This window comes from Rhamphochromis longiceps, linkage group LG22, assembly GCF_057381845.1.
Source record: "Rhamphochromis longiceps isolate RC_006_pf linkage group LG22, R_longiceps_female_GT1.1, whole genome shotgun sequence".
Taxonomy (NCBI): Eukaryota; Metazoa; Chordata; class Actinopteri; order Cichliformes; family Cichlidae; genus Rhamphochromis; species Rhamphochromis longiceps.
In genome coordinates this window covers 37,239,994-37,312,082 of record NC_140577.1, presented here as the reverse complement: position 1 = coordinate 37,312,082, position 72,089 = coordinate 37,239,994, and the positions used below count along the sequence as shown (strand labels likewise).

The following is a 72,089-nucleotide window of genomic DNA, read 5'->3' as shown; positions in this document are numbered from 1 at the left end:
CTATGATGAAATGTATACAGGAGTAATTGCTTATATGCTTAAACTTAATTGATTAAAGTGGTTGTTTTCTTTTGGATCTTTTAGTAGAATAGGCGCTTACGATGATTTTCTTGTTAAAAAGGTGACTTAAGATTAGAGTAGAGGCACTTGCAGCAGCGACAATTCGTGTACAGGATGTTGATGATCAGATAAGGGAAAGCAGCGCTTAAAGAGTTTCAAAGTGATGAGTAACGTTGAAGAAGATATATAAATACAAGTCTATAAGTTAAGAACATAATTAGGATCAGGCCTTTGATTAAAGAGTCCCAAATAGGATAAGTTAGGGAGGTGCAGGAAAAGGTGTTTTGTTTCCTTTGCAGAAGATCTCGACGACCACAGGGAGGCCCGAGGCCTGATGGACCACAAGAGAGGGACCGAGAAAACCTAAGCTTACACATGGAGTGTTCTCGAATGGGAGCTGGTGTTTATTACTGGACCAATTAGATGACATGAGGTTGTCTGATTTGCTGAGCCAGGACACAATGTATTGTGACCTCTGGTGTTCCAGAGGTCGAGAGAGGGAGTGTGGAGCAGGGAAATGATTCTACTGCTATTGTTAAATAATCATCATCATTACCATTGCATTAATAATATAATCTGCAGCATTGATATTGCATTCAGAGGTTTAACAGTGTGTGAAAGATTAAAGTCACAGGCTGACAGGAAACTGCAGGCTTGCAGAGAGTTTGCAGAAGTGAAAGCAGAGTCTTAAGTTATTCTGAGGAGCAGGTTAGACGAGGCGATTTGAATTACTAGGTTATTCAAATTGATCATTGCTTTAACAATGTAACAGATGGCTTTAAGAAGGCCTTAAGATGTTTATGCATACAGTTATTATATTAACCTTGTATTCCAGATGCAGTTATAACTATTTTATACATATTGCATATCTGTGCTTATTTTGAGTTGATGTTCAGGTTCATTAAGGGTCTTAAGCTTCACTGGTGAGAGTGTCCAGATGATACATGCTGAGGGAAAACTAGAACATAGAAGGATAACTGCAATGCATGCTTACAAAACACTTATATCAGGTTATTTTTAATATCTTTTATATGTCCATATTCTTGTATTAAGCTTTTAGTAGAGGTTCTTGATTAAAACATTTATTTAATAGATGACATATCCATAGTTTCAGTTCGGTTATTACATATACGAGAGTGGCTTCTGTCTCTCTGTCTGGTTAGAGGTCAGGAGCTAGTCGGCGAGGTGAAATAGGGTGCAATTGTGGTTAGCACACAGACACACACAGTTAGAGAGAATCATTTATAGGTGAAAGTTTAATCATGTTTTGCTGGGGTTGCAAAAAGAGAGCAGTTTGTCGCAGAACTGCTGCTGAGGTGTCAAGATGACAAGCGAGCATCCGGCAGTGACAGGATGTACCTGTTATGAAGATAGAAGACGATGTTCTTTTGAACTGTGTTAAAAGTCATTGTGGTTTTGATTTGACGTATGTATATATTCTGTCTGTGACGTATGAAGGGGCGTCATTAATTCAAACCCTGATGCTATAAAAATCTGTGTATGCTTTGAGTAAGTCGAAGATCAGTTCCTGTCTGCGAACGGAGCTTGACTTCCCACGCGTGTATTCATTAAAATCATTGTTTGACCAAGAGCTTCTGGACCATGGTTGTTTGTACTCTCCTTCCTCAATTTTTGAACCTTAACAACTCCAACAGATCCACGCCCGGTGCTGCCAGAGAACAGAGTGTTGCCACATTCAGAAGGCTCAAGTTTGGCTGGCAATGGGATTTGGCAGCGTCCGCTAACAAGATGCAGACTGTTCAGAAAAGAGAAAAATATGAATTAATATTCTTATTCAAACAGGATCCATACTCCTCCTAATGAGGCAGGTGGATCAGTTTGTTTAGAGAAAGAAACATATAGCTGTGAGGCGATGTGCAGGCAGCTTCTCAGTTACAGTAAAAAACGTTTCAAAGACAAACATGTAACTTCCTATAAATGACTCTAATTTCAAGTGCTGATGTGTTAAGTGTTTGTCTCCGTTGCAGCTTTCTTTGCACAAACACAAGTGTTATGCTGCTGAGCTCGATTCTACTGGGTTTGATGTGAATGTATCTTACTTTTTATTCAGCAGCACTCACCTGCATGAAAGGTCAGTATGTATGAGTTTGTAAAAGAAAGTGAAAAAAATAGATTTAAATTGCTTGCAGTTAAGATATTTAACATGTAGAAATTTGCTTTACAGTAACAGAAAGATGCTGCGCACTTTAGAAATCATGACTGTAACACTAAAGAACAAATGTGCATTCACCTGGGCTCACAAAGGGTGTACCGGTCGCTCTTGTTTGTGATATAAATGGTGGACTGATGAGCACCCATGATGTCTGCAAACTGGAGAACAAAAAGAGAGAGCACAACATATTTCTGTCTGTGGAAGCATCTATACATCAGTGAGAACATGGCTAACGACAATGCACATAATACAAATGCAATCATAGTGTCTCAACAAAATCCAAGGTGTTCTGGATGTGGTGTTCAGAGCTGCCTTCCAACAGGCTGAGAATCGAAGCCAGAAACTAGGAGATGCTATAGGTGACTGAGTGGATCATACAGACGGTCCTAAAGGGGGACAAAAACAGCTGCAGAGTGCAGGGTCTGTGACATGATCGTGTCATTACCATGGTCTCGTACGATGTTACATCTCTCTTCACTTGCATCCCAGTCACGGAAGCGTTGGAGGTAGTTCCTAAGAGTTTACAGGATGACCCCAACCTCAGCAACAGGACCGCTCTCAGCATCGACCACGTGTGTTTGCTTTGGAACTGTCATCTTACATAAAAAGGTCAGTTCTACATCCATCATTGTCATCCACACCTTAGAGGTGTCTTAGAGCAGCGGGCCCCAACCCCCGGGCCTCGGACCGATACTAGTCTGTGAGTCGTTTGGTACCGGGCCGCGAGAGACTCGGGTGTGAAATCTATGGTTTTCAGGGTTTTTATCGGTTTTCAGCGTTATTTTGTTATCATTTTTTTTCGTTAACTCGGTTTTCCTGGGTCTTTTCAAGTGTGTCATGAACAGTGTTGGTCAAGTTACTTGAAAAAAGTAATCAGTAACTAATTACTGATTACTTCCCCAAAAAAGTAATCCCGTTACTTTACTGATTACTTATTTTCAAAAGTAATTAATTACTTAGTTACTTAGTTACTCTTCAAAAACACGATTTACAACCTGAAGAGGTGATAAAGCGATAGATCTTTCAGCCCAATTCTACTTTTTCTGCATAATCCATCATACAAAATGTAATCAAATGGAAAAGTCTCTTTTTTTAAACTTGTTTTATTAGTTTTAATCTTTTAACTTTATGCATCAAGCAAAGATTACATTATATGCAACATTCTCTGACTTGAATAAATTAGTTTAACATTTAAACCTATTTTCTGCACATTCCAGCACATAAAATAAAATATTTTTTGTGTTTACACTCAGTCTTTCAAATAGATGCAAGTAAAACACAGCAGAAAATAAATAAAGTCAAAGACTCAGCGGTCCTGTTGCTCTATTTTCACCTGTAAAGCAGGAGTGGGGCAGGCGGAGGTTTACCCTGGTGCAGGTGTGCCGCGGTCAGTGGAAGAATCCGCGAGTTTCTCTGTGAGTTTCCCATTACGTCGTAGCTACTCGGTGCTTGCTTGGAAGTTTAGGGGTTTTTTTCACTGTAAAAAGAAGTTTTCTTCCCACGCACGATGGACACTAATGTTTTTGTCACTTTTTATGGAATCAAACTCAAAGTAAGGTCAGTACTTCCACACTTTAAACGCTGCATGTTCATACTCTCTCCCACAATTGATATGTGATCCATTGTTGATCTGCACACAGCTTTTGTCACAAACGGCGCACTCGCTTACGTCACTGTCGTGAGACATTCTCGCAAAAAAAATCACGGTTTTAGTAACGCAGTAACGCAGCGTTCCTACAGGAAAGTAACGGTAATCTAATTACCGTTTTTGCAATAGTAATCCCTTACTTTACTCGTTACTTGAAAAAAGTAATCGGATTACAGTAACATGTTACAAGTAACGCGTTACTGCCCAACTCTGGTTATGAATAAATCTTCTTTTCTTCGGTATTCATTCACTCTCACATCCACACACTGGTGGAGGCAGCTACAGTTGTAGCCACAGCTGCCCTGGAAGCCAGGCTGCCATATCGCGCCATCGGCCCCTCTGGCCATCACCAGTAGGCGGTAGGTGAAGTGTCTCGCCCAAGGACACAACGACCAAGCCGGGGCTCAAACCAGCAACCTTCCAATTACAAGGCAAACTGCCAACTCTTGAGCTACAATCGCCCATGGTAGACCTAAATTGTGTTGTTGTGTTTGTGTGCATTTGTGTGAATTAGTGCGGAGCAGGCGTGGTCTGTGGCACCGGTTGTGTTGTTATCATGGATTCCCGAGTAAGCAAGACTGCCTCACAGGGAGACGGCACATTCATTAAAAAAATAATAATAATCGCTCCCGGCAGCGCAAATCTTTTTGGATATTGCCATAAACAAATGTTAGACGTTTTCTGAAAACACAGCGGCCTTGATGAGCATGCAGAGATGCCCACACCAGCAGCAGTTAAGATATGCCCTGATCAACGGCAGCCTGTGCTCCAGACCATAGATTTAATTGAGGTGGTTAAATTCTAAAAGTAGTCTGCATCAAGCTTAGGGTTGCTCAAATTCAGTACAATGACATGTGAGATGAAGGAAAATAGGAAAATACCTAAACTAATGAAGTGCATAGAGGCACTTGACCGGTTTGAAAACCTGTCATCCTATTACGAGCCATTGTTGAGATGTAGAGCACAACTATAAAAACAAGCAATATGCTGAACCCTGTATACAAAAGCTAAAACTACAAGATGGAGAAGATGAATTAAATATTAAAATCTTTATCACTGTGCAAGTATTTGCGTCTTTTGTGCGGCAAACCAACCAACACTGTGTGAGGTTGCGTTGCGGTTGTAACCCATATCAACTACTCCCTGTCACATGACCCATGTCAGCTGATTTGAGGTCCCTCTTCTGATTGGCTCCTCCCACGTCGCGGCAACTCTGAAAACCGGCTGTGGAGGGATACTTCCGGGTTCGACTCCTGCTGTGGCTGTGAGCTTATGGCATTTAGAGCGGTATTGGAAAACAAAGCGTTTTCTCCCCTCAATTCATCTTTAAACTTTAAACTCAGCGGTAAGTGTCCTTAATATCTTTCAACCTTTGGTTGTCAGTAACCAGCCGATCGTTTTCGCGATTAAAAAATGACTTTGTGCGGCAGCGCTCCCACCGCAAGCAGAACTCCGGTTCAAAAACCGCTGTTTTTGAACACTTTTATTTACTTAAGCATGTTAATGGGCTTACTTTGAAACAAAGTGCGATTGAAAGATTATTGTTATGTGTTGCCTTGAATTCGGCTATGCTGTCTGTTAGACAGTTGTTTTTCTTTATTGTTGTTTTTGTATTGTTTGTAGCGAACGCTACTGGAATGTATAGATTAAGCTACGTAGCCAAGATGATTAATGATTTAACTGTTTTACATTGATGATGATTTATGATTTGCATTGTTACCTAGACTTGCAGAAGAGCATATTTTTTTACCGGTAAACTGAATTGAACTTGATGTGCTAATGGACATTTTTCTGACCTACAGGTCAGGTTTTTTTTCCCTCTTTGAATTGATCTTCTTCATATTGAAGTGGCGAGCCGGTAGGACCATTCTTTCTTTTCCCCCACTTAGCCGTCTTTGGATTACGGACATATTTCCCCCTTGTATGAAGCTGGACCCTAAGGAGGAATACCTTAAAAGTGAACTTTAAAAAGAAAAGGACCAAAAAAAGGACTCTTAGCAAAAGGACTCTTGCACAGAAAAATCACAGCACTGATTTATTATTTAATTGTGGACATTTACGTTGTGTGTTGTGTTAATTATTTTGTTCCATTTCCCCTTTCCCCTATTTATTCAATATATTTTTGGTACAAGACATTGCAGTTTTTGGTCTCATCATTCACACCATCTGGGCTCCATAAAGAACTATTTCTTCTGCGCGTCAGTCAGTAAATTCATCCATTGACATAAACTAGTACTTAAATAACTTAGCGTTACACGTGGCGAGCCAGCCAGGAGCCTGATGGGTGAATGAGTGGGTTTTTTTTGTGTTATTTGATGTAATTTGATATTCAGTATTTTCTGTGGTTTTGATAAGGTCCGCGACAAGAAAAAATGAAGTTTATTCAGGAAAGTGGGGTCAATGTTCCACATTCTGTCATTGTTTCTGGTGCCACGAACACTGAGAAAGATGAGGAAATTCTTGATTATTTGACACAATACGGTCGTATAAAAACTATTATATTCGTGGATGACGCAAATAGTGTTTTTTACAAAAACCTGATCGTTGAATATTGTGATAGTTCTGCGTTAACTGCTCTTAATACGGTTTTCCCATATACTCATCAGTCAAAGAATCACTCGGCTTTGACTTTTTGTGTAAGATCGCTTGCCGCAGAATGCACAGCCACAGGAGGAGTCAGGACCCCTGCAGATTACCTCGGCGAGCTCAAGCAACTTGCACGCCGCAGCGGCAGGGATTTTCCAGATATTCTGCGGGAAATGATGGGACAAATTAGTGAGCATCTGGAAGGAATCGAACAAGACAGTGACTTAGAGGGAGCCTCAGTCCAAATTGTGGAGCCTGCATCATCTCTGCCTGGCCAGCAGGGGTCGTTGTCTGGACACTCCGCAATCCCTGAGACAGCTACCAGCAATCCCTCACCTGACCAACAGGGGTCACTGCCACATCCACAAAGATTTTCACTGTCACAGACTGAAATGAACCCCCCAGAAATACAAAAAGTAGTGGTGGAGCATGTTGTAAAAACAGACACCGTACCTGCATTCAGACTTCGTCCTTTCTCTGGGAAGATCCCCAAACCAGCCAACGAAACAGATTATGAGACCTGGAGATCTCACATTGAACTGCTGTTAGCAGATCCAAATTTGGCACCTCTACAGATCACTCGTCGCATCCTTGAAAGTTTGCTACCTCCAGCAGCAGATGTTGTGAAAGGGCTGGGCTCAAACACAATTCCATCCATCTATTTAAAAGTGTTGGATTCTGCTTTTGCTTTAGTACAAGATGGTGAAGAGTTGTTTGCTCAATTCCTGAATACGTTACAGGACCCGGGTGAGAAACCCTCTGCTTTTTTGCAACGTTTACAACTCACATTGAACACTGTGATAAAAAGAGGTGGTATCTTGTCTTCAGACTTCAACAAACATTTACTCAAGCAGTTTTGTCGAGGATGCTGGGATAGCGATATCCTAAACAAACTACAGTTGGAGAACTTGAGGAGCGATCCCCCATATTTTGCAGAGCTCCTCCTACTGCTTCGAACTGAGGAGGGTAGACAGCTGGCCAAGGAGAATCTCATGAAGAAGCACCTAACTGCATCCAAGCCTCGTGCCGCTGTTCATTCACAGAGCACATGTGCTTGTAGCCATTCAGACACCAAGGCTATTAATGAGCTGAAGCAACAGATGCAGAAACTGCAGAGTCAAATGGCTGCTCTTCTCTCACAGAAATCTCAATTCTCCAAGCCAGCACCACCTCAACTCAGATCAGCACAACCAAGACCCTGCAGCAGTGCAACCAGTTCCCGGCCTAGAGCAGGCTACTGCTTTAAATGTGGAGAGGATGGGCACATGTCAGCAGGATGCGCCAACCCTCCGAACCCGACACTGGTTCTGAAAAAGAAGAAACAACTTGAAAAAAGACAGCAGGCTTGGGACAGCAATCACAAATCGTCAAACTAGAGGCAGTCTCTGTGGAGGGACAGACGGAGGCTGCAGTCGACCCATGTCCCAGTTACAAGCAGGATGGACATTCCATCACATTGCCTAAAGGACTCATTGGAACCAGAAGCACAGCACAGGTCACGATTGGAGGAACTGTATTCAACTGCCTGTTAGACACTGGGTCTCAGGTAACCACCATCTCTCACTCCTTCCACCATGATTATCTTTCTGACCATGAAATACAACCTCTGAAAAATCTCCTGGAGATAGAAGGAGCAAATGGCCAAGCTGTTCCATACCTTGGTTATGTGGAGCTGAACGTCACTTTCCCTCCCGACTTCTTGGGTTCCACCACAGCTGTTGACACACTTGCCCTGGTAGTTCCTGATGTCCAATCAGCTCAACAGCCGTCAATACTGATTGGTACGAACACTCTGGACTTGGCATATGAGAAAGCATTCTCAGACCAACAACCCTCCATTCCAGCGCCACATGGATACAGAGCGGTGCTGAAAATCCTTGAGCAACGATACAGACTGGCCAACAGTAACCATCACGGAATCATCAAGCTGCACACTGACGGACCACAGACCATCCCAGCTGGAAAAACTGTTGCCTTGGAGGGGTTAATTTGCGGACACTGCCTCCAGGCCGAGAAGGCTGTGTTGGTGGAACATCCGACTTCGTCACCTCTGCCAGGTGGCTTAATGGTCCCGTCTTGTGTCATGGATTTCCCTTCTCACCAGCCATACCACTTACCTGTGGTAATCTGCAACCAGTCTGATCATGATGTAACCCTCCCAGCCAAAGCCATCATTGCGGAGATCAGTGCCATTCAGTCTATTCAGTGTCAGGAAAGGAGTCATGACAGTATGCCTCCTAACCCTGTGACCTCTGGGTTCAACTTCAACTTTGGTAACTCCCCCTTAACACCGGAATGGAAGAGTCGTATTACTGAGAAGTTAAACGCCCTCCATGATGTCTTTGCAAAACACGACCTTGACTTTGGGAAAACCAACAAAGTGAAACATCAGATCAAGCTCTCTGACCCTACTCCCTTCAAACAGCGCCCAAGACCAATCCATCCTCAAGATCTGGATGCGGTGCGCCAACACCTGAAGGAGCTGGTTGACTCTGGGGTCATCAGAGAGTCAGAGTCACCTTTTGCATCACCCATTGTCGTGGTGCGAAAGAAGAATGGGAGTGTGCGGCTCTGCATTGATTACCGGAAACTAAATCTGCAGACCATCAAAGATGCATATGCATTGCCAAAGTTGGAGGATACTTTTACAGCTCTCTCTGGATCAGAATGGTTTTCAGTCCTTGACCTTAAATCTGGTTATTATCAGATTGAAATGGAGGAGGAAGACAAGAGCAAAACAGCATTTGTATGTCCACTTGGATTCTATGAGTTCAACAGAATGCCCCAGGGAGTCACAAACGCACCCAGTACCTTCCAACGACTAATGGAAAAGTGCATGGGAGAAATGAACTTGAAAGAAGTCTTGGTCTTCATTGACGACTTGATTATTTTTGCACCAACGCTTGAAGAGCATGAGAGGAGACTACTGAAAGTCCTTCACCGTCTGAAGGAATTTGGACTCAAGCTCTCAGTTGAAAAGTGCATGTTTTTCCAGAAATCCGTTAAATACCTGGGGCATGTTGTGTCAAAGGATGGTGTGCAGACAGATCCAGATAAAATCGAGACACTTAAGTCCTGGCCGATTCCAAAGAATCTTAAAGAACTTCGCTCTTTCCTGGGTTTCGCAGGATATTACCGTAGGTTCATCCAAGGCTACTCTAACATCGTTAAACCTTTGCATGACCTTACTGCTGGATATCCTCCATCACAGCGGAAACTCAGAGCCACCTTCAAGCGAGAGCAATATTTGGATCCTAAGGAACCACTTGCCAGTCGCTGGACTCCTGCATGTCAACAAGCCTTTGACACAATTATCAAAAAACTCACGACAGCACCAGTACTTGCTTTCGCCGATCCCCAGAAGCCTTACCTTCTCCATACAGATGCTAGTTCTACTGGGCTAGGAGCTATTCTGTACCAGGAGCAACAAGGACAAAACCAGGTGATTGCTTATGCGAGTCGGGGTCTGTCGAGGTGTGAGTCCAAATATCCAGCTCACAAACTGGAATTTCTGGCTCTCAAGTGGGCTGTTACGGAGAAGTTTCATGACTATCTCTACGGCACCAACTTCACTGTCATTACTGACAGCAACCCACTCACCTATCTACTTACCTCTGCTAAATTAGATGCCACCAGTTACCGTTGGCTCTCTGCTCTTTCTACATTTTCATTCAAAATCATGTACAGATCTGGTAGGCAAAATCCAGATGCTGATGCTCTCTCTCGCAGGCCACATGGAGAACTCTCCAATGACCAGATGTCCCAAAAGGAGAGGGAGAGAATTCTCCGATTTGCCCAACATCATCTGGATCAGTCTTCCTCAATTTCCATCGATCAACACACAGTCAAGGCCCTTTGTGACCGGCAGCTCGTTTATAGTATGGCTGAAAAGATGTCCACCACCGCACTCATCCAGTCACTAACTGCCCATGCCGACAGTTTGCCTGACAGCTTCGTCAACGACACTCAGTTTGCACCTCCTGTTGTTCCTCAGCTGACGAATGCTGAAATCGCTGAGAGACAGAGGGAAGACCAGACCCTGAGGCATGTCATATTGCTGCTAGAGACTGGGGAAAGCCCACCTCCCGTCTTGCGGGATGAACTCCCAGAACTGCCCCTTCTACTCCGAGACCAACATCGCCTGGAGCTCCAAAACGCCATTCTCGTGAGGAGGAGGCAAGTTGGGGACCAGCTCTATCACCAGTTAGTGTTACCTCAGAAATTTCGGGCTGAAGTACTGTCAGAACTGCATGACCAGATGGGTCATTTGGGCATCGAACGTACTCTTGACCTCGTACGTCGAAGATTCTACTGGCCAAAAATGGCCAATGATGTGTGGAATAAAGTGAAGACATGTGAGAGATGCACCAAACGAAAAGCCTTACCTGAAAGAGCGGCACCCCTGGTGAACATTCGAAGTTATCGACCTCTGGAACTGGTTTGCATGGACTTTTTATCACTGGAACCCGACAGGAGCAGAACCAAAGACATCCTGGTAATAACAGATCACTTTACCAAGTACGCTGTCGCTGTCCCCACTCCAAACCAAAAAGCAAAGACTGTCGCCAAATGTCTCTGGGACAGTTTTCTGGTTCATTATGGTATCCCAGAAAAGCTCCATAGTGATCAAGGACCAGACTTTGAGTCACGCACAATAAAAGAACTCTGCAAAATGGCTGGAATTCACAAAATAAGAACTACACCATACCATCCACGAGGAAATCCAGTTGAGCGCTTTAACAGAACACTCCTGAATATGCTCGGAACACTCACCACAGAAAAGAAAACTCACTGGAAAGATTTTGTTAAGCCCTTGGTCCACGCATACAACTGCACCCGGAGTGATGTTACTGGCTACTCACCCTATGAGCTCATGTTTGGTCGACAACCTCGCCTCCCGATTGACCTGGTCTTTGGACTGCCTGTGGACGGCAATCAACTGACTCATTCGCAATATGTCCAGAACCTGAAGTCAAATCTAGAAAAGAGCTACAAAATTGCCATTGGCAATGCGGAGAAGCTCATGGAAAGAAACAAGAGCCGTTTCGACCAACATATCACCCCCTCTGAACTGGACGTTGGTGACAGGGTGCTGGTACGTAATGTGAAACTCCGAGGCAAACACAAAATCGCAGACAAATGGGAACCAGACATCTATGTGGTGGTAAAAAGAGCAGAAAATCTTCCAGTGTACACTGTCCGACCGGAGAACAAATCCAAACCGATTCGTACTCTACACAGAGATCTCCTATTACCATGTGGATTTTTGCCGCATTCCACTCGAACCAACCGAACAACTGTAAAACCAACCAGGAAGCAGTCATTCAACCCTTCTGATGAGGACTGTGCACAACCTCAGTCAGACGATGAGGATGAAATGATACCGCATCAATGGTATGATCCTGTATCAGAGCCTCTGCAATTCACCACTGTCCACAATCTGCCAGAACCGTCATCCGCCGTTCCAGCCACTGAACCTTTACCATCTGATACACCAGTCTGTGAACCTGCTACGCTCCCTTTGCCTCCTCTTGAGCCAGCAGAGAGCGAAACCCCTGACTCAAAAACCCCCGTCAAGGAGGAAGCTCCTGATACTGTGGAATCAGAGGACAGTCTGTCCTCTGCTGCTGATCTACCATCTAACTCTGACACCTCCAGCTCTGAACTAGAACCTCTGAGAACATCAACTCGGACCAGGAAACCTCCGGACCGGTTACAATACTCTACGCTTGGTCAGCCCATCTTGAAGAGTATTCAGGCACTAGTCCATGGCTTAACCACTGCCTTTACTCATGCACTGGAGGATGAAGAGGACCATCTGCTTACTGCCACTGAACAACCTGTCATCCGGACCCAACCACCATGTACAGGGACGTACATGAGATTGAGGGGGGAACCTGTAACCCATATCAACTACTCCCTGTCACATGACCCACGTCAGCTGATTTGAGGTCCCTCTTCTGATTGGCTCCTCCCACGTCGCGGCAACTCTGAAAACCGGCTGTGGAGGGATACTTCCGGGTTCGACTCCTGCTGTGGCTGTGAGCTTATGGCATTTAGAGCGGTATTGGAAAACAAAGCGTTTTCTCCCCTCAATTCATCTTTAAACTTTAAACTCAGCGGTAAGTGTCCTTAATATCTTTCAACCTTTGGTTGTCAGTAACCAGCCGATCGTTTTCGCGATTAAAAAATGACTTTGTGCGGCAGCGCTCCCACCGCAAGCAGAACTCCGGTTCAAAAACCGCTGTTTTTGAACACTTTTATTTACTTAAGCATGTTAATGGGCTTACTTTGAAACAAAGTGCGATTGAAAGATTATTGTTATGTGTTGCCTTGAATTCGGCTATGCTGTCTGTTAGACAGTTGTTTTTCTTTATTGTTGTTTTTGTATTGTTTGTAGCGAACGCTACTGGAATGTATAGATTAAGCTACGTAGCCAAGATGATTAATGATTTAACTGTTTTACATTGATGATGATTTATGATTTGCATTGTTACCTAGACTTGCAGAAGAGCATATTTTTTTTACCGGTAAACTGAATTGAACTTGATGTGCTAATGGACATTTTTCTGACCTACAGGTCAGGTTTTTTTTCCCTCTTTGAATTGATCTTCTTCATATTGAAGTGGCGAGCCGGTAGGACCATTCTTTCTTTTCCCCCACTTAGCCGTCTTTGGATTACGGACATATTTCCCCCTTGTATGAAGCTGGACCCTAAGGAGGAATACCTTAAAAGTGAACTTTAAAAAGAAAAGGACCAAAAAAAGGACTCTTAGCAAAAGGACTCTTGCACAGAAAAATCACAGCACTGATTTATTATTTAATTGTGGACATTTACGTTGTGTGTTGTGTTAATTATTTTGTTCCATTTCCCCTTTCCCCTATTTATTCAATATATTTTTGGTACAAGACATTGCAGTTTTTGGTCTCATCATTCACACCATCTGGGCTCCATAAAGAACTATTTCTTCTGCGCGTCAGTCAGTAAATTCATCCATTGACATAAACTAGTCCTTAAATAACTTAGCGTTAGAGTCCTTTTGCTAAGAGTCCTTTTTTTGGTCCTTTTCTTTTTAAAGTTCACTTTTAAGGTATTCCTCCTTAGGGTCCAGCTTCATACAAGGGGGAAATATGTCCGTAATCCAAAGACGGCTAAGTGGGGGAAAAGAAAGAATGGTCCTACCGGCTCGCCACTTCAATATGAAGAAGATCAATTCAAAGAGGGAAAAAAAACCTGACCTGTAGGTCAGAAAAATGTCCATTAGCACATCAAGTTCAATTCAGTTTACCGGTAAAAAAATATGCTCTTCTGCAAGTCTAGGTAACAATGCAAATCATAAATCATCATCAATGTAAAACAGTTAAATCATTAATCATCTTGGCTACGTAGCTTAATCTATACATTCCAGTAGCGTTCGCTACAAACAATACAAAAACAACAATAAAGAAAAACAACTGTCTAACAGACAGCATAGCCGAATTCAAGGCAACACATAACAATAATCTTTCAATCGCACTTTGTTTCAAAGTAAGCCCATTAACATGCTTAAGTAAATAAAAGTGTTCAAAAACAGCGGTTTTTGAACCGGAGTTCTGCTTGCGGTGGGAGCGCTGCCGCACAAAGTCATTTTTTAATCGCGAAAACGATCGGCTGGTTACTGACAACCAAAGGTTGAAAGATATTAAGGACACTTACCGCTGAGTTTAAAGTTTAAAGATGAATTGAGGGGAGAAAACGCTTTGTTTTCCAATACCGCTCTAAATGCCATAAGCTCACAGCCACAGCAGGAGTCGAACCCGGAAGTATCCCTCCACAGCCGGTTTTCAGAGTTGCCGCGACGTGGGAGGAGCCAATCAGAAGAGGGACCTCAAATCAGCTGACGTGGGTCATGTGACAGGGAGTAGTTGATATGGGTTACACGGTCACTTCTAAGCTGATGAGCAAGCTACACATTATCAGAGCAGAGGGCCGGATGTATCTGTGTGTGTGTCTTTTGCAATGGTAAAAATGCAGGCCATTTTTACCATTTTTTGTTGCAGGAGCAGGAGGAGACCAGAGGAGGAAACACTGGGTCACATGACTATGTGCAGACTATGTGAACTCTGCAAATCTTTTTAGCTGTAATTTTTCTCCGTGTTTGTGAATGTACCAGGGGTGTATTATTCATGAGTATTGCTCACAGAGAAAATGTGTATATACCTGCGCAGCGCTAACATTTGCATTCTCTTTTCTACAGCAGGGGGTTAATCATGTGATTTGATCATGTGATTTATAGCAGGACACACAACTGGTTAATGTTTTTTTCACAGGATTACTGGGTTTATGTGTGAAGGAAACTGCGTTTACTGGCTATATGTTGGTTATGCAATTACACTATGTTGTTGAGAAAATGTGAATATTACAGGGGAACTGTGAATGCAGTGTGAGACATACTGTGTTTGAAACCAGTATTACGTCTTTTACAGCAGAGTGTTAATGTTATGGCCTTTTTGCAGCACCTCTGGAATCTGTTGATCCAGGACTGACCTCCGGGATGCTTCGTATGTTTTGCTGATGTTTGTTTCTCTCTAAGAGTGCTCGTGAAGGATTCAGCACAGACAGACAAGTGATGTTAGAGCAGAAGTGCAGTGATTGTGTGACAAATTAGTGTTGGGCTCATTATCTGACTGCTGTCGAGTTCATAGTGATGACATGAGTGACTTGCTTAAGGAAAGTCACTGACTATGGCAATAATAGTGGTTTAATGATCTGACAAAACCTGCACATGATACTTAACTTTGATGCTGAATACTTTATTACTCTTATGATCTACAATTGTTTGCAAGTGTGAAGTTTGATTTAACTTCCAGATCTTTTCCAGGCAATGATAGCGTGGATGCAGGCACCTGTGGAGCCAGGTGTTAAGCAAACCTAATATGCAACACATACTGACATCTTTTATTGCAGGGTTACAGGTCCGGAGTGGAGCTACTCCAGAGTAGGCGCCCTGATGTTGCCTGGGACATGAGCTAACTAACCTTTTTCTTTAAGAAAGGAATCGAGTTCTGCTGAGTTGACTCATGGGAGTGTCCATGCATCAAGAGGAGGGGTCCAGAATTGACATGAAACTATGTTTTCTATGTCTTCTATGATTTTGCAGTGATTTGTGGGATTAACCGTTTATTTACGGGTATTAAACCTATACAAGTGGTGCATCCATGTTCGGTTTTGTTCTTTTCTCATAATCCTGGTAATCAAGGATGTTAACTCATCTGAATTGCTCTCATTAGCTTCCATGTGTGCAGCTCTCAGCTGTTGAACAAGGTCAACGTCTTCCTGCTTTGTTTGTGCTTTTTTCATTTTTATTTTATTTTTATTTCATTTTCATTTCATTTACCATTTGGATGTAACGATTTTCCTTCGAGATTAATATTTTCTAAAAATTATGTTTTACCAACCGTTGTTGACTAGTTTCTCAAACATGTCAAAGGCTGGCATTGTCTCGGTTTGCCGAGCCTTTGCACATGCTCAGTGTGTCTCGGAAGTCCAGGTGCCTCTGAACTGAAATGAATTTGCTCATTTCAATTTTTTGTCTTTTTTTTTTTTTTTGAAAATAAATAGTTTTTGTTTAGTTTCTATTAGTTTCCATCTTTATTAATTATTATTGTATTTACAGTGTCAGAGGCTAGAACGTATTACAATTAAAACAGAACTCTTTGAAAGCGAAGAGACATCAAAAGTCTAAATAAATCTATATCTATCAAAAGTTCGTAAGCAAGGTTTTTGTTTGTTTTTTAACCCAACTAACACTACAAACTGAGGATATTTCCTCTAACACTGGGGGCATTCACTATGGTGTTTTATAAATGCTGATGGAGTCATTGCATTTTGACTCTGTTAATTTAACCATGATCATTTTGCCCTGAACAAGTCCAAACATGTGGTACCTGGAATAAGTCTCAGCTGCTCATCTGAAAAATACTTATATCTTTCAATACTTTAAAAAAATGTATATATTTATTACACAGAAGAAACTGTATAACATGGATTTTTATAAGCTGCAGCTACAGGAGACCAACTTTGTCCTGAGGAAAACTGTATATAGCAGCAACATCCACATCAGTGTTTGTGTGTTCATGTTTGTCTGAGTAAAGCCCAGCAGAAACTGATGGTTGGTTCAATCTGAGTACAAGTTTGGACTGTACATTCGGTTTACAGGGTGTGTCTTTGAACATCAAAGCTGTAACCATGTTTAACAAGAAATATAGAAGTACACTTTTACATCAACTGTTCACAGCTTCATGTTTTTATTTATTCATCAAAAAGAATTTCTGTTTGTTGACAAGAGTTATTATCGTTTTATATTTTCTAATCTGGTTTTTCCTTATTTTGTTTATTTTATTTCAATTCAGTTTACTTCTTGTTAGGTTTAGTCTCAGTAGTTTTGATCTCTAGTCATTTTTACTGTATTGAGGGCAAATGTCAGAGGCAAGACAGATCAGATATTACAATAAAAACACACAACTCTTTGAAAGCAGGTGGTAAAGAACCCTAATGTATAAACAAGGCATGAAATGAAACTGGAAACTACCTACTACTGGTTATTAGCTGTATTGTTGTTGATAGAAAAGGGTCCACATCACAAAATCCACAAATCCAAAAGGAAATCAAAACAACAAACATCCACAACAAGCAGAAAACATGATGAACTAACTATTCTGTTGCTCTCATTCCCAGAATATGATCACACATGCTCTCCACAGTTACAGCTGTGAGTCTATTCAAATTAACTAGTGAGCAGCAGGTTGCTACTAAAACTAAGCTGACACTAGCCAGCAAAACATTACAGACTGGTTCAGTAAAAACACAACAGTTTTGTTCACAGAAAAAAACCACACAGTTTCTGTTTTGAAACAATTCAAATAATCATTCGATGACTTTTTTTTTTTAAATAAAATGTTTGTCTCCACTCATCAATAATCTATAATAAGTCAAATGAAGTAAGAAGGGAAACTTACAATTTCTTTAAACTCTACCGAGTAGAATTTCGTCTCCACACCCGGACTTTGTCAATGTGTTCTTGTCTCAACTCGCGTTGAGTTTCTCCAAATCCTCTTCGGCCATGGTGTTTATTCAGTTTTCTATTTTTACTTTCTCCACCCATTTGATACATCAGATTATGAAATACCACACAAGCAGAGACAAGTCACATATCATCAACACAGCACAGTGGGGAAAAGTAAAGCATGAGTAGAATGCACAGTGTGAAGAACAAAGAATGACCAATTTCACCTTTTGTGAATCTTTTGTACTTCTCAAAACATTTCCTGTCGTTTGATTGACACAGCCTCTGGCTGTAGCCTGCTTTAGGCCTCCTGAGAACTCTGAGTATCCTGTGCAGCTGAGTGCTAGACTTTGATTATGATTTACTATGAATTTTACACTAACTGCAGAAATAAGTTATAATAAAAATCTTCATAATCTGTGGGCCCAATGTGGGTTCCCGTGTATACTGTAAGTATTAAGACGTTATCACCTACCACCTTCTGGTGTTGGCCAGAGGGGCCGATGGCGCGATATGGCAGCCTCGCTTCTGTCAGTCTGTCCCAGGACAGCTGTGGCTACAACTGTAGCTGCCTCCACCAGTGTGTGAATGTGAATGAATAGTGGCATTGTAAAGGGTCTTTAAGGGTCTCTAAAAGCGCTATATGAATGTAATCCATTATCATTATTATTATTATAGGATATTATGGTCGACAGTATCGAACGCTGCACTGAGGTCTAGCAGGACAAGCACAGAGATGAGTCCACTGTCAGAGGCCATAAGAAGATCATTTGTAACCTTCACTAAAGCTGTTTCTGTGCTGTGATGAGCTCTGAAACCTGACTGAAACTCTTCAAATAAACCATTCCTCTGCAGATGATCTGTTAGCTGTTTGACAACTACTCTTTCAAGGATGTTTGATATGAAAGGAAGGTTGGAGATTGGCCTATAATTAGCTAAGACTGCTGGGTCTAGAGATGCTTTTTGAGTAAAGGTTTAACTACAGCCAGCTTGAAGGCCTGTGGTACATAGCCGATTATTAGAGATAGGTTGATCATATTTAAATTCAAATTGAAATGTTATTTGTCACGCACATAATCATACACAGTACGACATGTAGTGAAATACTTATTGCTGTGCAATGCCCAACTATTTAAGTACAGTAAAGAAATTTACAACATTTACAGATTGAAAATATAGAAATTTACAGTAAAAAACAAAATAATGTGCAAATAACAATTTAGGAAGTGCTAATAAGAATGCATGCAGTGACGTGAAGCATTACAGTCAAGTCCTACACCTTGTTCAGGGCCCGGACAGCGTGGGTTGGTGCTTCCTGCTTTAGCCTTTGTTTGTAAACAGGCATAAGGAAGGTGGCGGCATGGTCCGATTTTCCAAATGCCAGAAAACACTGTGCTTTGTAGCAGTCCTTGAACAGAGTGTAGAAGTGGTCTAATGTCTTAGGGCTCCTGGTGGGGCTGGTGATGTGCTGTTATAGATTATGAAGTGTGTTTGAGATTTACTCTGTTAAAGTCTCCCATAATAGTAAGCACGGCGAAGTGAATGAAGTGCTTGTTGTTGTGTGACAGCCTCAGGTAGCTCAAATAAGGCAATGACCACAGTGAAATCTTGAGAGAGATAGAAAGGGCAACTTTTAATAATCAAAAGTTCCGGATTGGGTGAGCAAGAGCATGTGAGTGGAGAATTGCTTGCTCTGTCCCACCATTTGTTGTTAGCCATCAGACAACCTCTTTTCTGCCCTGACTCTGTTTTCTGTCCATGCGGTAAACCGAAAAGAAGTCTGCGAGCTGCAAGATGTAGTCCAGTATCGCTGGTTTTAGCCATGTCTCACTGAAGCAGAGGTGGCAGTCCCGGATGTCTCTCTAGAATTAACTCTGGCCCTGAAGTCTTCAAGCTTGTTCTTGATGGACTGAACTTTGGGTAGCAGGATACTGGGCATGGGCGCATGATGTGCAAGGAGCCTGTAGCTTGTTACTGATGCCAGGTGCGTCCTTTGTTCTCTCTCAGGGTCCCCCTTGGCCAGGATGGGTCCAGAGTTAAACACGATGAATATTGTAGACCAAGAGAAACAAGAGTATCTCTACTATAGCAGATTTAAGGCAGCTAGACCATAAAGAGCATATGGGAGAATGACGCAACCCATAACGGCAATGCTCAGTGGCTAGTGGATCTGAGGGCAGACCACAGCGACCTCCCTGAACAGGGTCCAGTAACCATCACAGTGGCAGATATCCAAGAAAAGGTCTCCAGTATGAAGAGTTGGACAGCACCAGGCCCCGACATGGTTCACCCCTACTGGCTAAAGAAGCTGACTGCACTCCACGAGCGTCTGGCAGCACAAATGAACCAGCTGCTAGTTAACGAGAGACACCCGGAATGGCTAACCGAAGGTCGGACGGTCCTGATCCCCAAGGACCCCAAGAAGGGACCGGTCCCCTCCAACTACCGACCAATAACCTGCCTCAGTACTACATGGAAGCTCCTGTCAGGCATCATATCGGCTAAGACGAACAGGCACATGGGTCAATACATGAGCGGGACACAGAAAGGAATTGGCAAGAATACCAGAGGCGCAAAACACCAGCTACTGGTAGACAGAACAGTCAGCCGAGACTGCAAGATGCTAGCAGGCAAGGCATACATGGAACGCCATAACCAAGTAGCTGGCATAGTGTACAGGAACATCTGTGCCGAGTATAACCTGGAAGTCCCGAGGTCAAAATGGGAGATGCCCCCAAGGGTGGTGGAGAATGACCGAGCTAAGATCCTGTGGGACTTCCAGATACAGACGGACAAAATGGTGGTGGCTAACCAACCGGACATAGTGGTGGTAGACAAACAGAAGAAGACGGCCGTAGTGATCGATGTAGCGGTTCCGAATGACAGCAATATCAGGAAGAAGGAACACGAGAAGCTGGAGAAATACCAAGGGCTCAGAGAAGAGCTCGAGAGGATGTGGAGGGTGAAGGTAACGGTGGTCCCCGTGGTAATCGGAGCACTAGGTGCGGTGACTCCCAAGCTAGGCGAGTGGCTCCAGCAGATCCCGGGAATAACATCGGAGATCTCTGTCCAGAAGAGCGCAGTCCTGGGAACAGCTAAGATACTGCACAGGACCCTCAAGCTCCCAGGCCTCTGGTAGAGGACCCGAGCTTGAAGGATAAACCGCCCGCAGGGGCGTGCTGGGTGTTTTTTTTTTTTATATATATTCAGATAGATATATAGGTACAAAAATCCACCACATTAGATATATAGGTATACATGTCATACAAAAATCCACTACAACATATTCTCACTGTGAGCCATACAGCGACGGTGTTACTTTGTTCCTGCTCAAAACAGCACAACGTCGAACAGTGTCAAGATTTTGAGAAAAAATCTGTTAAAAGCAGTAAAATCCTGAAATCTGCAGTATAGTCAGTCACCTCTGATTATTTCTCAGTTGCAGTGAATAGAAAATAAACTGTAGGAAACTAAAAGGAAGAAAGAAGAAGAGAAATAACAATTTTACATAAACCAGGGCCTGACCAACCCTCCTTGGATGAGGGTGTCTAGTGATAATGGCCGAAACACCTGATGAATCCAAGGTCCACTATTGATGATGTGTCCATCCATCTTCATCCGCTTTATTCGAGGCCGGGTCGCGGGGGCAGCAGCCTAAGCAAAGAGGCCCAGACCTCCCTCTCCCCAGCCACCTCCTCCAGCTTATCCGGGGGAACACCAAGGCGTTCCCAGGCCAGCCGAGAGATATAATCTCTCCAGCGTGTCCTGGGTCTGCCCCGGGGCCTCCTCCTGGTGGGACATGCCTGGAACACCTCACCCAGGAGGCGCCCAGGGGGCATCCTTATCAGATGCCCGAACCACCTCAGCTGGCTCCTTTCGATGTGGAGCAGCAGCTGCTCTACTCTGAGCCCCTCCCGGATGGCCGAACTTCTCACCCTATCTCTAAGGGAGAGGCCAGCCACCCTTCGGAGGAAGCTCATTTCTGCCGCTTGTATCCGCGATCTCGTTCTTTCGGTCACTACCCACAGCTCGTGGCCATAGGTGATGTGTCCCAATATAAAATGATAATCTAGATCAATCTCTAATCCCTAAACCTTACCAAGGAAGGAAAATGACAGATAAGCCTGGGTAAAAGACCGAAAGTGTCATGGTGCTGGGTCGTTGACCGAGCATTTTGTGTTTATTATGATTATTTTCCTCTGTTCTAGTTATTCTGATTTTGGTATCCTTTTTTTTTTTTTTTTTTTTTTTTGTTGCCTGTCCCGTTTGGCTCTTTTGCATCAGAATTATTGTCTAAAGGCAAAGAAAGATGCCCAACAGATGGACTTTACCAAATGGACCATCCCAGCCTTGCCGTAATGGTGCATTTGATTCACCTTTTATTGTTTATTTTATTTTCACTTGCTGAATACGGGACAGACTTGACTGGAGGAAAGAAGGGGAGAAAGAAAGAGAAAGAGCTGAGAAGAGGGACGGGGGAGAAGGGCAAAAACCAAAAACCAACAGAATGGGCAGAAAAAAAAAAGAAAAAAAGAAAAAAAAATGCATCTATCGATCACCTGGATCACCTGGATCACCTGTTGAGAAAGAAAAAAGAAAACAAGCAGAAGAGAACAAGAGTAATAGAATAAACAACATCACAATGATATATGGGAATATGACAGTAAATACTAAATATTAAACATTATTGTGCAGCACATAAGATCAACAGAACACAGTGTGCTTTGAGGTAGGAGACAAAAAGGGTGTAGTTTGTGGGTGTGATCACCCGTGTGTACACCTGTGAGCATGGACGCGCTTGTTTTTTTAAAAGGTTCCTTCATGTAATGATCTGCTAGAGGGTGTGGGGGGGCCACAGCCCCGTCCTCCAGGGCATGAAGCAGGTATGGAGGAGATCAAAACTCCAGACATCCAGAGGTCCCCAGAACACAAGAGACCAAGGAAGACCAACAGAGGGGCAGCCGCGCCACTGTCCCAGAAAGAGCTGAGGAGAGTCCCAGATGAGGGTTCACTCAGCAGCCGCGGAGCAGAAGCCAGGGGGAGTTGCAGTGACGCGCCCGTGAGCTCCGTCGGCAGCCAGCTGTGCCTGAGTGACCGAGCCCCAGGCCGAGAGGCCGGGGGCACCCCACCTCCGAAGTGGCCCGAGCGAGCCCCAGGCTCCAGGCCCCGATAAGCGGCCGCCAAGGAGTGAGCCGGTGTGTACCCGGACGCCCACCCCCGGACACAAAGAACCACCAACGCACCGATGTCTGAGGGAGTCCGCCACTGGCAGGGGAAGTGGTGGTGGGGGGAGATAGGCCTCCAAACCTTGGAGGGCCTGAGATGTCCCCAGAGAGGTGGCGTCTGATACCCAACCTGACATATAGACACAGACATACAGGCACACACAGATACAAACATCCATTCCCACCCTCATGCTCTCATATGCACTTACTCCACACTCAACCAACGTGGAGACAGACATAAAGAGACGCTGTACACACAATCACACTCCCCAAGCGTACTCTACGAACCGGGTCTAGGTACCCTTGCCCCTGGAGGGGGGAACTGCACCCAGACCCAGGTGGTGTTACCCTTTTCCCTGCGGTGGGGAGAGGCAGACCGCCCCGACTCCGCAGCAGCAGGGAGGCCCCACACTCCAGACCGCAGTCGGAGGGCCAACTCCTCCTAGCCCCCCCGCTCCAGCAGGCCGCAGAGGACGGGGGTGAGAGAAGACTCCAAACCTCCCTCCACCCGCTCATTGTAGTGTTGATGCATGTGTGTTCTAAGGTGCATTTAAAACCCAGGAGGGCATGGAGCTACCTGCCAGAGAGCAGCAGGTAAGCGCATAGTCCCTCCTGCTAGCTGATAGGTTTGTAGCTTGTACCTATCCGCTGGAACGTTGAAGACAATATAATTACACCGCAAAGCAAAACACAAGTAGGCTGGTTTACTCATGTTTCTCGTGCACGGGAGAAACCGGACAGACGCCGTTCTCTCGTCTGGCCCCAGTTGCTCTCGTCCGTTCTCCCGTACCACTGTTCTTTTATTGAGGTTACATGAATATGCATAGGTTCATTAACATATGACGTCTACATACACACAAAGAGTACCTTGCCTGTGTGTGTGTGTGTGTGTGTGTGTGTGTGTGTGTGTGTGTGTGTGTGTGTGTGTGTGTATGTGGGTGTGTGTGAGAGATCTGTGTGAGGTCAAGATGTGACCCTGTGAAGACTCCCTAAAGCTGGTGCCAGGACGTCTGAGTCCATCTAACAAAAGGCTCTTATACTTAAACAGATATACGTGTGTTTGCTATACCATAAATCAACAAAAGAAGATACGACCTCTCCTCTGTAGGGGAGTGAACTCACCCCCCTCTTCATGCTACACAGAGTTGTTACAGACCTCTTAGGATGAGACATTCTTTCAATCTACAAATGATTATATACTTCTAAGCATATATGAGTAAATATTTCTAAGCATAAATGACAATCAACAATACAAAACCTATCACTAGCCCTCAATGTCTACGTGTATTTAAAATTGAGAGGTGGGCAACGATGCCAGGGGTGAGGTGTACACCCTGATGGTAACTTGGACTCCGTGTATCGTGCCCACCCCCAAGATCCTATATGTATGTATGTGTAATGAGAGTGTGAGTAATGTGAATGTCTAAGTTGTGGGATTTTGGTATTCTGTGTCCCCCACCCTTGTGTCCAGTTCGTGTTATAGATTTCCTGTTTTATTCTGAAGGTCTCTGTCTGTTGTCATTGTGTTCAGCTTGTGTCCTTCATCATGTGTATTAGGATCAGCTGTTCTTCCCTCCTGTGTGTGATTACCCGATTACCTTGTGTGTGTATATTTAGTGGGTGTCGGTCTGTGTTCGTTGTCGGCTCGTCTGTGCTTCTTGGTGTCCTATTCGTTAGTCTGCGTCTCTCTGCCTCTCACCCCGTTTCCTGAAAATTTCAAATTTGCTCTTTAGTTTTTCCCAGTTTAGGTTTCCGTTAGTATCTCTCATGCTTCATTTCCAGTTTTTGTCGCCCTGCCACTCTGTAAATAAACGTCACTCTCATCACCAGTCGCTTGCTTGCATTTTGGGTCCTCGTTCATCCACTGCACGACTGCTGCCCCAGCCGTGACAGAGAGTTGACACATAGAACGATGTGTGCTGCTGGCAAAGTTTCTGGGCTGCCTTTCCTCATAACAGCCATCCCTCAAGAGTCTCTCCATCTAAAGCAATCCATTATCAGGGACTGTAACATCTAGCCCTTTTAACTGAATCAGTACTCTGGAGTGATTCAGTGACCACTGCAAAAGGGCAGCTGACAATCAGAGAAAGACCAGATGACAGCTTGGAAAGACTGCTGACAGGAGGGAACAGACCCTAACGGAGCTGGTGTAGGTAAGTGCCTCATACCAGCAGGACCCAGCACTTTTTAGCGAAGCTGGGTGCACCCATTATTGCTACAGAAATCTCAAAAGAGGAGATACCCCTAGGGTCTGCGAGAGCAGAGGGGAAAGAAGACCCTTTCTGGACAGATTTAATGGCAACGAACCACGGAATGGTACGGTACCAACGATGAATAGAATCAACCAGCTAATAATGGACCATCAATGATGGTAGGAAGGAAGTCGCAGAACTGCATTTGTGGCTGGTCAAAGGTTGAAGTCCAGAGGCAGGAGAATCCCAACAGTCCTCAGGGTATCAGCACCCCTTTCGAAGTTCATTGTCGTACAGACTCCCTCATAGACTCCAGATCAGGACTCAGTCAAATCCAGCCAGTAGCAGTTCCCAGTCAAGAGCTTAGCCAGCCACACTCAATATTAGATTCTAGCCCAGGGCCCGGCCATTTAATATCAGCCCCTAGCTTGGAGCTTAGCCACCAACAGCTAGGAACACACTTGTGTATAGATGTAAGCCAGCCACAATCAACACTACATTCCAGCCCAGAGCGCATCCAGAAACAGCCAACAGAATCTTCCAACACTCTAGCTACTAGCAAGGGAATGGAATACGGAAGGCAGGAAAGATCAGATTCTGTGGCCCAGATACAGAGAGAAAAATTTGACACTAAGCTAACCTAATCCGGGAGACTAGAAAACAAACGTGACAACCTTAAACATGAAAACCTGTCAGGGTTCCTGGGTCGGTGACCCAGTATTTTCAGTTCACGTTCACTGTTTATCTACTGCCTGTTCCACTTCCTGTTTTATTGTATTATTGTCCTCTTCCCATTATCATTAGTTCATTATGTTCAGCTGTGTACTCACCGGTCTCTCATTATCATCATTATCACCAGTCTGTGTATTTAAGCCCTCTGTTCTACCCATAATTTCCCCCAGGGATCAATAAAGTATTCTGATTCTGATTCTGATTCTGATTCAGTGTCGGGTCATTGATGATGTACGTCTGATGTCTATGTCGTCTGTATGTTCAGTCAGTCAGTCCTTTGGTCATTCATTCATTCATTCAGTCAGCCAGCCATTTCCTCCCTCTGTACTGTTTGCTCGCTCCTTCGGCAATAAACATCCACCTTCACCTACCTGTCTGTGAGTCCAGCGTTTGGGTCCTCCCTCTCTCATCCACGACACTACCGCTGACAAAACCAGGTGAGGATGCATAGAAACTTGGAGACATGGTGTGAACATAAAAGACAATGCAGCAATGAATAACAGCAGACCTAAATACACATGAGGGTAACGAGGGAAAACAAAACACAGGGTTCATAGCTAGGATGAATGAACATAGTGAGAAGACAAGAGAAAGCACACTGAACATGGGCTGCGAGTCACAATAAAAAAATCAGACGTAAGAAGCACAGGCTTGACATAACATCAGGGAAACAAAATGGGAGATGGAAAACAGACATAAGAAACAAATACAGAGAACATGACAGTTAGGGAGAACAACCCGCCTGATAGAATCATACAAGGGGAAACATAATCAAGACGAGGCAAGAAACAGGGAGAGAGGAAGCAAGAGCAACACAAAGGCAGACAAAGTCATCACTGAGACAAGCAAAGGGCGATGGATACTTAAACAGATAAAAAACATAGGGCGGAAACAGACACGGGAGGAACCTAACGAGACAACTAACTAAAGTTTAAACCATAGGAGTTAGGACAGAATCATACAAAAGGCATAAAAACTCAACCATGACACCATTCTGTTGACATCTGTTCAAAAACATATCATAATCAATTGTTTTTATCCTTTAAAAATATGCAATTATGTCCTTATTTACAACAATATCACCTATATTTGTCATGTTGTAAGAAACTGACAACAGCTATAATATATACAGAAATAGGACCACCATACACATCTGCCTGTCTACAGTTTATTTTTAAGTTGTGAAATGGTAGTTCTGACATGGTATATTTGCTGGATTCGTAGCTAGCTAGAGCTCCTACTATAGATTGCCAGCATATGGCAAAGATTATAAACTTTATTTAAGTACTGAACATTTTAGCAATGGACATTAGCCTAAATCTACATGACTAAATGGAACACATTTTACAGTCAACAGAGCGTCTTGCCAAACCAAGCGCGGATAATGAGAGTTCTTCGACATCGACGAAATAGTCTCTGCCCTCTGCTCCATCTCACTGGCAATGTCCCTCGATATGCGTGATATGCTGGACATTTTCAGGTCAAAGACGGCCCCAGCAAAATGCCCAGGCACTGTTATTCTTCTCCTCTGTGGCACCTAAAGTGTGAACGTAACATAAAGTGGCCAGCTCTCTGACCAATCAGAGAGCTCCTTACATCCCACAGTGTGGTTTATTTGCATTGCAGCATGATTTTTAAAATGAAGTTGCTAATCCAGATGCTAATCCAAATGTTAATTAATGAGCTAATCTGTTAGTGAACAGAAAAGGAAAATAGATTTTAAAATGAGGAGTGGAAATGCCATTTTAAATTGTGTTTAAAAAAAAAACATTTTGAAACTCATTGTTTTAATGTGGAATCTGAAAATGAATTTATTTATTCTTGAATTCATTATTTATGCAGAGAATTATTTATTTCAGTGTGCGTGGCTCTTGTGGTCTTCCATACTTTATTTCTATTTTATTTTTAACTGCTTTGATTTTCTTTACCTTTCAAAAATGTAACTTGACCTGGAGAGCTCTGCACAAGAATTCCAGCGTGCATGGACTGCTGGTCCTGTACGCAAATGGTAAATAAAAATCTTGAATGCTGAGCCAAACACCAACAAGATTGTTTTTCTCACTCCCCCCAATTTCTCTGCACTGTTTTATATATCATGTTTGAGTTTGTGTGGTATTTTATCTATCAAATTCCTGAGGCATACTGATGGGTGAAGTGAAACACACACACAGTGTTTGGAGCTGGAATAGCACAAGTTGAGACAGGATCACACTGAAAACCCTTTGGGTGTGGAGTGAATGTGCATTTCTGCACTCTTTGAAGAAACTTCAAGTTACAGCCACTGCAGCAGATTTACATCACGTGGCTTCACAGGACGTAGTCTGGACCTCAGCGCTGAGGAGAAGTTCAACCAGCTCTGCTTGCAGACCGGCATCCTTCCTGAAAATATTGTTCATCTTCCTAAAACCGGTACTTTTACATTGGTGCTGAAGTTCTACATAAAAACAGCCTGAAATATAAATTGATGTTACCTCACACTTTCCATGTTTCCTTCTACAGAGGAGTGTCCGCTTGAGTGTTTTGTCTGATCTGTTGTTGATCGTCTCACCGACACTGCATAAAGATCTGACACCATCTGTTATGGAAATGTGACTGAGCAACATCTGTAGCAGTTTTTAACAATAAAAATGCAACAATCTAGATTGTTTTTCTTCATTATTCATCCTTTAAATGAAATAAACTGAAGAACATCCATAACAACACGATTCACACGAGTATTTCACGATTCTCCACAGCTGTGATCACCATTTTCTTTGTGTATTTGTAATAGTTTTAACAATTTCTAGTGTTGGACGGCTAAAAGATGAATAAATAATCATCAGATGGACCCATTATGAAAATAGTATTTGCTTCATCTGATAGAGTTACCCTCAGCTCAAATAACTGTGACATTAAAATGCTGTTTACAGTCTAAGTGCCTCGTTCAGTGAATTTCACACACAAAACATTCATACTTCCATACCTGAATGTGTCCATACAAGTGTAGGACTGTCTCAGAAATGATCCAACATTTGACTGTTAGATGGTTTTCCCTCCATAAGCCTGGTTACGCTGGAACTTTCTTCCTGTTAAAGGGAGTTTTTCCTTCCCACTCTTGCCAAAGAGCTCACAGGGGGTCATATGATTGTTGGAGTTTCCTCTGTTTCCTCGGTGTTGTTGTTCAGTCTTTACCTTACAATATAAAGCACCTTGAGGCGACTGCTGTTTTGATTTGGTGCTATATAAGTAACATTGAATTGAAATTATTTTTTTTATTTATTTGCTAGTTTACATGAGCCAGCGTGTCTCAGGGGAAACAATATTTAGACCTTTGTTATTTGAAGCCAAGCCTCACTTATTATTTAGTTATTATTCTCCCTCTCTTAACCACGCTCTCTTACAGTATCCTCACCATTTACCCATCTTACCACGAGGTAAGCATGAGTCTTTATCTGGAGAAATAGTGTGTGACAGTGTGCAGGTTACAGATGGTGAACACTGATTTTCACTCATTTGGATTCATTAACATGCATCAAGGAACAAACAAAACAGGTTGGAGCACATTTTATAAATCTGACAATAATTTTCATGTTGCAGTTATTTGCTGCAGCCCGATGTCCCCAGCAGGTCCCTGAGGTCCTCTGATCAGGGCTTACTTGCTATAAAACAGACTAAGGTGAGAACTAATGGTGACAGAGCTTTTGCCACTGTGGCCCCGACACTGTGGACTCTCTCCCTGAGATATTAAGAACTGTGGACTCAGTTGTTGTTTTTTAAAAAAAACAACTCAAAACTCACCTTTTTAAACTGTTTTTGGTTCAATTTCTCCCTGTTTTATATTGTCTGTTTTACCCTTTATTATTTGTTATCTCATGTGCAGCACTTTGTGATTCTGTCTAGAAAGGTGCTACATAAATACAATTTATTTATTATTTATTTGTTTGTTGTTTTTTGTTGCACACATTAAAACATGTCTTTGCACATAGAAGTAAATGATGCCTAAGGAGTCTTCTCATATTCAATTCAATTCAATTTTATTTATATAGCGCCAAATCACAACAAAAGTCGCCTCAAGGCGCTTCATAGATACAGAGAAAAACCCAACAATCATGTGACCCCCTATGAGCAGCACTTTGGCGACAGTGGGAAGGAAAAACTCCCTTTTAACAGGAAGAAACCTCCGGCAGAACCAGGCTCAGGGAGGGGCGGGGCCATCTGCTGTGATTGGTTGGGGTGAGAGAAGGAAGACAGGATAAAGACATGCTGTGGAAGAGAGACAGAGGTTAATAACAGATATGATTCAATGCAGAGAGGTCTGTTAACACATAGTGAGTGAGAAAGGTGACTGGAAAGGAAAAACTCAATGCATCATGGGAATCCCCCGGCAGCCTACGTCTATTACAGCATAACTAAGGGAGGATTCAGGGTCACCTGGTCCAGCCCTAACTATATGCTGTAGCAAAAAGGAAAGTTTGAAGCCTAATCTTGAAAGTAGAGATAATGTCTGTCTCCTGAATCCAAACTGGAAGCTGGTTCCACAGAAGAGGGGCCTGAAAACTGAAGGCTCTGCCTCCCATTCTACTTTTAAATACTCTAGGAACAACAAGTAGGCCTGCAGAGCGAGAGCGAAGTGCTCTAATAGGGTGATATGGTACTACAAGGTCATTAAGATAAGATGGGGCCTGATTATTTAAGACCTTGTATGTGAGGAGCAGGATTTTGAATTCAATTCTGGATTTAACAGGAAGCCAATGAAGGGAAGCCAAAACAGGAGAAATCTGCTCTCTCTTTCTAGTCCCTGTCAGGACTCTTGCTGCAGCATTTTGGATTAGCTGAAGGCTTTTCAGGGAGTTTTTTGGACATCCTGATAATAATGAATTACAGTCGTCCAGCCTGGAAGTAATAAATGCATGAACTAGTTTTTCAGCGTCACTCTGAGACAGGATATTTCTAATTTTAGAGATGTTGCACAAATGGAAGAAAGCAGTCTTACATATTTGTTTAATATGTGCATTGAAGGACATGTCCTGGTCAACAATGACTCCAAGGTTCCTCACAGCGTTACTGGAGGCCAAGGTAATGCCATCCAGAGTAAGAATCTGGTTAGATACCATATTTCTAAGATTTTCAGGGCCGAGTACAATAACCTCAGTTTGATCTGAATTAAGAAGCAGAAAGTTAGCAGCCATCCAGGTCTTTATGTCTTTAAGACATTCCTGCAGTTTAACTAATTGGTGTGTGTCATCTGGCTTCATGGACAGATAGAGCTGGGTGTCATCAGCATAGCAGTGAAAATGTATCTGCCACAAGTTTTTATGACTCCACTTACATTAGAAAAATAATGTGAGGGATAAAAGGGAAAACAGGAAAAGAAGACAGGCATGTGGATATTCTATATATTCTGTAAATGTAATAAACTTCATTTCACTTCTCAAATATCACTGTGTGTGTCTCCTATATAATATATTTAACTGACACTTTTTTATTGTAACAACCAACGATTTATACAGGAAACTAATGACTATTAACTAGGTTGCCCAAACTTTTGAATCCACTGTATGTCATGAGGACAAACAGAATTATAAAAGCCATGTATACAGAGCCTAAATTACCTTTAGGCTCTGTATACATGGCTTTAATAGAAGATTAACTGGGATTAGCTGGCAGAGGTTTGGAGCCAAATCCATGACAAACAACTCTAATAAGATGAAGTGTGATTTCATTCACACCAAAAACAATTGAATAGTAACAAAGTGTTTAACAAAAAACCCAAAAGACTTCAATGGAGAAACACAAGAGATAACAGTTTGACCAATGAACCATAAAGGAATAAAAATAAAAGCTTCAAAAACTACAAATCAAATCCACTGATTAAGAACACAAAGTGAACACAAAACCCTCAGAGATTGACAGCAGCAAACTAAGTGATCATCACTGCACAAAGTCTAAATATTTCTATGCATGACTCTGGTCACAGCCTGAGATTTTGTGAAAAAATCTTCCTATGACTGAGTTTGCTGGCATTAAGCCTGAACTGAGCTAGCACTGCTTAGCTTCTTGTGGTTTATTACCTTGAAGAGCTTTATTTCTTTTATTTGACTTATTTTGTTTGTTTTATTATTAAAGATATTTAAAAGCATGGTGGATGGACAGTGCCTTTCCTGTTTCAAGACAAGCTCAGCTGTCCATTTCTAACCCAAACCAAGCTACAGCCATGCATCAGCACTAACAACAGTTTTGTTTGTTATTTTAGTTTATTTAGTCAGTGCGCCCCAGGGCAGCTGTGGCTACAATGTAGCTGCCATCACCAGTGTGTGGATGGGTGGATGACTGGATGTAGTGTAAAGCGCTTTGGGATCCTCAGGGACTAAGTAAAGCGCTATACAAATACAGGCCATTTATTTACAGGGAAATTTTATTTAGTTTTTGAAGGAAACTGTTTCCAGGGCCTACTCCGTGGATCGGCTTCCTCCGAGGCGTGGACGTCTATCAGCAGAGAATGTACCTTCACCTATCAGCAGAGAATGTCCCTTAGTCTGTAACACAGTCAAATATATTCTCAAGTAATATTCAAGCATGCCATTCAGCGTGTTAGTACGAGCAGCTCGGGAGCAGCTTGGGAGAACAAGAAAACAGAGACTGCTTTAGATTGTCTTCCCAAAGTGACTCAACTTTATTCACAAGTACAACAGTTTATATAGAGGGTAAAATTCATGAGACAGCAGATTTATCAGTTTAAACCAGTACAGAACAAGATAAGGCAGCGTCTTCCTGCCCTTGGGTGAAGAAGCATCCTTTGTGTAGTGTATCAGTTCAGCTACAATTGTGATTATCTCAGCGACATATTTTCAAGGCACAAAACGAAGAGTTCTTTCATTAGTGAAATCTGAAACAAACCATTTGGCCTTCAACAGGCGTCTAAAAGATTAAGAAACTAATGTAGCTGAGGGAGTGATCTCTGTGGTATTTCAACCTTGTTGAATGACAGAGTTTTCCTGTATAATGTCACTATAAAACAATATCCAGTAAATGCTCCCATGGTACTAAAATACCTAACAGTTTTTTATATTTGTATTGCCATTTTATTGCCTAAAATCTAATTTACTAACATAAATTTAACACCGAAAATTTGGATAATTACTGAATCAAAAAATTTCGCAAGACCTGAACTCTTTCATGGAACGGTTCTCCCACAGGGAACGGTTCTGGCTCCGTTCCTCTTCACCATCTACACTGCAGACTTCTCCCACAACTCCACCCAGTGCTTCCTGCAGAAGTTCTCTGATGACTCTGCAATAGTCGGCCTCATCACTGATGGGGACGACAAGGAGTACAGAGGACTGACTCAAGACTTTGTGGACTGGTGCCAGCTGAACTACCTCCAGATCAATGCCAGTAAAACCAAGGAGCTGGTGGTAGACTTCCACAGGCACAAACATCCTCCACTGCAACCACTGAACATCCAAGATATGGACATTGAGACTGTGGACAGCTACAGGTACCTTGGTGTTCATCTGAACAACAGACTGGACTGGACCCATAACTCTACAGGAAAGGGCAGAGCAGGCTGTACCTGCTGCAGAGACTCAGGTCGTTTGGAGTGGAGGGCCCACTCCTGAAGACCTTCTATGACTCTGTGGTGGCCTCAGCCATCTTTTATGGTGTGGTCTGCTGGGGCGGCAGCATCTCTGCTGGGGACAGGAAGAGACTGAACAGGCTGATCCGAAGGGCCAGCTCTGTTCTAGGATGCCCTCTGGACCCAGTGGAGGTGGTGAGTGACAGGAGAATGGTGGCTAAGCTGTCATCACTGTTGGACAACATCTCCCACCCCATGCAGCAGACTGTGACAGCACTGAGCAGCTCCTTCAGTGGGAGACTGCGGCACCCACGGTGTGGGACGGAGAGATTTCACAGGTCTTTCCTCCCCACTGCTGTCAGACTCCACAACAAAGACTTTAACTGATCAAACACACACATCCACACATGTGCAATAACACTAATGTGCAATAATCTTTTCTGGCATCGTTGTATTTTTACTAAGTTGTATATAGCATTTGTATTATATTTTTATCCTATTGTATATTTTATTCTATTTTATTCTACTGTATATAGTATTTTATTTTATTCTATTCTGTACAGTTGTGTACTGTATTTATTCTTATTTTATTATAATTTTTGCTTCATAACTTTTGCACTGTCCACTTCCTGCTGTGACAAAACTAATTTCCCACGTGTGGGACTAATAAAGGTTATCTTTATTCACGGCTCAAGAGTTGGGAGTTCGCCTTGTAATCGGAAGGTTGCCGGTTCGAGCCCTGGCTTGGACAGTCTCGGTCATTGTGTCCTTGGGCGAAACACTTCACCCGTTGCCTACTGGTGGTGGTCAGAGGGCCCGGTGGCGCCAGTGTCCGGCAGCCTCGCCTCTGTCAGTGCGCCCCAGGGGGGCTGTGGCTACAATGTAGCTGCCATCACCAGTGTGTGAATGTGTGGATGACTGGATGTAGTGTGAAGCGCTTTGGGGTCCTTAGGGACTAGAAAAGCGCTATACAAATACAGGCCATTTACCATTATCTTATTTTTAATTTCTCTATGCTATTTAGGCTGATTGGGACCTGATGAATGTAAAAACAAAGAATCATCTTTTAACCCTAACCTGTAACCCTGATGGAGATTGTGAGAAAAATTATATCCACATATTTTTTAAAGTTTGGTAAAACACTAAGTCCCAAGTCCTAACAATACATCAAAGTCCTCCTGGAACACGTGCTCTTATTGTGAAAATCTGCATGTCTTTTTCCATCAGAGGTGGAGCCCTGACTCCTTCTAGGTAGCAGCTTGCCTGTCTGTCAGTGTAGCAGGTCTGGACTTGTTGGTGTGAAGCTAAAATTCAGTGAGGAGCTCAGACTTGTGAGAACAAGATGTTCCTGCTCTCTCTCTGATGGATCTAATTGGGTTAGCTGTGAAATTAACTTTCACAGGAGGTCAGGGTGTCCCACAAACATTTTTTTTTTTGGTATTTTTTTGGTACCGGTACTGGTTTTATTTTGTTGTATTTATCCACGACGGTTTGTGAAAATATTATGAGACATAAACCGGTCCGTGGTGCAAAAAAGGTTGGGACCGCTGCTTTAAATCATGTCCACACCTCTTTATAAGCTTCATTTATATAAAGAAGAGTGTCCTACATCTATCAGTGAAACAGCTGTGATAGGAGGGAGGGGAAAACAGCTAAAAAAAATGCTTCACCGTCTAAAAATATATGACCTGAACTGAATTTGATTCTTTTAAAATCCTTTAAATGTTTCTTTCAGCTGTAAAAACTTTATTTATACTCCATCACAGTCCTGTACAAATGATAAACACCTTAATAATTTTGTTGATAATCATCACTGATAAAAAAATTACTTTATTTTTAATAATACCTGAATCTGCTCAGAAAGCGAAACGCTGAAATGTTAAGTTTCTGATGGTTTTTGACAAAATTACACAGAAACCAACTGTCATGGGCCGGGTCTGGGACCCAGCGTTTGTGTTCATTTTGCACCGTCATCATGTACCTTTGTAGACATGCTAAGTTCTTGTTGTTTTATTATTAGTCAGGATTTAAGTTGCCTTGTATTTTGATATTCTTTTATGTTAGTAATCTAAAGCTCCTCAGTTGTTATCTTAGTCCTTGTTCATCTTGATCTTTTTGTTTCATCAGAATCAGAATCAGAAAGGGTTTTATTGCCAAATGTTGAGCAGGTTTACAACATTAGGAAATTGCTGCGGTGCTTCAGTGCAAACATACTGTTATAAATTACGCTTAAATAGACATGAAAATAAAAATAAGAGTAAGAATTAAAAGTGCTAAGTAGACAGATATATACATGATATATACATGAGTGCAGGTGGTGATCAGTGCCAAACATGGAATGATGCAGTGAACACAGCGTAGGGTCATGTGTTAGTGGTGGGAACAGTCATATGGTTATTGTTCATGTGTCCGACAGCAGAGGGGAAGAAACTGTTCTTATGGCGAGAGGTTCTGGTGCGAATGGACCGGAGCCTCCTGCCTGAGGGGAGCAGGTCAAACAGACTGTGTCCAGGGTGAGAAGGGTCAGCTGAGATCCGAGCTGCACGCCCCAGTGTCCTGGAGGTGTACAGGTCCTGCAGAGATGGGAGTCTGCAGCCAATCACCTTCTCAGCAGAGCGCACAACACGCTGCAGTCTCATCACCCCTTATGTTCCAGTCTCCCTGATTCATGTTGTCAAGTTAGTATTAGGTCTGTCATGTTTATTTTGTAGGAGGCTACTGTAGGTAGTTTTACTTCCCCGCAGCATCATTAAGTTCACGAGTGTCAGCTGTTTCCCCATGTGTTTTTCCTCCTAATCACCCTTGTGTGTATTTAGTCTGTGTATTTGTTAAGTCATTGTCAGGTTGTCTGTTTTCCTCGCCACACTTTGTCTCATCATAGTCAATCTTAGTTTTTTCACAGCTAGTCATAGTTGTCAAAGTGTTTCATAGAGAGTCATAGTTTTCATGATGTTTGCCTGCAACCAGTTAAATCAAGCTCGCGTTTCGTTCAACCTGCAAGTCCTCTCTCTGCGTCTGCTTCTCGGTCCGGCTTCACAAAGATCGGCGTGCCCCGCCGTGATAGTACCACCTGACCATTATAGACCCAGCGGACATCTGTGACACCAACAGTGTGAAATCACATTCATTCTAAAACAAAGTGCTCGTAATGTGAAAATCTACTTCCTCCCCCTCCCACCGGTGCTGAGGTTCGCGTGGAGTCCCGCCTCCTTCCAGGAAGCAGCTCATCTGTGTGTCTGTGTTTAGTCTCAAGCTGTGGAGTGGAGCTTGTTGTTGGTGTGAGAAGAAACTGTAAGTTTGCTTTGTTTCCTCCTTTAACAGTTTGTCTTTAGGAACTTTAGGACCAGAATGTGAAGTGAGACATGTTTATTTACGTAACATTAAACAAATCAGATGTATGATCTGAATTTGAGTGTAATGAAACAAACTCTCAATATGTGATAGTGTTTTTATAGCTGTATTAAATAACAAGTTGTTACTGTTGATGCTTCACAAAAGATGGTAAAAAATGGCCTGTATTTGTATAGCGCTTTACTAGTCCCTAAGGACCCCGAAGCGCTTTACATATCAGTCATTCACACACTGGTGATGGCAGCTACATTGTAGCCACAGCCACCCTGGGGCGCACTGACAGAGGTGCCCCAGGGTGATCATGTGTGCTGCAAACTAAAACTATGTTGCGTGCAGTGACTAGTTTTTCTAGTTTGAACTTCCGTAACAAATCTTTCCTTTGCTGAAAACAACATAATTTAAGGCAGCTTTGCTTCTTAAACTTTGTTCTTCTTTCTTGGGTTCCCCTCAATAAGCAGCCCAGGACCAGAAACATGTGAGGTTCAGCTCCGAGATCCATAAACAGATCACATTGTTTTTATCTGAAAGCTTAAATCAGATTCAACACGAGTTACATCTTGAAGTGTGTTCTCTATAATCAGAGAAAAGAGAGCTGATAAACATGTTTTCATATTAGTGTCATGTTTCAGCGGTGTACAGGCAGGAGACTGACCCAAACGCAAAACTCACGACAACGAAATTAAACTCAAAAAGCTGCTTTATTGCAGAATGTTATTTTAAAACTAATCTGGGACACGGGTAAACTGAAACACAGCCATGAGGGAGACTACGACACTGACAAAGAGAAACACAGAGCTTAAATAAACAGAGGGATAATGAGGGAATGAGACAAAGAAGGAGAGCACAGCTGGGAGTAATCAGGCTGGACCAGCCAAGGGAAGCAAAACTAAAAACACTCACATGAGACATGGACCTTCAAAGTAAAACAGGAAACACACTGACTGAACTCTAAACATGCAAACTTAAAAGCAACTGAGAAGACAGAACATAGGAACCTGAAACATGGTACAAAAAGGCCACAGTAGACACAACATTGAACACTGTATATTACACAAGTGTAATATAACAAAGCCAAAGAACTAAACCTATGATAACCATAACTGAAATCTAGGGAAACAAGAAACAGTACAACAAAGGACTCAAAACATAATCCATAATATAAAAACATAGGAAGCCTAATAAGCTTAAAACCATAAACATCAAAAGAACTAAAACTCAAAACACTGGGTCATAGGACCCAGGATCGTGACAATTAGCACCTGTAGGTTCTCTAGCACACTCAGAAAAATAAAGGTGCCAACTGGAACCAAAAGTGGTTCTTTAGACTGATGCCATAGAAGAATTTTTTTTTGGTGCCACAAAGAACCTTTCAAACAATGGTTCTTTGAAGAACCATTTCTTTCAGTGGTTCTTTGGGGCACCTTTAATGGTTTTTTAAAGAACCATTTTTAAAAAGGTCCTTCAAATGGTTCTTTAAAAGAACCATTTTAAAGAACCTTTTTTCAGTGGTTCTTTAAAGAACTATTTTAAATCTTTCAAAATAAAATGCATCATAAATTGAATTCGAGTAGGGTAAAATAAATACGAGCAGAGCATAGACATGTATTAATGGTTTGTCATTTTGTACTTACCAAAAGACAAGGCATTTTAACCCTCAGCACAACATCACTACTAATACATGTCACATATTAGTGTTTTAAACAGTAATAATTAAATATATTTGCTATACTATAATATATAAATACTATAGCTACAGATAACACAACAATACATGTATTGTTTAATTAAGAAAACAGAAAGTGATAAAACACATTAGAAATAGCAATAGCTTCATAACAGACCAATAAATCAACACATTTTCATCAGCAGATGTTTGCATGTGCAGTAAAAATATTTCAACAAGTTTATGATTAAAATGATCAATGAACTTCAGCCTTACGCTATGTAATGTACATTTCATGTTGTACTCATGGTCCTTTGTTAGTCCAGTTTAGGATAATGTCTCTGACGTATGTATCATATCAAATATGTGTCATATCAAAACAAGCCCACACCTGCAGTTGTTTCAGTTTTTCACTGGTGTTTCCTGTCAGCTGGTCAACCTCACTCAGGCGGACATCCATATAAGCCAACCAAACGACAAGTTCCTCCCTTTGTGCTTCAAACCCCTCCCACTCTGAGACAAGGAGCTGAAAGAGAGAGAAAAGGGTCAATTATAAAGAAGAGAGAAAAGTGAAACCCTCCTCAGAAGGTCTGACTCGCATACCTGCAGTTGACCTGTGATGAACTCCAGTTTGGCGTTCACGTCATCCCTCGTCGATGCCAACAGCCGAGTCTGCAGGGTGCCCTGGAAGAGCTGAGTTAATGTTAGACTCCTCCTGGTCAGGCTCTCCAGCTGGATGACCCGAGGTCTCGCCGCTGCCTCTGAACACAAACACAAATTGCATCTGAAGCAGGAGGAGCAGATTTTTTTTGCTATTCTTTTCTAAATCCAGGCTTGATCACGTGGAGGTATTTGGAAAACTTTTTTGGCCAGTGGACGACTGTTGTCTTGCAGAAAGTCAAATCAAACATATGCGATACACAATCAATTCACAAGAACACATTATAAAAAACAAGTCCAGTTCTTGCCTGATTTCAAGTGAAATCTGCATCAAAACAGGGTGACAGAAGTAAAACGAGAGCACAAAGCCTCACTTTTTACAAGCCTGCTATTACAGTTCTCCTCTATGCAGACGACTTTCCTGTTTTCAAGGCACAACTTGGATCTGCTGTACGACTCTTATGGATACACACTAAATGAAACGATAGTGTGCATGACTCCAGATTCTGATCCCTCATCCTAATATGGTCCCAACATAGCAACAGCAATAATGCAAATGTTGAGGCTTCAAAATACAAAGTCCATAAACCAATGGCTGACGTGGGTTTTATCATAAGGGTGATAAATATACAGATTTCAGTCTGTCTTAGAGATTTGATGTTCATTTACCTGCAGATGCCCTATACGTACCTGCTCCATGGTTTTTCACAACATTTTGCACATCACTATTTAATACAGGAAGTAGGTGAACTAAAACAAGTCATCGTTCTTTGTGAGAGGACCATATTAATGAAACAAACCTCAATGACATCATAGGGATCCCTAAAGATGCTCCTGCTGCTTCTCTTCCTCCTCATCCTAAGCTTCCTTCTCCTTGTCCTCGCCTTCCATCCAATTGTAATTCAACCTAATTGTGTTTCTCCCCCTCCTCTTCCTCATTTTGTTGGAGCTGTGAACACAATTAATATGACTATGGATTAATTTGTGCAAACAAGAAAAATCTACAGCTTTTTGGTCAGAGGTGCTCTTGTGATTTAAGCCGGGTAGAGTAGATTTATGTGTTGATGCTACCTGCTTCAGCTCTGGCTGCTGAGTGATATTTACACCCTGGCTGGATTACAAACTTTAACCATGTGCTGAACTTTGGCCTGGCGTTGATACCTCTTGTTAGTATAACGACCTCTTCTTAGCTTGTATGTATGATGGTGGATAAATGAAATATACAAAAAAATTTAACTATATTACAAAAGAACATTATCTTGGAAACATCAAATGACCGGACTTGTCAACTAGTCCGAAACGAAGTTATGCAGGAACAGTCAAAGACACACCTTCTCATGTCACATTTCTATATAATTAGATTAGACAATAAAGAGTTATCTAATCTAATTATTCATTCAAAACACTTATGCATAGCTGTATTTTATACAGCTCATACAGAATTCAAAGTACAGGTTCATGTGAGTATTTAATGTACGGCTCAGATCTTCAGAGTTTCTAGAGCAGACAGAGCTCACGTCACAACAGGCTTCAGGCGCCATTTTAGTGACTTTAACAACATATTAATTTTAATTTCGGTCTAGCTGACATTAGGTTATGTACGCAGCGCGCAATTGAACCATATTTTAGAAGCCAAAGGTTCAGATTAGCTGGGAGCAGCTTCACTTAATTATAACAGTGGTTTTGTTGGGAAAACAGTTTCTGTATACCAGATACTAAATTGCGCTGACCTCAACGGCTAACGTATCTAGCTAATCGCTACTGTTAGCACAGCATTAACAGCAAGCTACAATGACGAGTAACAAAAACAAAACAGTAATAAGGTTTTAATGAAAATGTTTTACCTTTTCTAACAGTCCCAGAATCCACAGCTTCAAAGTCCAGCAGGTACTGAAGACTGTTATCCGCCTCGCTGTCACCGGCCGTGAGAAAGAGTTTTTTTTTTCCCCGAAAGTCAAGGCCCGCCGCTCGCGCACTCTATCTGCGCATGCGCATTCCAACGACTGACCCCCTCCGTCCGCTCCCGGGAGGTTATAGTTGACGTGTTCTGACGTCACTCTCTCTCCCTCTCATTTATTTGGCTCGAAACACATTAACTAATTGCTCAGTGATGAACAACTACTGTTACGTTCTAGGTCTAGGCGTGCCCTGAACGCAACAAAACATTGGCCCACTCACACTCCACTCAAGCAAGAACACAAACAACAATCTGTTTTAAAATGCTAAGCAGCCATTTATTTGCTTCAGCAGTGAGCAGTGCCAAAACTAACAAACAAAACTCCCTAATGGTCCCTATGCTTTCCTACCCAAACTGAAAACGAAACAAAAGACAATTCCCTTACCTAACTCGCTGCATGAAAAACAGGAGAAAACTTAAAAATGGCTTCTCACGCCTACTAGGCTGCTGCAGTGAACAATATATACAAGGTGGGAAAAAATACTCAATTGCTACTTTACAAATCTATTTACAGCTATTTACAAAACTACGATACCAACACCACAATGATCACAACCCATGACAAACTGAACCACAGGGCTTAAATACGTAGAGGGAGCAATCAGGGAATGGACAACAGGAGGGAAACACAGCTGGGGCAAATCAGAACTGACGAGACAAGGAAGCGTAAACTGAACACACTGAGATAAGACAGAACTTCAAAGTAAAACAGGAAACACATAACAGTCACGCCTAACACAAAACACTGACAACGAAGAGAGGAAGGCTGAAGCGGTCCCTCGGACCTTCCAGCGAATGGACGAGCCCCCATTTATGCTACACCCCAGCCCAGGGAAAACTGGCATGCAACATAAGGAAAATAAAAATAAGGAAAAATGCCCCCCCCACTCTCTGCTCTTAAGGAGGACGAACCAACAAAAAACAGCTACCACGGATTTCACAACAGCCAGTCAGTTTATTGAGTCCCAAAAGGTAGCAGGCATCAGGGTGAGCATGGCCAAAACAAACAAACAAAAACTCTAGAAATTAGTGATGGTCCGCTTGAAGCTAACACCGGTGCGTGTGTCAAAAAAACCAACACACTGCTTCAGAAGCACTGTGTCGAAGCTTGATTCGTTTGGCCAGAGTCACGTGATCAGTGACGTCCGAAGCTTCCTTTAGAGCCTAACTGCTTCGGTATCTGATTCAATGGTTTATAAGGAAGTGAATCATTCGCGGGATTTGTGGTGTTTTGATGGTGACAGATAGCGAACCACTGATCATTCTACTGAGAGATTTGGAGCCAGCGAGGAATAGAGGAGGTTCTGTTGTGTGGGAGTATTTTGAGTTGATTTTTGTCAATCGGGTGGGTTTTCCAGCTTTGTGTTTTGGCCGTTTGCTTTTGTTTTGTGCGTGTTTATTATATCTGAAAACGGGAAAAAGGTAAAATGTCAAAAATCTGCTTCCATAATATAAATATCATTAAATAACTTTAGAAAAACTTCCACTTGACTCTTTACATGTAATGTTGTAAAAATATATATTTTATTGTGTAATTAATCTGAAAATGTTAGTCTGCCAAATGTGCAGCAATTGAATTTCTTTATTCTCTTTAGCTGATAGTTTGTGGGGCCCAGGTAGACTGTATACCTGCATCTCTACCAGTTTCTCTGCACTCCAGCCTCCTCTGTGCCATGTGAAGGGATTTTCCTTAAGGCAGGAGAAATTATCTCCACGAAAAGGAACAGGTTCGGCCAACGCACACTAGAACAAATTCTCTTTTTAAATAAAAATGAAAAAGGGTTACCGTCAATGCATCATGTTTTTAATTTGCAAGTTCATAAGCATTTTGCTTTTCCATTTCACAATCAATTCTACCCCCAGGTCAAAAATATGTCTGGGAAAATTTCCTTAATACAATATTATTTATAAATACACCCCTCCGGCGATTAATTGCATACCTGCATGGAGGCAAGACCTCACAGCAGAAGCATACTCCATAATGTGTTTTACATTATTATATGTATATATATGTAACGTGGTATTTTTCAATTATTGTATTTACCAACATCAAGAAGTCACAAGCAAAGACAGACCACACCATGGTGCATATCTAAACAAGGAGAGTTTACTGGTCAAAACTATTTATTAAACAAATAAAGCACATTTTCTTAACCACCAAAAAATACATGTTCAAAGCAACACAACGGAGGCCCAATATCAGACAGGATTCCACTCTGTAGAGTGGGCAATCATAATGAAGCGGTTGGTTTTATTTTGTGGATTCAAGCTGCTCTTCATATTTTTGGCCACCAGATGTCACCAGAGAGGACTGTGTTGAAAAGCTTCGAGTAATGAACCGTTTTTCAAGCTTCAATGCTTCAGAAAGCTTCATTTGGCCATCACTACTAGAAATGAAATGCAGCTGGCTTACCTTCACAGAAAACCCCAAACGAAAATTACAGGTGTCTTACCTGCCTCCCTAACCAAAAACAGGAGAAAAGGTTGCCAAAGAAAAATGGCTTCTCACCCCTACAGCTACCGAGTAAGAAAAAGTATCGACAACTATTTACAACACAGGGGGACGATCACGACCATGACAAACTGAAACACAGGGCTTAAATACATAGAGGGAGCAATCAAGGAGTGGACAACAGGAGGGAAACACAGCTGGGGCAAATCAGAACTGACGAGACAAGGAAGCGTAAACTGAACACACTGAGATAAGACAGAACTTCAAAGTAAAACAGGAAACACATAACAGTCACGCCTAACACAAAACACTGACAACATTGGATCGTAACACTACTCAGATCATTTACCTAAGCAGTGTACATTCTGTTGTGTAATTGTTATTTACTTGTATTATATAATTTGACTTTACATACTGCTGGGTGGTTTGTAAAGTTTACAATAACTAGTATTATCATTATGCTATATTTTCAAAAATATATAATAATCTCAAAAGTAATGCCTTGGAGTAGAAAATAGTAATGCTTTATTAAAATTTAAAACTAATGTACAGTATTTGAATGTGTGTATTGTGTCTACTGTTTGTTAACTCACCATATTCATAAGAACAATGGATGTTCTTATGTTTCAGGTACATGGGCCAGACGTGGCCGTCAAAAAGGCCAGGTGGGTCTGTTTGTTAACTCACCATATTCAGTTTGCAGGGTTAGGGGTGTGTGTGTGTGGGGGGGGGGTTAGGGTCTTTAGGCTTTCACCCCCACCCGTGCCACCAGTATAATTTTTAAGCAAATATTTCTAATTTTTATTTGAATATTCAGTTTCCTACCATGTTCTCTTAAAGGGTAATTGCCAGGTAATCCGCCCTCCCCCTTCGCACACACACGCACACAAAGAAAACACACAGTATAATTCACAGCCTCGTTATGGTGAATAAATATTTATGCCATTTACACCATCAAACTTAGATTGCTAAGGATGAAGAACTTTTTGTTCTTTAAAGAACCATTTGTAATAGCTGAAGAACCATCCACAAAATAAAAAGGTTCTTTGACGTATGATGGTTCTTTAAAGAACCACGAAGACATCTGAAGAACCATTTAAGAACCATAATTTTTCTGAGTGCATATCGAGACTATCTCTCCATACTAGAGCTGGGCGATATATCGAGTTTTTAAAAAATATCGATATATTTTTATACGAGATATAAGCTGTGACAATATCCTTTATATCGATATAGTCTATGTTACGTTATAATTATAGTTGTGGAGCCGCAAGTTTGCCTCTCTTTCGTCCACTTTTGTCTTTACGCAACGTTACTTGGCCTCGCCTCTCCTTCACTGAACACAACTCCCCCTCCTCCCCCATTGCTTCACCTGCAAGAAGCGACAACATGGACACGGCAAATCTCCGTTAACGAGTTACTGCGCATCGCCCCGTGCGTGGGGCTGGATGGCGTCAACGTGTTAGCTAGCTAACCACGCTAACAAGCTAACCACGCTAACGCCATGCAGCCCAGAGGTGCTGCACGGCCTAAAATCCTTTCAGTCTCTCAAAAGTTGACAACGTGCCTTTTGTATGAATTCTGGTTGTGCTTGATGGCCGCAAACCGATTTTATGTGGAACACGGCGCTCAGCAATCTGTCAAAAATGTTTTAGTACGACTTTGCTAAGCTACGGAGCTGCACCGCTTGATGGATTGTCGGAGCATTACGGCTGAGCCTCGCGGAGTGATACGTACTGTGCTTCAACGTAATATTACCCTACTGTGTATAAGGACCATAAATGGCACCTGTTAAGAGACGTGGTTACGAAGAGGATTTCAAACTCCAGCCTGTCAGTCACACAGTAGAAGTTGGGAACAGAGCAGCTATGAAATCTGTCTCTTTGTTATTATGCTCAGCGTCATTTAGTTTACATTTTAATCGTGGCGTGTGGATATTCTTTAAGACACTCCAGCACCCCCGGTTACATCCCACAGCGCATGTATCAAACAGCTGTGCAGACGTGACACCGGTGATCGTTTGATCTCCACTTGTGTTGTGTGTGTGTGAGTGCTTCGCGTTGAGAGTGCTGTATGTTTGTGCGTCCGTCAGGCGCATGTTCCGGCATAGTCTGTGGGCGGTGCCTCACCCCTTTCCCCAGTAGCCCCGGTATTCCCCTGCTAGCCTCGGCACTCCCCAGGTAGCCCCGGTATTCCCCTGGTGTGCCCTGCTATCCCTTAGCTTGGTTCCCCTTAGCTGGCCCTTAGCTTTCCCCTTGGTTGGTGTCCCTTCCCCGGCTTATCACCTGAAAATAGGCTTGTGCACCGGTCGGACCACGCTGTGCGGCTGTGCGCTAGCAAGTAGTTCGGCTACAGTGTGCCAACACAGCAGGGACACGGCTTCAGCGTTCAAGCATACGCTGTCGTCTGGGCACTGTGCAGCTCGGCTGCTATGTATGTGAACACAGAGGAAATACGTCTCCAAAAGTTGATTCTGTTCATCTGGACGTAGCGTTTTGTGGGAGAGACGTTTCGTCACTCATCCAAGTGATTTCTTCAGTCTCACCTGACTGCAGGTTTCACCAATCTTATAAACAGTACATTTTGCATAATGACTGAATGACATAATGACTATGTTTGCCAAAAGCACAGCAACGCAAACAAGAGCAGAACTCACCAGGCTAGTATCGATCCTATACCGAGTACAATCAATATTTGGATCAGTCTGCCCACCACTAACATTAAACAGTGGTGACAGATGGCCCCGCCCCTCCCTGTGCATGATTCTGATGAAGGTTTCTCTGTAAAAAGGGAGTTTTTCCTTCCCACTGTCACCAAGTACTTATTCATAGGGGTTGTCTGATTGCCAAGACTTTCTCCAGAACACTGTAGGGTCTTTACGGTATAACACACAGAAGATGATTTAGTGATATATTAATAAACCTGAATTGATTTTTTTCCTAGGATGTTTGCTTAGATTGATTTTCTCTTGTATTTTTTTTCCAGGTGTCATCACATATGTTTAATCCTCATTATCATGGCAACACAGTGAGTAGCACCAACCTAAGTAATTTAAACAAGTGAAGTAATCATGAGCTCTATACTCTACACATAATGGGGCACAGATGAATGTGTTACGCAATTATTAGGTGCAAATGTTTGGGGAATTCTTTTATTTTTTTGAATAAAAAAGGTTGTTTTCTTTCCTTTTCTTTTGCTTTCTTGCTTCTAATGCTGATGCTGTCAGACATGATAACTGTGTATTAACTGTAGAAATAATAATGCATTCATATCAGTGGAATATTTACAGTGAGAGAATTCTTGATTTCATTTATTGGTAGCGTACACTACAGTGAGAGTTCATACATGGACACATTAACACAGCAGAAAAGTAAACTGAACAGCAGCTGAGACTTTAACTGATGTTATGAGGAAAAGGATGAAAAATCATTCTCCATATTTGAGAAGCCAAGTTTCAAAGTCTGAACCTTCAGCAGAAAAATTCTGACAGAACACAAAACACTTGTGTAAAATATCTCTGCAGGAAATATGAGAGCATCATCTCCAAGAGTGATCAGAGATCTGATGGACCTCCTGCTGTCTACCAGCTGAGACCAAAGAAACAGAAGTTTGGAACAAGAATGACTGTTGGAGAAAAAAATCCAAACAAGCCAAACAGAACCATCTTACTGGTGGGAGAAACAGGAGCAGGAAAATCCACACTGATCAATGCTCTGCTCAACTACACCATGGGAGTGAAGTGGGAGGATAGAGTCTGGTTTATGATCGCAGAGGAGGAGAGAAGAAGTCAGACATCAGATGTGATCATGTACGAGATCTTTGGTTTTGAAGATGAAACTCTGCCCTACTCTCTGACCATCATCGATACTCCTGGTTATAGAGACACCAGAGGGACTGAACATGATGACATCACCAGTCACAGATTATTGGACCTGTTTCAATCAGAGGATGGAGTCCATGAAGTTCATGCAGTGGGTCTGGTGATGAAGGCGAGTGAAAATCGACTGGGTGACCGACTGCTGTATGTCTTTGATTCAGTGATGTCTCTGTTTGGAAAAAAACATGGAGAAAAACATTGTAGCTCTGATCACACACTCAGATGGAAGCAGACCTAAAATCCCTCTTCAAGTTCTTGAAGATTGGAATATTAAATGTGCCAAAAAAGGGAAGAATCAGCCATCTTACTTCCTGTTTAATAACTGCCAGCTTGAAGATGAGGAAGAAGAATTTCTGAAACTAAATTTTGAAAGATCAGAGAGAGGAGTGAGAGAGTTCACAGCCTTCCTGAAAGAAAGTACACCTGTGCAGCCAGAGGCAACTCCTGAAGTGTTAAAGGAAAGAATCAGACTGACAGCCTGCATCCAAAACCTGCAAGAAAGAATCAGATTCACTGAAGTGAAACAGAGAGAGATGAAACAGACTCGGGAAGCTCTGCAGAAGAATGAAGTGGTCACTCCATGTGTTGTTTTTAAACATAAAGAACCTATCAGAGCAGAGACGTGTGGGGTGGGGGTTAAAGCAGCTGTCAGCTGCACAGTCTGTGAGGAGAACTGTCACTATCCTGGATGCACGGTGCCCTTAAATCACTGTGAGGTCTTTAGAGATGGTCTCTGCATGTCATGTACCAACAAGTGTCCTGCATCAGTGCATGTGAAAGAAAAGAGGAGATATGTGACCAGGATAAGGAGAGGTCAGAAAAATGAACCACCAGCAGAAGACAAGGATGTTGATTTACTTGGAAAGGAAATGAAACTGCTGGCAGCAGAGAAGTCCCAGTTCCTGGACGAGTCCTACCAGCATGTAGCATCGAACATGATGACATCATCAGTCACAGATTGTTGGACTTGTTTGGATCAGATGATGGAGTCCATGAAGTTCATGCAGTGGGTCTGGTGATGAAGGCGAGTGAAAATCGACTGGGTGACCGACTGAAGTACGTCTTTGATTCAGTGATGTCTCTGTTTGGAAAAAACATGGAAAAAAACATTGTAGCTCTGATCACACACTCAAATGGAAGCAGACCTGAAAACCCTCTTCAAGCTCTTGAAGTTGGAAATATTAAATGTGCCAAAAAAGGGAAGAATCAGCCAGTTTACTTCCTGTTTGATAACTGCCAGCATGAAGAGCGAATGGAGGAAAACACAATTTCAAAAAATACATGGGAACTCACACAGAAAAACATGGATCAGTTCACAGACTTCTTAGAAAAATCTAGTCCTCAAAAACTGATGACAACAGTTGAAGTGTTAAATGAACGGATAAGACTGAAAGCCTCCATCCAAAACCTGAAAGAGAGGATAGAGTTTATTGACCTGAAACAGACAGAAATCAGACAGATTCAAGAAGCTCTGAAGATCCAAGAAATTATAAATAAACATGAAGTAGAGATGAAGAAAATTAAGGAATTCACTGTAGAAGTTGATGAGCCCTATAAAGATAAACAACCTATTGATGGTGGGCAGAGATTGTTGTTTTTTTACAGAGGAGCTGTCTGCTGTACAGTCTGTGAGGAGAACTGTCACTATCCTGGATGCACAATGGCCTGGAAACCTGCACACTGTAAAGTCATGAAAGGAGGTCGCTGCACTGTTTGTACCAACAAGTGTCCTGCATCAGATCATGTGAAAGAAAAGTGGAGATATGTGACCAAGACAAGGAGGGTAATGAAGACGACTGAAGAAATGAAAAAGACGTATGAGAAGAATGAACTAGACTGTGCGCTGGGGAGGAGTCGATTACAAACTCTTACAAAGGAAGTGAATGACCTAACAGCAGCTGATTCATCTCTGAACAAAGAAGAAATGCAGCAGAAAAATGAAGACCATCAAAAAGAAAGTGAGAAGAAGTGTACCCTGTTAGAAAATCTTGAAAAGGAAATTATCCAACTGACAGCAGAGAAGTCCCAGTTCCTGGACGAGTCCTACCAACATGTTGTCAGACTGGAGCAGATCGCTCTGAAAGCTGATTCAGCGTCCACTGTTGTCCACTTGGACTTCCTGATTGAGAAGATGAAGCAGAAAGGAGACACAGAGAAGGTCCAGAAACTGGAGGAGATGAGAAGGAGAGAGGATGAAGAAGCACTGTGGTATGTCAAACTGAGAGCACTTACAGAACAATGACTGTAGTTTATAATTATTATTAAAATATGTAATTCATTTAAATTTTAATTACAGTAATTATAAATAATTGGTATTTTTGTTTCAAAAGTATATGATAATTATGAGAGAAAGGGTACAGATTATTATCAATGATGAATCCTTTTTCGAACACATCAGTGTTTCTCTTAGCGTGACACTATTCAATTCAATTCAATTCAATTTTATTTATATAGCGCCAAATCACAACAAAAGTCGCCTCAAGGCGCTTCATAGATACAGAGAAAAACCCAACAATCATATGACCCCCTATGAGCAGCACTTTGGCGACAGTGGGAAGGAAAAACTCCCTTTTAACAGGAAGAAACCTCCGGCAGAACCAGGCTCAGGGAGGGGTGGGGCCATCTGCTGTGATTGGTTGGGGTGAGAGAAGGAAGACAGGATAAAGACATGCTGTGGAAGAGAGACAGAGGTTAATAACAGATATGATTCAATGCAGAGAGGTCTGTTAATATATAGTGAGTGAGAAAGGTGACTGGAAAGGAAAAACTCAATGCATCATGGGAATCCCCGGCAGCCTACATCTATTGCAGCATAACTAAGGGAGGATTCAGGGTCACCTGGTCCAGCCCTAACTATATGCTTTAGCAAAAAGGAAAGTTTGAAGCCTAATCTTAAAAGTAGAGATAGTGTCTGTCTCCCGAATCCAAACTGGAAGCTGGTTCCACCTTGTATGTGAGGAGCAGGATTTTGAATTCAATTCTGGATTTAACAGGAACCAATGAAGGGAAGCCAAAACAGGAGAAATCTGCTCTCTCTTTCTAGTCCCTGTCAGGACTCTTGCTGCAGCATTTTGGATTAGCTGAAGGCTTTTCAGTGAGTTTTTTGGACATCCTGATAATAATGAATTATAGTCGTCCAGCCTGGAAGTAATAAATGCATGAACTAGTTTTTCAGCGTCACTCTGAGACAGGATATTTCTAATTTTAGAGATGTTGCGCAAATGAAAGAAAGCAGTCTTACATATTTGTTTAATATGTGCGTTGAAGGACATGTCCTGGTCAAAAATGACTCCAAGGTTCCTCACAGCGTTACTGGAGGCCAAGGTAATGCCATCCAGAATAAGAATCTGCTTAGATACCATATTTCTAAGATTTTCAGGGCCGAGTACAATAACCTCAGTTTGATCTGAATTAAGAAGCAGAGGAGGGTGATAAATGAAAACACAATAAAACATGTTCATAGAGCCAACCTTGATTGTTTGGATACTTGCATGTGTAACTGTCCTTAAAGACGACAGCAAGTCCTCCACCACGGTGACTGAAACAGGGGGCACCCAAGTAGGAGCAGCCAGTAGGGCGCAGTTCGTTTAGGTTAATAACCTCACCATCCCTCTGCCATGTTTCAGAGAGAAACAGAAAATCCAACTTTTTTCCTGTGGAAATCTCATTCAGGGAGAAGGATTTGTTGGCGATGGAGTGGGTGTTCAAGAGGTTCCACATCAGCTTGTGGAAGTGGAACTAACAGCAGGACCAGCCACTGGTTTTGCAATGCAAGCTACGAGGGCACAGCAGTTTACAGGTAATTGACAGAATCCAGAAAATCAGACAAGAAGAATCCAGGCTTCAGTGGCTGTGAGTACGCATTTCCAACCAAATCCAGAAGGGTAACTGGCAGCAAAAACTCCAGACCAGTTGGGGAATCTCCGATCTAGAGGCTCATCTAATGTGTACCTGGATGCTGGCCCTAAAGCCTCTTTTCGATCTCTTCTTAGCCTGCACATTTCGTAAGTAGTAATAAGTAATCCAGGAAAAAGCGCACACAAATGGTGGGGGAAAGTTTTCTTGAAACTGTTCTGATCAACATAAACTCTTTGATGTGGATCAGGTCATAAAAGTCAACTTTTTCTCTCCGTTTTGGAGATGTGTCGACATCAAGAAGACGTTTTTGGTCAAGGAAAACTGAGCGATTTGAAGTGGACAGCGAAAGCGGAGACTTTTGGAAACTAGTTAGTCATATGATGCAGTCATGTGAACAATTAAACTAAGTTGGCAGAGGGAATTAAACAGCAGTTGTTTTGTTTGCTTTCAATTTTGACAGCCCTATTAAAGATAATATCAATTTGTACATGCTCCAGATAGCTTCCCTTCAAAATCTTTAATTCTAACTCACTTTTGCAATTTTGTACTTTTGTGTTACTCGCAGCAAGAGCTCCACCTCATTGTCAATTCATTTAAAAAACTTGTTGTTTTTCCTCAACATTTTGCCGTGATGTTTTAAGGAGCCGAAAAATAAATAAACGGCAGACAGAAATGACACAGGGCGATTAGTCGTTTCAATGTGAACGAAAAACTCAGAACGACTGAAAACGATAGTGTGGACGTGGAGCGTTTTCAGACGAAAACACTTTTCAAATTTATCCGGAAGATGTAGATGTAGCCTCAGTCTGTTTCGGCTGTCTCCCAGAGAAGCCTGCAGGCATGTTGTTGTGGGTGAATCCCATCCGGGTCTCTCCTCAGCTTTTTTTTTTTTTTTCAGGAGCTCTGAGCTGGTTCAGAAGATGTGATCCAGAAGTTAATCCAGTCTGAGTCACATGTTCGTGACTTTGTGGTTTATCAGACAATAAAAACCTTCAGCTTTGTGTTTTTTTTCTTAACCCAACTCCACCTTAAATACTGAGAGACACCATCAATGCTTCACAGGCTGAGGAACAGTAAATAAAATATTCAATTTTGTTTATACAGCGTCAAATCACAACAACAGTCGCATCAAGAGCCTTGAGGCGACTTACATGCTTTGTGAGAACTAAAGTCAACTATTCAAGAACACAGGTCCTCGCCACAGATTTAGCTGCTCCATGTTTATGTAGTTTAATAAAACACAATTGCAATATGCCACTGTCATTTGAATTAAAGAAAATAATGAAAGTTTATTTCCTATACTCACGTTGCTTTAATTTACCTAAGAATTAAACAACAGAAAATGGACTTTGAAGTCATATAAAACAACAAACTGAGCAAATATTCAACAACAACTACTAGAGAATGATTTTTATTCTTTACAACAAATTGAACAAATCATTAAAGACACCAAATGTCTTGCCAGATGTTTTTAGGCTGAGGTTGTGGTTTAGTCTTTATTTTCTTATCAATTCAATATCATTAAAGTCAATCAACCAGAACAACTTAAATTTTCTGTTTCACACATTTATCCTGTAGAACAGGGGTGTCAAACTCAGATACACAGTGGGCCAAAATTCAAAACTGGAACAAAGTCGCGGGCTAACATTAATATTTATTGAAAAAAAAATCTTCCTCCAGATATAAGAATAAATCTCTTCTTATGGACTCAAACACGTTTAGCTGAAAAACTGAATATGGAACAAGCAAAGCTTAATACTAAACAATATATATATTAGCTGTATAATACCAGCAGGCCAGCTCTAATAGTAATTTGGTATGGCTTCGCAGGCCAAATGTAATTAGGCTGCGGGCCAAATTTGGCCCACGGGCCAGAGTTTGACACCTATGCTGTACATTAATCATAAATGTAAAACATCCGGAGCTATTACAGTTTATTTTATTTGTGGATGATATAAATATTTTCTCTGCTGGAGAGAATTTACAGCAGCTTTTGTGAATTTTCACACAAGAAATGCTTCAACTGAAAACATGGTTTGATACAAATAAGTTATCACTAAATTTGAATAAAACCACATTTATTTGGAAATTGCAAAAAAGATGGTGGAGAAACATCGTTGATAAATAATGTTGAAGTGGAGCAAGTTTTTCATGCATATTTCTGGGTGTGATATGATGTTCAACATGTCAGGATGTTACAGAAACGACCAAATGATCAATTTTATAAAAGTCAGATTCACAATTTAAATAAAGACACTGACATCTCAGTGTCTCTCATTAATATTTTTACTTATCCAGGTTCTTTCTAGTGTTTAAAATAAACAGCCCTGTCCTCAGAAACAGGATGCTGGGTGACTGTAAAGTTGTATTAAAAGGAAGACTTGTTTATCCTCCAGCTGTGGCCTTCTATTAAAACTGAAGGTTAAACTCTGCTGCTAAGGACACAGCTGTGCTTCCTTCACTTTGTCTCCTCCTTCAGACGAGGAGACACAAACACATCAGAGAAGAAGAAAAGCGACTCCTCGCGTTTTAGTGTGAACCAGGAATCAAAGATGGATGATCGCTTCACTTCCTCTTATTCTTTAAAGGTGGAGCCAACACTTCTTGTTTGCATGGAAGTCCAAAGAGGCCGTTTGGTCTGTTGATCGACAATCTTTTAAACCTCAAGACAAAAACATTGAGTAAAAATGACATGTACATACAGTGTTTGTGGGCCTGTTGTCTGTGCTCAGTTCATCTGTTTCTGTATGATTTTAAACACTGACAACACCCAGAACTCTGAACAGCGGCAGCAGACTCAAAGCTGGAAAAAGCTCTGAGACATTTCTACCTCCTAAGGTTAGAGGTTAGTAGGAGTTAAAATCCCGGTTCTGTCGTTCATATTTTCTATAGATCACAAAAACAATAACAACAGCAACAAGAAACACGGCAAAAACATTCAGACCAATGAGCAGTCCAACAGATCCATCCACTCTGAGTCCTCCTGTGTGACCTGCAGGTGAGAAACAGGTGTGAGGTGTCAGCTGTCAGGCAGGTGATGAGTGAAGAACAGAACAGAATCCATTTGCTCTTCAAACTGCTGTCAGACATTATCTACTGCACTCTGATCACATCACTCAGACCAGCTGCTTTCTACAAAGTCTCATCAACAACATCTTTAGAAACAGGCATCAACAACCAGGAAGCAGCTTCACCTCTGATCACACACACACTCACCTGGAGGATCAACAACTCTCAGGCTGATGATGCTGATGAGCTGCGATGAGTCTGTTTCTGCCATGAAGACACGACACTCGTATGTTCCAGCGTCATTAATCGTCACATTCTTCAGAATCAAAGACACGTCTCCATCCTTCATCTGTCTGTCCTGCAGATCCACCCGGTTCTTAAAAGATGGATGCTGGTCATCTGGATCCAGCTGCTCATCCCGGTACAAAAGCACATAATTATCTCCCAGGTCAGCTCTGCTCCACTTCACAGCTCTGATGGGTTTGCCTCGTGGAGCTCGACATGTCAGAGTGACGTCCTGTCCAGACTCAGCTGTGATGGTTTTCTGCTCTGAAAGAGGAAACACGGAGCCGAGAGGTTAAAGGTCAAAGTACATTCATGATCAGAATGATTGACTTTAACCTCCTGAGACACAAACTCTTTCATGACATGCATTTTTAATTTCTCTTTGCTATTTGGACTGATTGGGACCCTATGAATGTAAGAACAAAGAATTATCTTTTTAGCAAGCATAAATAAATAGCATTATTTTTTCCTCGAGTTCTGAGTAAAATGAGATCCACATATGAGGACATTTGTTTTAAATTTTGATAGGACGGCGGCAGTATAATGTCCTCGTAAGCAGTGTTGGGTGTAACACGTTACTGTAATTAAATTACTTTTTGTAATTAAATTACTTTTCCACTGAAAAAGTAGAGTAACTGATTACTGTTCATTTTTAGGTATTTTAAATACAGTTACTTACAATGTACTTGCGTTACATTGTAAAATAATTAAACCCGCTGAATACCATTATTTAATTTCATTAATTTATCTTCTAAACGTAGAAGTAAACTCTGCTCTTTAACATGGCTGTAGTGCAGCTGCACGTCATTTCGCGCCAGTTTGCTGCACAGTCGTATTCTACAGCAGAAGCTGTCGGACTCGGCTGAAGCGAGTGGCTGTTTTATGACATGGACACGAGAGCATAGACGAACACTTCTGAGCGATCCTTGTTCATCATCCATGGATAACACCACGGCAGGTCCTGCTAAGCAGCAAAACCTGGTTTTACTTCAGCAGCACAGAAAGCGTCTGAAGATGAGCTTAAAGAATGATTGCAGGCTACACTGTGGAAGAGATGCTACCGCTGCGTACTGTAGAGCAGCGGTCCCCAACCCCCGGGCCACAGACCGGTCGTTTGGTACCGGGCCGCGAGAGTTGAGGCTCGGGTGTGAAATGTCTGGTTTTCAGGGTTTTTATCGGTTTTCAGCGTTATTTTGTTATCATTTTTATCGTTAACTCGGTTTTCCTGGGTCTTTTCACGTGTGTTATGAATAAATCTTCTGTTTTTCGATACCGGTACTAGTTTTATTTTGTTGTATTTATCCGCGACACCTTAAAGGCCGGTCCATGAAAATATTGTCGGGCATAAACCGGTCCGTGGCGCAAAAAAAGGTTGGAGACCGCTGCTGTAGAGTCTAAAAATTATTTATTATGTAAAGAGTTTAATTTCTATTGTTTGTCCACTCAAGGTTTATAGGGATTTTAAGAAGTATTTAGTTAAATTACTTATTAAGTAATTAAGTTACTTTTCAGACACAGTAATTAGATAAGTATTTTAAATACAATATTGATTAAGTAATTAGTAATTAATTACTTTTTTAAAAGTAACTTACCCAACACTGCTCGTAAGTGAATATCAGGCCCTTGTAGAGCAAAATTTAGTGTTCTGGTCTAGACCACCCAAAATGTGATGTCCACATATGTGAATGCCAGGTCCTAGGAGGGTAAATATTTTGTTTATTTCCTTTGACATTTAAGTTTTTAGTCATGTTGGATTTAATGAACCTCTGAACATCCACCAGGTCACCAGTGACCCACTGAGGGGGAATTTTAGCCTCATGCTAAACATGCAAAGTGTCAGAAACTACAAGATGTTAGCTTCCACAGAACAACAACAAAGACAACAGCTGGAGAAACATCTGTCTGCCTCTGACATCCACCAGCTCATCCATACAACAAACAAGCATCAACAACCAGGAAGCAGCTTCACCTCTGATCACACACACACTCACCTGGAGGATCAACTCTCAGGCTGATGATGCTGATGAGCTGCCATGAGTGTGTTTCTGCCATGTAGACACGACACTCGTATGTTCCAGCGTCATTAATCGTCACATCCTTCAGAATCAAAGACACGTCTCCATCCTTCATCTGTCTGTCCTGCAGATCCACCCGGTTCTGTCACGGTTCTGGGTCCGTTGGACCCAGTATTTTGAGTTTATTATGTTTTGGTTTATTTCTGCTTCATGGATTGTTTTCTTCTCGTAGTGATGATGATGATTATTATTAGTTTCTTGTTTCTGTTTATCCATGCTTAAGGATTTGTTCTCAGTTATATCTCACGTTTAGTTTAGTTCAGATTCCATGTGTTATTCTGTTTGTCTCTCAGTGTAAAGTCTGCATGCTTGTTTAGTAATTCATGTTTCCTGTTTTATTGTGAAAGTCTTTGTCTTATGTTAGTGTGTGCAGCTTAGCTCCCCCGTCTCGTTAGCCCTGATCTCTCCCAGCTGTGTCTCCCTCCTGTTGCCGATTCCCCCGTTACTACCCTGTGTATATAAGCCCTGTGTTTTCCCATGCTCAGTGTCGCGTCGTACCATCAGTTTTTGCCTGTGTGTTCTTGGTCTCAGTGTTCCGTCCTCACTTTATGTTTGTTTTCCTGCCAGCAATAAAGCTGAGGTTTTTTGAGTTACATTCCATTTTCCGAGTCCTGCATTTGGATCCTCATCTCTGCCTGCCCGCACACAGAGCCTTGACAGGTTCATAAAAGATGGATGCTGGAGACCAGGAACAAAGTGACCATTCCAGTACAAAAGCACATAATTATGTTCCAGGTCAGCTCTGCTCCACTCTAAAAATATGATGTTGTTGTTTGGAGCTCGACGTGTCAGAGTGACGTCCTGTCCAGACTCAGCTGTGATGGTTTTCTGGACTGAAAGAGGAAACGACACAGAGCAGAGAGGTTAAAGGTCAAAGTACAATCATGACCAGAATGACTGACTTTATACATTTTGTTTTTTTCCTTCGACATTTGAGTCAAAAGAAATAAGCAACAAATTGTTGTATATGTTCCTGGATGTCAGCAACAAAAAGCTTTGTAGCTGTATACTGACTCCTGAAACTACAACACATCACACTGACACACATTAGACATCTTTGTCTCTGTCACAGCTGCATTACAGATGTTAAGTGCCCAATCAGTCTTGCATGTCCTTCATACACACAGAAAAACTGAGTCCATATAAAAAATAATAATTCTAAACGAATCATTCACATGTAAACCAGACACATAATCTTTATCACAGATATAAACATCATTTGGTTTGTACCAGCTAGATTTCCAGGTGTGCACTAGGTTGTAGTGCACATGTGTCAACAAGCATGCTGCCTTTTCCAGTTGTTCCCGCTTTTTCTCTTTAGTCTAGCTTTTTTCTTACTTTTTTTTTTTTTTACTTGTACTTGCGTCTGTTTTAATAACTTTATTTCAATCATGTGGATTGAGAGAGTTTTTGATCTACTTGGGGTTGGAAAATGTTCCTTTTATCGAGCAACAGGACCACAGCACAGCTTCTACATACTGCACGGGCTGTTTACTCGAGAGAGCAGCTGATAGTACTCAGACCCACAGACGTGCCAGCTGAAATCTGGAGGAAAACACACCAAGGATGCAGAGGTGGAGGACAGAAGAGGAGAAGGAAGGAGACAGCAAGACAGGGGATGCTTGAAGTGAGGAGGAGGTACAAACTGTGTCTGCCGTCTATCATAATGGGAAATGTTCAGTCGTTAGCAAATAAAATTAATGAGCTAACGATGCTAGCACAGAGTCAGAGGGAATATCGGGAGTGTAGCCTGATGTGTTTCACAGAATCATGGATACATCAGGACATTCCCGACGATAACACGTCCGTGGAAGGCTTCCACATTGTTCGGACGGACAGGGTCAGTGCCGTGAGCGGTAAGCAGAAAGGAGGGGAGCTTGCTCTTCTTGTTAACAACCGGTGGTGTAAACTTGCCCACATATCATTCAAAGAATGCTGCCTGGACACTGAACTGTGCACTGTTGGACTCAGGCTGTATTATTTGCCCAGGGAATTTACCCATGTAATCTTGGGGGCTGCTTATGTTCCTCCCTCTGCCAGCATGTAACACTATCCACTCTGCCATAGCCCGGTTAGTCTCACCACTCCAGTGCCTTTTTTGCAACATTGGGGTACTTCAACCATGTCACTGCCAGCTTTCACACAGTATGTGGTCTGTCCCACCAACCTCAATGACAAGAAGGGTCCAGGTGTTACTAAAGGACAAGATCAGAGAGGCTAAAGACAATAGAGCTCGAAAATGTGACGTCAAAACCGCAAAAGGTTGTAGGATTGTAGGAGTGGTAAGTGGTACTAGTGAACGCAGCCTTTCACAAGAAAACAGTAACACAGCAAAGAAACACAAAGAATGGCAAGAAGCTGTTCTATTATTAACTGCAATAGCCGGTTGCATGACAGTGACGGGAAGCCGACGGGTAAAGAGATCGGTTTTAAGCGGATTCCATCGTGGAAGAGAAATTGTTCATGTCATGTTTCCGAAGTAACAAAAAGCTGACGGATGGCCTGGATTGCAGCCATTTGAAGACCAAATATAACGTCCCAGAACACTCCAGCTCACATGTTAGTCTGCTCCAAGCATTTCTACAAAGGTCAGTCTTCCTTTGTAGTTATTACGTAATTTATCATAACATAATTGTTGATGTAGGTTACAAATAAGTCTTATATTGATTTGAATTGAATTTGTTGCTATGCTGCTTTGTTCACTGTGGCTTTGTGGGCTAATGTTTGTTGTGATTTGTAGGAAAACCAGAAACAAAATGCTGGAATAATCCAGACTGGACCCCTCTATCAGCCTGGGTCATACCGAGTTTAAAGCTGCTACCACAGTCAGATCTGATCGGTGAAGAGAGAGAGCGAGATCAAAACAGCCACGAAACGTCCGCATATATGTGCCCAAGTGTTGTACTGAAGCAATCAAGTCATGAATAACGGTTTTCCACTATGTTGTTTTGCAGTGTTGTTTTTTCTTTTATTGTTGTCGCATTGTTGATTTGTTTTTACCACAGCAGCTAATAAAGCATAATGGAATACAGCGTTGCCTCTTTCTTGTAAAATTCTATAACAGAATGAAACAATAACGCCAGTTATAAATAATGACAACAATTAGATTATCTCCTGTACAGGCCAATGCAAAGGAAAAAAATGTAGCAACAGCTGTGAGATGGAATAGTCCAAATCACCAAACTAAACTGGAGCTGGGCTTGTTGCAGGATCTGAAGTTACCAAACATTTTGTGAGTGTATGAACTCACACTTAGGACCATATAATAATAAATATGTGAATGATGAAACGCCACTCTGTATGCTCGTATGGGTCTGACCCTTTCACCCCTTTGATTTTTTTCCTCGTACTTTTTTTTGCCTTTTCGTCACGTCTGTCTTTGTACGGAGCTGCTGTGTTCTCCATCGTTTTGTACATAACTGTTTTTGGGGCAAATAAAATGCAAGTAGGGATTAAAACCGCAGAATTAAGGATTACCGGTGCTGGAAATGCTGTGCTTGATGCAATGTTTTGATTGTGTTGCCACTCGTACCCACAATGCAATGCGCGAAAGTCACGTGGTCTGTCGATCTCTGTACCAAAGATCCCAGCAGCCCCCAGGGTTACAGGCCTGTGTAACTGACCTCCAACATGATGAACACACTGGAAAGACTCATCTTGGACCAGCTAAAACCTATAGTCAGACCACATCAGGATCCCCCGCTGGACAATCCGGCGAGCACTGTGAGGGTCATGTATTTTTTAATTTTCCAGTCCATTTAACACCATCAGGCCGACCCTCCTGGGTGATAAGTTAACAGCAATGCAGGTGGATGCTTCTCAGATGTCCTGGATTGTTGATTACCTGACACACAATATGTGCGTCTTCCAAAGTGTGTGTCTGACAAAGTAATCAGCACCACAGGGGCACCACAGGGGACTGTCCTCTCCCCCTTCCTCTTCACCCTCTACACCACAGACTTCAGCCACTGCACAGAGACCTGCCATCTTCAGAAGTTTTCTAATGACTCTGCGGTGGTTGGATGCATCAGCAGGGATGATGAGACAGAGTACCGGGCTGTGGTCGACTCCTTTGTCACGTGGTGTGAGCAGAATCATCTGCAGCTCAACGTGGCAAAGACCAAGGAACTGATCGTGGACTTCAGGAAGACCAGGAAACACTTGACCCCTGTTTCAATCCAGGGGGTCAGTGTTGACATTGTGGAGGACTATAAATACCTTGGAGTACACATTGACAATAAACTGGACTGGGCTAAAAACACCACAGCACTTTACAGGAAGGGCCAGAGTCGTCTCTATTTCTTGAGGCGACTGAGGTCCTTCAACATCTGCCAGAAAATGCTCAGGATTTTCTATGAGTCTGTTGTGGCCAGTGCGATCCTCTATGCTGTTGCATGCTGGGGGAGCAGGCTGAGGGTCGCAGATGCCAACAGACTTAATAAACTAATCCGTAAGGCCAGCAATGTTGTGGGGATGGAGCTGGACTCCCTCAAGGTGGTGTCGGAGAGGCGGATGCTGTCCAAGATAAAGACAATGTTGGATAACACCTCCCACCCACTCCATGACATGCTGGTCAGTCACAGGAGCACGTTCAGTGAGAGACTGAGATTACCGAAAAGCACCACTGAACGACACAGGAAATCTTTCCTGCCTGTGGGCTTCTCCCTGTACAACGCATCCACTTAACACACTGTTTGCTGCTACAGCTACACATGTTTCTTTTCCAGCTATTTATTTATGAGTGACTTATGTATGTATGTATGTATATATATGTATATATTGTACTATTCTTAGTTAGTGTATTGTCTGTCTTGTCTTAATGTTGGTTTAAAATGGAGCACTGTAACAAAAAATAATTTCCCCCAGGGATCAATAAAGTATTCTGATTCTGATTCTGATTAGTTTAGAGTTTTCTGTTAAATTATGTTGTAAATGTATGTTGCATGTAGCACCTTGGTTCCTGGAGGAACGTTGTTTCGCCTCACTGTGTACTGTTAAACTGTATATGGTTGAAGTGACAATAAAGCCAACTTGACTTGATGTGCGGATCGATACTGAAATATCAGTTCCTCCGATACCAGTTGTTTATCTTCTAGAATTGATTCTCATATTAAAATATCGATATTTTAGTAATTTGGGGTTAATTTGTAGTTTATCATTAACATGAAAACAGTGGAAAGAAACTATATCATTCGGATCGTCTACATTCAAAGGAACTACTTCCTCTTCCGCCTTTCATAGTCATGTGCGAAATAGGGCTGTATAAAGGTCTCGCAGTCCCTTGGCGTGCGCACTCAGAATGGCTGAGCGTAAACGGAGTCAAATGTGGACATATTTTACCCCCACAAACAGCCAAGAAGCTGTTTGCGATACATGTGACAAGACAGTAAGGTTTTGTGGCAACACCACTAACCTCGTCATACACCTCAGAGTAAATCACATCACAGAATATGAGGAGCGTTTGTTGAGGCGAAGTGAAGAGGAGGACAGGGACAGGTGCTGCTAGGGCGAGACAGACGTCTCTCATGGAGTCCTTTAGTGCTGCAGGCAGGCAAGGTGTTCAAATATCGCACAACTTCCATATTTTTTATAATTCTGCATTATTAAGCGATAAGAACCATTAGTCTGATTTCCTGTAATCATTCTGAAGCTATATTTTGAAATACAATACAGCATTAAGTTTTTGTACAAAGTATCGGATCGGAAAGGAAATCACTGGTATCGCACATCACTATTCAGGAGAGAAAAACTTTGGGAAGGAAGGAGAAAAAACAGAGGCGTTTGTGGGACAGAGGGTCCACAGCCACAAACATTCTGACCAATCACTCAATTTCACTCTGCTTTTGTTACGTCCCCCCCTGCTTTTCCACAGCAGTAAACTGCGGTCAGTCTGTGGCTGTGCTGAGTATCAGTAACAGTCAGAGAGGATGGAGTCAGTGAACGCAGCACATAAGATTGTCTATTGAGCGTAGAAAAACACAGAATAGATTTGGCTTGAGTACATGAACAGCACATGTTTGTCTGCACAGTCCATAATAATACTGACAGGCGGCTGTTTGTTCAGAGCTGATTTATTTCTGCTCATTTTCCTGTTTGAAACAAACATCTGTCAACACTTTGTTTCAGCTCCACATTCATCCAAACATCCTCAGAGTTGTCTGCTGACAGTCAGACATTCATGATGAGAGTGGTCATGGTCGAGTGGGAGGTACTAAACTTCTACTGTAACACTTTACCTTCATCTGATGTCAGTATGAACATCAGCAGGATTCTAATGCAGGACTTTCAGTGCAGTAAATACTCTGAATACTACAGACAGGCTGATCCCAACAGCAGCAATAACACCTGAAAATACATGAAACTAACACTAAAGCAGCGTTTCATCCTCACTGTGTGTTTGAACACACTGATCCAGGATCAGATTCATGTTTTTGACCTGAGAGTTTACCTGTACACTCATGATGCATTCAGGGTCCTGCAGCAGACTGTCAGCTCTACGGTACAATGAGGGGTTTTATCCTTCATTCACTGTAAAAATCAAACCTGCTGCCACCAGAGTCCATTGAAAAATCTGTAAATTTAAGACTTAAGTCTAATATCCCAATACTACAATACCATCATAGAATACACATCATAAATCTTAGTTTACACTCATGAATCATGTTGTGCCCATTCTTGGTTACAGTTTGTTGTGCTATTCAAAAATCTGTGAAGCGTCCGGCAGTTTAAAGGAGCCATTATGGCTCAATAGAAGCTCTGAAGTCACTCTGTCAACATGTCAGCACACAAGCTCACACATGACTGCTTCATCAACATGAAGCACTGAGTGTTTATTAAAGGATGATTGTGTGAAAGAGGCTCTAACACAGCTGACTGCAGCCTTTAGCTGTGAGCACACAGTCTCACATTTACATTCACTTTACTGTCAAACACACCCAATAACTTTGAACAGCTGCTGTGGTTCCAGGACTGAGCCCCCAGTGGTTCAGGATCCAGTGTTTCCCCTGATCAGGTGTAAGATGTCTATCTGCACTGACTGCAGGGCCCAGCTACAGGATCAGGTTCAGCCATAAACAGACTACATGTTTTACAGGGACTGTCAGCACTAAAGGAGGCTGAGGACAAACTAAACAGGACACAAACAAACACACACACTTAGTTTATGAAAAAATCAGTCAGACTGTTTGATTCCAGCTGATCAATAATCTATAATCATGTGGATTTGTCTTCAAACACGAGAGTGATCCAGAGTTTGTCCTGAAATAAGAGCTGAACATTTGCTTCAAACATCACAGGAACAGTCAAACTGTTAAAGGAGGAAACAAAGCAGAATGTATGAAGACTGGAAAATATAGATGATAAAAACATGCAGCCAAACATTTGTGGACATGGATAAACTCTCTGATCCAAAAAGCAGGACGTGCCACAGCTAGAAAATGAAAGAGTGTAACAGCTGAAGTCAAATGTAATGCAGAGTTGAATCTGCACTTGGATCCATCTGTGAAAGGTCCACATGTAGGGATCACATGAGTCCTGATGTTTGTCAGTCAGCTTGATAACTCCATCTACTGTGGCCTACATATACTTACTCCATCAGAATAAAGAAAAGGGTGATATATTTAAAAATAGCCAAATAAGTAAATGGTTAAACACTAAGAATAATTTAAGGACGTGAGCATCTTACTTGTTTGTTGAACGGATGGTAGTTTACATTTGATCAACTATGTGCAATATCTCAGTCTTTCCATGTTCTCTGCAATATTTTGGTCTCAGTGGAATTACCATCCCCACCCTAAATGACCATAGCCCCTCCACCCTTATTTTTTTATTTATTAAACTATATAACGGCCCTAGTATAGGGCCCCACAATGTTTCTGCTTTTATTTCAATGTTTCTATGCATACACAATGTATATAGTTCACTCACATATATGTATACATATATATTGCTTTTTATTTTTTTCCTCATTGTATATTGTTTCATTTCCTTTACTTTTGCACCTTTGTGGTCCAGCTACCCAATTTCGCTGTGCAAGAAACTGCACAATGACAGTTAGAAGCTCTAAGTCTAGCACAGCAGCAGCGTTTAACACGTCTGAAACAGAAACTCTGGTATGAACATCATTCATAGAACAGCTTCCAGCTTCTTTTGCTCGGCTACAGTTTGGATGGATTTGCATTTAAAGATGCAACAAGAAAAAATGGTTAGGGTCAGGAGGTCAAAGGTCAGAGCTCCTGTGGGTCTGAGGGCGGCCTCACGCTGGAGAAGGATGAAGGAGTCTGACCTGAGCCAGTGTTGGACATGAACACATCAGCACTGCTGTCAGTGAGCCTAACGACAGCCGTTAGCATCATTTCAGTGTTTCAGTCATAAAAACACTTCCTGTCACTGTGGTGGTTACAGTGACATCATGCAGTTTGTGCTTTGACCTCCAGAGGGCGACAAATCAGCACAGACAGAGAGCTCCATTCAGACTTTGCTGCCATCAGGAATAATTCTTGAAATATCAGAATCAGAATACTTTATTGATCCCTAGGGAAAATTATTTTTCGTTACAGTGCTCCATTATAAACAAACATTAAGACAAGACAGACAATACACTAACTAAGAATAGCACAATATATACAGGCATATATATATACATAAAAGTCATTTATTAATAAGGGGCTGAAAAAGAACATGTGCAAGAAGGGTGTAGCTGTTGCAGTAAACAGTGTGTTAAGTGGATGAGTTGTATATAATCATCAGTGTTTGAGCAGCTATGATATCAGGGACAACCTAGACATGTGTGACAATACTGAACATGTCACATGACACACCTCAAACATCATGTGATCCACTCAGGCTGCACTTTCATTCATTGCCTGTATTTGTATAGCGCTTCACTAGTCCCTAAGGACCCCAAAGCACTTTACACATCCATTCACACACGTGACCTCCACAGTAACCGGAAACACGTAACTTCAGTTAAATCGACTTTGACAGCAAAAACTAAATTGCGTTTTTGTTACTATTGATGCTGCTGAGAAGTAAAAATGGTTTTAAGTGGGGTTTTTAACACTCTGGGTTTGTTCAAAGAAATTCACCATCCCCTAAATTGTTCGTGGCCAAAAGTGACACTTACTGTTTCGCTGATTTTTTTTTTTTTTTACAGTACATCGTGTTGTGCGTTCTGATTGCTGTAGACCATTGTCAATCAATCTAGTCCAGTGTCTCCTGTACAGGAGCGGTCCCTAATAGGCCCACGGACCGGTCCCGGTCCGTGAGTCTTTGGTACCGTTCCGCGAGAGTTGATCCTCCGGTGTGAAATGTATGGTTGTAGTTGTGTGTCTTATTTTGAAAGAACTATTTACGCGTTACCATAGCGACCAGAGAGCATTAAGAAGCAGAGAGGAGGATGTCACTGACATTGTTGTTGGCGCACAGCTCAAGTCACGTTTATTATTACATTTACAAAATACCACAGTTTCTTTTTTTTTATTCTTTTGTTGTATTTATCCGCGACACCTTAAAGGTCGTTCCCTGAAAATATTGTCTGACATTAAAGTGGTCTGTGGTGCAAAAAGGTTGGGGACTCCTGCTGTACAGTACAGAATGCGTTTAGCTTGTCGAATTTACATAAATCTTCGATCGCTAGCAGCTGAGCAGTTAGCTAGCGGCAGTGTTCTTCTGCAGATGTCAATAAACGGCTGTGCTCCCTAGCTAGCTCACGGGAAGCAAGACCAAACGATACCTCCGTCTCCTCCTTGTCTGAGCTCGCCACAATATTTTAGTTCTGCTGAGCCAAATAAGACAGGTCAGGGTGAAGAAGTGACAGCCAAAGAAAAGCTTACCACAAAACGGAAAAGTTATGACAAATCAGACTATAAGGCAAAAAGAAAGTGCAGCTTTATGGTTTCATGGACAAAAGAATTTCTGTGGCTGCGATATGATGAGCTAAATAACCAGGGCTGCACATAAGTGGTCCGCAGGTGCGCATTCGCTGTCAAAATAAAAAACGCGCACAAGATAAGAAGTTGCAGCGCGTGTTTGTGTTCATAAGATTTTCTGGAGGAGGACAGACATTTGTTTAGAACTCTTAAAGATGTCAAGAAGCTCCTTTAAGCAATTACTGTGATGTTCCTCCACCTCCAAACAAATGTCAGAAGGAGTCCGAACCACAAAAGAAGCACGTATTCTCGGAAAAATGGTTGCAGGAGGTGAGCTGGCTTCAAACAAATGATGAACGCACAGAGATGTGGTGCAGAATGTGCCGTGAAAATCCCACTCTAGGACAAAAACACTGCCTTTATATGGATGCAAACGCGCGTTGCAACTTCTTATCTGGTGCGTCTTTTATTTTGACAGCGAATGCGCACATGCAGACCACTTATGTGCACCCGTGTAAATAACATAATGTTCTGCCGGGTGTGTTGTTGGTTTTCTCTCGATGTCTGAGTCGACAAGCGCCTTTGTTACTGGGACCAGTCATTTTAAGAAAGGCCCCCATTAGAACCCATGAGAAATGCAAGAAATGCATTACTGCTCAGTCTGCAATATCTTTCCCAGAACAAACACCAATTGCAAATAACATACTAAAAATAAACCTGAAAAATCTGTTTAGAACAGCGTACTATGTTGCAAAGAGTGAACTACCACTGGCACAATGTAGCAGTCTTTGCAAACTTCACTTCTTATTTTCTTATTGACAGTGAATCAGTGTGTGTCAGTGAATGCATCGTGTATGCTTCATGGCTGATAAGAAGAAGAAGAAGCAGCTGATATTTGGACAGCACACATGATGGAAAGGAGGATTTCAGCTGATGTGCACATTAGGGCTGGGCGATATGACCCAGAATTCATATCTTGATATTTTTTAGCTGGATTTTTTTAAAGCCATAAGTTAAGAACAAAAAGAGAGTTCTTAGTCAAAGCTGTGTCCCAGATGTCACACAGGCATTTTTATTTATATACAGCGTAGATGTACATGAAGAAATTACTCAAAAATAAATTATCAGCATCTATTAAATAATAATGCTCTATAAATAAAAGAAAACAATGTTGTTTTTGTGCACAACAAAAAGCTCATAATTGTGCAGTCAAAATGTAAACTAACAGACGCTGAGCACAATAACAAAGACAAATTTCACAGCTGCTCTGTTCCCAACTTCTACTGCGTGACTGACAGCCTTGAGTTTGAAATCCGCTTCGTAACCGTGTCTCTTACAGGTGCCATTTATGGTCCTTATACACACACAATACAGTAATATTACATTGAAGCACAGTGCGTATCACTCCGCGAGGCTCCTCGGTAGCCGTAATGCTCCGACAATCTATCAAGCGGTGCAGCTCCGTAGCTTAGCAAAGTCGTACTAAAACTTTTTTTGACAGATTGCTGAGCGCCGTGTTCCACATAAAATCGGTTCACGGTCAGTAAGCACAACCAGAATTCATACATAAGGCGCACTGTCGATTTTTAAGAAAATGAAAGGATTTTAGGCTGTGCAGCCCCTGTGGGCTGCATGTCGTTAGCGTGGTTAGCTTGTTAGCGCGGTTAGCTCGCTAACACGTTGACGCCGTCCAGCCCCACAACTCGCTAACGGAGATTTGCCGTGTCCATCTTGTCGCTGCCTGCAGGTGAAGCGATGGGGGAGGAGGGGGAGTTGTGTTCAGTGCAGGAGAGGCGAGGCCGAGTAACGTTGCGTAGAGACAAAAGTGGACGAAAGAGAGGCAAACCTGCGGCTCCACAAGTATAATTATAACGTAACATAGACTATATCGATATAAAGGATATTGTCACATCTTATATCTCGTATAAAAATATATCGATATTTTTTAAAAACTCGATATATCGCCCAGCTCTAGTGCACATGAATGATTTGTGTTTCCTCTGCAGGTAGAAAGTGTGTGTGAGCTGAGCAGCATGGATCAGTGTGAGGACAGAGAGGAGGGAGCCCCTCCCTCTAAAAGCACTCTGTGTGGGGAACATGAGAGCCAGACCAAAGCTCAGAGGTGAGATGACCATCTCTAACTGTCCATGACTCTTCTCCATGTCACAGCTCAGCACTCACATCACTGCTCCATCATTATTCACAGGGACCAGCCTGGACCTCCACCCAGCTCTGGGTCCTTACAGAGTGACTGGTCACATGATCGTCCCATTAATTTTAAAGTCCAGCCTGTGTCTGCTGCAGAGAGGTGAGCTGTTAGTAACATGAACTCTTTGATTTTAACTGCTTGATGTTGCTGGATATAAACTGCAGTGCAAACACGTCATTCCCTCAGTCCCATTTCAAATGTCTCTTAAAAACAAGCCTTTGGTTTCGAAACAACTGAAAATCCACTTCAACAAACAGGAAGTTGTCGTGTTATTCAATTATACGCGGGTCCACTGTACGATTCATAACCACACTTTATTTCCTTGTTCTTCCTCTGCCCCACATAACATAACATTCTATACAGAAACACACCGGTCTCGCCCTCAGACCTAAAGCCTCCTTTTCAACCTGAGTGTATCTCTGTTCTGTTGCAGTGAGGGAGCGTGACGCGTAGGCAACAGGTCTCCACTCCTCATCCCATCTTTGAAGCAACACACCCCCTAAGCCATACGATGATACGCTGACACCTTGCAGTCACGGCTTGGGTCATACATGGCCAACACAGGCGGTGATGTGAGAGCATCTTTCAGGTTCTGAAATGCTCTAGCCTGGTCAATGTCCCATCTCCAGCAGTTTTTCTTAGACAGTAAGTCTCTTAGAGGTTTGTCCCTCTCTGCGAGCTGTGGGATAAACTTTCCAAGCTGGTTAACCATTCCCAGAAAGCTCCTTAACTCACTCACACTTTGTGGCTCCTTCATCTCCCTCACAGCCTGGGTCTTGCTTGGGTCAGGGCTGATACCGCTGGCTGAGAGAACATGCCCTAAAAACGTCACCTGCTGTTTCGCGATGTCGCACTTGTTAATGTTTAGGGTGATGCCGGCTTTTTGGATCCTGCCCAGCACAGCGTGTAGGCGAGAGTCATGCTCCTCCTGCGTTCTGCCCCAGACCAGCACGTCGTCCATGTGGCAAACCACCCCTTCCATACCATCAGTGACCTCTGTGACCATCCCGTTCTGGAAATGCTCCGGTGCTGAAGCAATCCCAAAGGGCAGTCTCTTGAAGTAATAACGCCCAAACGGTGTGATGAAAGTGGTGTATTTGGCTGAGCTTTCCGTCAGAGGTATCTGCCAAAACCCCATGTTAGCGTCCAGCTTGCTGAATATGCTGGCACCAGCCAATCTGCCCAATGTTTCCTCCACCGATGGCAGTATGTACTTCTCTCGACACACAGACTCATTGAGGTGTGTAAGGTCGACACATATGCGTACATCTTCTGTCTTCTTCGGTACCACCACCATGCCTGAGCACCAATCAGTTGGCTCCTCAATCCTGCTGATCACCCCTAGTTCTTCCATACGGGCCAGCTCCTGCTTAACTTTGTCCATCAGAGGCAACGGGATTCTCCGTGGCGTCTTCAAGGAAAAAGGTTGAGCTCCAGGTTTCAGTAGCATGTTCATGTAGCAGTCCATAGTTGCAATGTTCTGCTAGTGCATACAGTGCTGTCACAAAAGCATCCACTGTCTCATTTTCTCCCTGTCGGCGCATATTGAATTTGGCGCGCTCATAGATCACATTTTTCTTCACAATGAAAAAAGCCTGGAAACCATCACGTACCCCCTCGTACGTTGTCCTTTGCTCCGCTGTTAAACTCAGACCGCGAAGCACATCGTCCGCCTCGTCTCCCATGCAGTAAATCAACGTGTTGACTTGGTTTTCCTCCGAGCTGACGTTCAAATTACTGGCGAGACGGAATCTCTCGAACCTCCGTATCCATTTGGACCACTCCTGCGGTTTTGAAAAGTCGAAGGATTCCGGTGGCTGGATGCTGAATGTCGCGCTCAGCCCCGCCGGTGCTCTCTGTGCAGTCTCATCCGCCATATTCTCCCCTCGTTTTTCCGCGAGCTCCGCCAGACACAGGTTCGTTCAGTCGAGGTTATATGGATCAGTACAGGACTTCTGACACCATGTCGTGTTATTTAATTATACGTGGGTCCACTGTACGATTCATAACCACACTTTATTTCCTTGTTCTTCCTCTGCCCCACATAACATAACATTCTATACAGAAACACACCGGTCTCACCCTCTAGCTGCCATCAGCCTAACTACACTGACCGGCTGCATTAACATCTACTGTACAATGCAATTACACCACATCTCCCCTTTCTAGAATCAATGGGTAGCTCTGGAGAAACTGTCTCTGGCATGTCCGTGGAGCACTGCTCCCCGGCTTCTGCAGATTCTGGCTTCCCATTATTGCTCTCAGTTTGGTCTGGAGAGTGTTTCATGGGAACAAGATGCCGACGATTCTGCCTAATTGTCCCACGAGGTCCCTCCACGAGATATGATCGTGGTGTGGAGTGGCTGCCAATAACAGTGCCACTGGCTCTCTGGTCTGTTATCCACACTTCTTAGCCTGGAGTGAGTCTATCGAGGCTGCGTGCGCGATGACGAAGGTTATATGACTGTGCCTCTTTAGTCCTCCTCTCCTTTTCCCTCCGGGTTACAACCACACTATCAGGAAGTGCGGGGTCTAGCAGAGATGGCAGTATTGGCACTGTGGTGCGAAGCCGTCTCCCCATCAAGAGTTGGGCTGGATTATAGCCATTCTGCAGTGGGGTGGCTCTGTAAGCGAGCAGAGCCAAGTGTGGATCAGCAGCTTTCCACAATAGATTCTTGACAGTCTTAACTGCTCGTTCAGCTTCGCCATTGCTTTGGGGATATTTCGGGCTGCTTGTAATGTGACAGAAGCCATACACTTTTGCAAATGTCTCAAAAGCTGCCCCTGAAAACTGTGGCCCATTATCTGTTACCAGCTGCTCGGGGATCCCATGACGTGCAAAAATCCCTTTGAGATGATGGATCGCGTCCTCTGACCTTGAAGGTGTGAGAGGGGCAATCTCAACAAATCTTGAGGCATAATCCACAACAAGAAGGTAGGTTTTCCCTCTCAGCATAAACAGATCGGCTCCTAGCTTTGGCCACGGCCGCCCCGGATACTGTGATGGCATCAGCGGTTCTGTGTGGTTTTCTCTCACCTGGCAACATGTCCGACAGTTAAGGACAAGCTCATTTATCTGCTGGCTTAGCCCTGGCCACCAAACCGACTGTCGTGCTCGCTGTCTGCACTTAACCACTCCCTGGTGACCTTCGTGTAGTCTGGTGAGCACATCATTTCTCATAGTTGCAGGTATAACCAACCTGTCCCCTTTGATTAGCAGACCATCATGTACGGTGAGGAACGCCCGTTCTGCCCAGTACAGTCTTAGCGCTGGTTCGCTGTTGAAATGTGTGGGCCATCCTTCCTCACACAGCTGCATCACGCGACGCTGTCCCTCTTCAGCTCTTCTCTCAGCTGCTCCAAGAAATTGTTGCTAGCTGGCAGATTGTCCATCAACATGTCCACGTAAATATTTGTGCTCTCCAACAACTCCTTGTCTTGAAGTGTTTCTTTTGCTTTCACCGGAGATCGTGAAAGCGTGTCAGCTGTCCACAGGTGTTTGCCTGGTACATGCGAAATCGAGTAGGAATATCGCATGAGGCGCATCCTAAAGCGTTGAATTCTGGGAGGGAGCGCATCCAGAGTTTGTGCCCCCAGCAGACTTAGCA

The 72,089-nt window shown here is 42.5% G+C and overlaps 2 protein-coding genes, 1 long non-coding RNA gene and 1 pseudogene across 3 annotated transcripts; 2 read left to right on the top strand and 2 right to left on the bottom strand.

Annotated features, from left to right (window-relative positions):
• Positions 1 to 36,473: 36,473 nt before the first annotated feature.
• LOC146644489 (uncharacterized) lies at positions 36,474 to 68,580 on the top strand. Its single transcript, XR_014909277.1, has 3 exons — positions 36,474 to 36,507; positions 68,279 to 68,394; positions 68,479 to 68,580. It is a non-coding gene; the product is annotated as an uncharacterized LOC146644489 (long non-coding RNA).
• LOC146644492 (uncharacterized) lies at positions 38,589 to 40,843 on the bottom strand. Its single transcript, XM_085396016.1, has 5 exons — positions 40,735 to 40,843; positions 39,691 to 39,839; positions 39,286 to 39,294; positions 38,834 to 38,989; positions 38,589 to 38,756 (listed from the first exon to the last, which is right to left on the bottom strand). Exons 2-5 carry the CDS (start codon positions 39,745 to 39,747, stop codon positions 38,589 to 38,591), a joined length of 390 nt encoding a protein of 129 aa, XP_085252142.1. The 5' UTR covers positions 39,748 to 39,839; positions 40,735 to 40,843.
• On the top strand, positions 46,316 to 49,418 carry LOC146644491 (uncharacterized; annotated as a pseudogene).
• LOC146644490 (coxsackievirus and adenovirus receptor-like) lies at positions 53,881 to 56,380 on the bottom strand. Its single transcript, XM_085396912.1, has 3 exons — positions 56,320 to 56,380; positions 54,251 to 54,592; positions 53,881 to 54,026 (listed from the first exon to the last, which is right to left on the bottom strand). Exons 1-3 carry the CDS (start codon positions 56,378 to 56,380, stop codon positions 53,881 to 53,883), a joined length of 549 nt encoding a protein of 182 aa, XP_085253038.1.
• Positions 68,581 to 72,089: the final 3,509 nt, after the last annotated feature.

Coding starts and splice junctions, on each gene's coding strand:
- LOC146644492 (XM_085396016.1), bottom strand. CDS start 39,747: ATGAGGAGGAAGAGAAGCAGCAGGAGCATCTTTAGGGATCCCTATGAT. Junction 38,757..38,833: donor TCATCACAGGTCAACTGCAG/GTATGCGAGTCA, acceptor TCTCTCTTTCAG/CTCCTTGTCTCAGAGTGGGA.
- LOC146644490 (XM_085396912.1), bottom strand. CDS start 56,380: ATGGCAGAAACACACTCATGGCAGCTCATCAGCATCATCAGCCTGAGA. Junction 54,593..56,319: donor CCTGAGAGTTGATCCTCCAG/GTGAGTGTGTGT, acceptor TTCCTCTTTCAG/AGCAGAAAACCATCACAGCT. Junction 54,027..54,250: donor GAGAGTTGTTGATCCTCCAG/GTGAGTGTGTGT, acceptor TCTCACCTGCAG/GTCACACAGGAGGACTCAGA.